Below are 51,567 nucleotides of genomic sequence, written 5' to 3' on the forward strand. Positions count from 1 at the left end.
AAACCACTAACATTTACTGGCTACAGAACTCCCTTCTTGTCCTTTTCATATATATTTCATTTTCTATTTCCTGCTAAGTCTTTCCTGGAGTAGAAAATATCAATTACTTTTCCCTGAACTATACTTCAAAAAATTGTTATTTGTTGACAGTAACCTAGATAAAAAGGAGTTTAGTGAAGTTTTACAGTGAAAAGTTCTTGAGAAAAACTGTCCCATAAAATCCAAACTTTAGAATCTCCTAAACTGTCAAAAAATTTAAACAAATTAAAACAATAACTTTACATTTTTTTGGTAGTTTCACAAGGACACTAAAATATGTAGAACTCATAAATAAAGTATTGTATCCACTTACTAATTATATGCAAGAAAGCTTTCCTAACCATGCAGCCAGTATTTTCTTTAAATCTCACAAATAAACTAAAAAAATCTTTACTAGTGATATATTTGTTATTTTATTACAAAGACACATCAAAATCAACACATAATCAAATTTCAGCTTGATAACCACATTACTGATTACCTACTACATAACTGCTGACTTTTATCAGTAGCCTAGTATGTTTTCTGTGCTTTTATGAACTAAACAGTTTTGAAAAGTGGGGTAAATTTGATAAATTATAGGAAGTTTAACACATGCTTTGTAAAGCATAGGTATTCTATTTTAAAAAGGAAACATTTATGGTTTTTATTTGTTGGAAGAATATATGAAGTTTTAAAAATGTTGCACTTCTACGTTGAGTTCTATGAATGGTTTTGTTTGGTATGCATAATAAAAAATCAGTAAAATGGATTTTTCTTAACTGAAGGAAGTTAGTATAAAATTGATTGAAAAATTTGTACCGGACAAGAAAGCGAGCTAATAAAAACGTTTTAAAAAGGACTTGAATATTGTGATAGGTTGAGTTTAAAAAGGAAAAAATAAAGTAAATATCTCTTTCACATCCACAATACTCTTCTTTCAGTCTTATTATGTTCACTCATTACGAAACAGGTTAAAATGTAATATTTTTAGGAAACAGTCAAGGGGAATAAACGGTTTTTTTATGTGTATGTACATATTTTTATTTTATTAAAAACATGTGCGTTTTCAAATAAATACCATCAACATAAAAAATAAAACATATAGTACAACTTAATATTATGTATGGTTTGTTTAAAATACTACTTGTTCAAACTAATTGTTTTAAATGCCGGACAGATGTTTAATTTTAAGTCACAATTACACACTCAGTTTTGAGTTTAGATATTACTACTTTTTTGGTAACTGCCATTACTGTACTTTGTTGAAACAATGCTACAATTTGTAGCTTTTCCAACTCTAAAAACTAAATGCCTTACAATGATGATTTTAACAACGTTAAGTGCATTTAAAACACTCGTATGTACAATATAATAATACCTAGTTATGTACTAAGAATCTTAAAACTTTATTCGGGGCACTTTTATCTTGAAAAAAATCAAGATATACTGTAAGATCAGCCATTTATTAGGACGGCAGAGAATTACACATTAACTTAATAAATAAATATTACAGCTATATTAAATATTTTTAAAGCAAAAAAAACATCAATAACATTTGTGCTTTAACCAAATAAAAAGGTCTAAAAACATCTTAAGCAACATCTTAACATCTAATAACATCTTGTGTCTAAAGGTCAAAAAAATTCCAGAGAGAAAACACATTTTATTATTCTTTTTTGAAAAAATTGTTCATGTTATAAAACAGTGCTTGTGGTATGTTAAAAAAAACAAAACTGTAAAAAAGCTTTTAAGAATTTAAAATGATAACCAATTCAGTACTGTCAGTACTTAACTGTATTAAAATGCAATGGTTGAAATAATAAGCTACAAAACTTGTCTCTTTTTCTGATAGGACAAGTTTGTGATGTTTCAGAGTAAAAACACATTCATACATATACAGTCTCACAAAGAATAAACTAACCACTTCCTACTTCAAACTTCAGAGTATGTTACACTGTACAATATTCTATTTACATCTATTACAACTATTTTTGGCAATTAATTGTTATTTCTAAATCTAGTGACTATATACATTTTACTTCGAAAACATCAGCTACGTCCAAAACTAATTTAATCTTGTCAGGTTGAATTATTAACACATATACAATCTAATTTGACTAGTTCCGACGACTACCTTGAAAAACTAAACTAGGGACAGTGTTTGGTACAGTCAAATGGAAAGGCATTGTTTATTTTTTTGAAAACATTGATCACAAAATGTACTACTTCGCTAAAAACCGGCGATTAAAAAGTAAAATTTAAAATGTGATATTTTACAACAAATATTGACAGGAAAACACAGCACCATCAATTTTGTTTATACAAAACAAAACGTTTACACAAAATTTTGGGAAAAAATATTTCCGAAGGAAAGTCTTCCAATTAAATTAAATGTCTACGTAAAATTAAAAGCCTTTAACTTAAATTATAGATTAATAACAAAATATTATCATACGTTTGTTTAAAATACGCATCTGGGATAATTCCAAAGTTTTGTTCAGAATCACTGAATGTTTATAACTAATAGTGAGTCTACGCTGCGGCGGGTTGAGTGTTTCCGCGATGTCTGCGACTTCTGACTTTCATCTCTGATCTTGCGACTGCAATCCATTCATTGCGACCCGCATCAAACCACGTCAGCCCCAGGTTGTAGCGGCCGTTTAGATTTGCGTGTTGGCAATGTGAAAACCACCTAAAACCAAAATGTTTGCCATGAACAATTTAAAATTTTAAATAATCAAAAACAAAACTTTTTTTAAACTATTACTACCATAGCAGCTCACCAGTGGTATGAAAAGCTTAGCCAGTGGTATGAACGAAGGTCCTTTACAAATTTAAAGCTTCCTAAGTATGAATCAAGTTCTGTAATTAGATTTCTGTAGCTTAAGGGTTTAACTTCAAAGTCTATTGCCACTTGACAGGTGTGAATGAAGAAAATATAAAAAAAAATATGGAAAGTGATTGGGCGTAGAGAATAGTTTTGTCTGTTTTGGGTAACACTGGTTATGAAAATCCTTATTATTTTATACCTACAAGAATTTGTCAACAGGGACGTAGTAAATGTAGGTAGAATGTGGTGGAATTTCAGAAGTGATCATAAATATTTACATTATCTTCTAATATTATTATCGGTCACTGAGACGAGGCTAATCTTCATATTAATATGGGAACCATCTAAGATAGTGGCGGAAGTAGTAAAAAACATGGAGTTGGTGTCAAATTACTCGTTGTAGACCTTAACTTAAATATAATCCTTGCTTACAAACATTAATTTGGTTACAAATTTGAAAAGAATCTTTTTCAAATAAATTTTAATGCTGAAACTTACCATCCTCCCTCATAGTTGGCCGCGCAGTGAGTGTTGCTAACGTCTCTATCAGAATCAATGGCACTGAACTGCATGTGGTTCTGGTAGTCGAGGGCGTCACTAGCGTTACCGTGGTAACCGGCAACATTGAGTCTGTAGCCGTCACTAGCGTTGCCGACGCTGAACTGATCGTACTCCGCGTACCAAGCTTTGCCGTAGATATCCACAAGGTCTACTCGGAGAGACGACTCGTTGGCTGCTGTCAGTCTGTGCAGAGCTTCATTGCCAATCCAAAACTCTCCTGATAACAGAATGAGCCAAGTTAGTTACTTCAACTTACAGACTGTTCCTTTTTTAAATTCATAATTTGTGAAAATAGTAAATAACTTTTATTGTGTTGTTCAGACAGTTTTTATGTGTTGTCAATCTGTTTTGGTTTACCCATGGAAACTTTCACCTGCCCTGGTTAATGTCAAAAATTATGAAACTCTGACTGCTTTTGTATAGCTAGTACTGATTGCATTGGAGATATCCTTACTAAATATATGAACAGTAATTTAACTGCCATATACTGTAGCCACTCCTGGTAGGAACTGAATCTAATTTAGAATAGTTAAATTTTTTTAAATTACGACCATATGATGAAAAAAAATCTGGATCAAATTTGAGTAGCCCAAAAAGTGTTTTGGCTGAAGAAACCTTATAAATATGTCCTACAACTCAAATATTAGGGATGAATACTTATTGCAAAGCAAAAGCAATACCGAACCTATATATTATTCTGTTTTATTCTAAACTATTGACTGATACAGAAACTTGTAATTGTAATGCTTTCTATCGGTTTAAGACATCAAGTTTCGAAGAATGCACAAAGCCTTTCTAATCTCTTTGACTCGAACTAGCCTTTTCAATCACTTGGAACTTTCTTGGTTATTACAAAACTTCCGGACTTCTGAACTGTCAAAACTTTTCCTAATTTAAACTCCATGTTTCTTAATCCACGTGAAAAGTGGACGTAAACTGTAAGTCTGTTAAGTTTAGAAAGTAGGAAGTGAATAATTTAAAGTGTTTGCAAACTGTAATGACTGGGTTAATGATTTGGGTTGTTTATGTTTTTCTTTAGTTGTTTAACTATTGAGAGACCAATTTAATGTATTTTTCAAGTTTGAAAAAAAAGAAAGCTTGATACGTATATAACAAAGCAATCGATAAGTCAATGGTATAATTTACTCATACATTCACTAAAGTACATTCAAATTTTCTAACACAATATTTACCCAAAGCAGAGCCGAATCCTTTAGCGTATTGTTGCCAGTTGTTGTTGAAGTCTTGCGAGCCGTCTTGTCGGCGCTGCACCAGAGTCCAACCGCCCGCGCCAGTAGTTTGGTCACAGAAAGTAACCAATGGTGTGGCTTTACCCGGTGCTACGATATACAGACCTGACGGACCATTCACCCAACTGCAATCTGTAGAAACAGATAATTTATTAATAGATTTAAGTACTGTAAATGGTAAATTTTGATCTTCAAACTGGAATATAAAACTTTACAGAAGGACTATGGTAAAAAAAAATACCTACTTATCCATATTTAACTTTTTGAGTTCCAATGGTCAATAAACTGTATAAGAGTAGAAAAATCTAACCTTCACTTAAAAGGAGAGTACCTATAACCTTTGACAATTAATAGCACTAGACATTCTGTAATTAACATTTTAACTAAAATTCAATGTGAACTATAATTGCATCCTCTTGTTTAAGTTTTCTCCAGATTTTTAATTAAAATGGACGTAGTTTAAGTGAGCCGACAGAACACCCTGATTTAAATTACTGGTTTCTATCACATGTGCAGAATTCTTTAACCAAATTAAACTGAAGGATGACCAATTAAAACCTATACCATCTTTTAATTATGTATACTATCTCAACATGAAAAAATAAGGTAGACAATATAATTTTAGACACTAGCGCAATCTCTAAATGGTTCACACTACTATGTTCTTAAAAAAATTTGCGACAGCTGATCCAAATAATGGAATGTCTACTTTAGTATAAAGAAATTAGTAATGACGCGTAAACTACTGACATGTGCATAAACATTGGAGTAAAGTTTGGTACTTCTATGTTTCGTCTTTGGGTTAACCAGTAGTGTATAGACATCCCAAGAACAAAACAACCTGCGCAGAAACAAAAATATCTTGTAGTTTGCGCCGGTAGATGGGGCGTACCCTTCAAACCTGCGCGGCTTGAAATGGCCCAGGGTTCTTTTGTTTCTGGTGTCTATAGTGTAGTAGACTGTCATTTCTTATCAATAACCCAGCAGTGTAATTTGTGTCCCTTTCCAGTAAACAGAACCGTAAAAGTGTAATTTAAACTTTAGGATCACTACTAACCGTGAGGTAAATCAGCGACAATGGAGTCATAATCTTGCACAACATGAGTCAGTCGTTCCACAAGACCCGAGAGTCGTTCAGAGTGCTGAGGCAGAGTCAGCGGCACCTCGCGTGAGGCTTTCTCTTCGGACAGGGCTGCTAGCCTCGCGTGGTCGTGGTTCACCTTCTCCTGCATGGTCGACATAGCCTCTCCCATAGCCTTCACCATACTACGCTGGTTCTCCTGTGGTTTAAGAAAGAGTTGTAATGGTGCATAATAGTATTTCAAAGGGCAATAGCATATTGACTATTGGATTAATAGTCAAAGGTAATAGACATTATGTGCTGGGAAGATAATTCAAAATGTTATAAATATTTGTTACAACTAGATCGAGTGTTAACTATAAATCAGGCCCGTGGTTTGAATGTAAGGCTATGGGCCTATGAGACAATTTTGCCCATCCCCAATTCCTTGCAGGGGGAATTAATCTCTTTCTTGCCCCCCAAGAAACATAAAACCTTTTGCACCCCTCATTTACTAATGTTGTTCTGCTATAAATAATGCTTTATTTTGTTCTAGGTTTTCTATCAATATTCAATTAACTACTTTTCATAGACAAAAAACCGACGTAATCTGCCATAGTATTGTTCTGATAGTCGGGTCAGTTTATCTTGTTTGTACCTGCTACAATGATTAAAAATAAAATTGAATCAGGCTTATACTTTACACAAGATAAGTTTGGTATTTTGTACAGAGTTCGTTAACGTGCTTGATGAAAAATCATTCTAAGTAAAGCATAACTTACTTATGTTTAAGTGAAATATTAGTTGTACATTCCACTATTTAAGACAGAAGTTTATTCACGAATTTAATATAAAACATTAAAACGTACCATTTTCCCACTTTGATGGTAGTAACAATTATAGTCTCTTTGATCATGTGTACTGTCAAGACTGAGGACAATTTCTCTCAATACATCAATGTCAGACTTTCTCCATCCCTTTTCCTCTGTTTTAATTAAACTCTCGTTTTCAATTTCCCTCTAAAAACAGACCCAGCCGCCCAGAGTAAATACTCTTTGTGTTGTGATCAGGAAAAACAAAACTTTAATACAATAATTTTGTATTTACTTTGAATTTCTTTATTGCATGGTTAGCATAAAATCAAAAATCATTTCATTGTACCTAAATTTGGTTTCATTGTTATAGTAGTTTTCATCCATTATTACTTTTTAAGATAGCAACAGTGAAAATTACAGGAGGAGTAGAATAAAAAGGAATCCAAGCAGCTGACTGAATCAAATCAGCTGTTACTGTAGTCATGACTATTGATTAAAAACATAATTATGAAGAACAGCTGGATTTATTCAAAGCATGAACAAGTTACTGACTTTTCAATTTTTTTTTTTCAATTTCCACCAACCTGATCTTCCTTGGTGATGCTGACAGTTGAGGTCATCTGAGCCAAGCTGAACTCCAATCTGCTGATTTCCTTGCGGAAGGAAGGAACTGTGTCGTCTACCTTGGCCTCCAAGCTCTCCACAGACTCTAGAAGCTCTAGCATAGACACATGCAGCTTGCTGAGGCCAGCCACCTGTGCGACAAAATGATCATTCAGTGCTGCCACCTTAACTCAACATAAATTGACTAAAATCAACACTTAATCAATTTAACCAACATCAACAAGAGTAATGTAAAAGGCATAAAGAGACCACTAAAGTTCGAGACTTTTCGCAATAATGTTTCTAATCTTTACTGTGTGTGCGTTAAGCAAAAAGTTGTTTTATAAGAATTTGGATCTGGGTTTCCATACGACAGGGTAATGAAATCAACAAATAATCTTCTTTGACTAAGGAAAATAATGTATTTTGATAAAAATAAATTAAGTTAGTAACTATTAGGATCAAAGTCAAAATAAGTTGATACAGATTTTGTTGGGGGGAAATGCTTCAACTTAGTTATATTCTGGTCTCGATTCCAGAGGAAGACAGTGTACTGGTAACAATCTGGAGCCTATTTCTTAAGATTTTTTAAGTTCACACCTAATTTTAAAATCCTTTTACAAACAAAATGCTGATGCCGTATTATTTTATTGATTTTTGTTAAGCTAAATAACCACAAAAATTGTCTATGGGATGAAGGTAGTTAGAGGTCATAATCGTTTCCTCTTACAATCCTCAATTTCTGGAAACAAAGCACTTTTTAAAAAATTATATGAAGTCATACTGTTAATTCTCAAAGGATGTATCAAAGATATTACTGTATCTAAATACATGATGCCAATTAGTACACAAAATGTCGGTTTCAATCTAATGTCATGAAATTTAACTCACCTGGCGTGTTATGTTGAAGAGGGACTTTGCAGTTTTCCTGTTCTCATTCTCCAGCTGAGAAACCCGGAGAGCCAAGTCTTCCTCCAGGACTTCATTGTCGGTCACCCGCTGGAACCTGGCTACTGGAGCTGGAGTCTGGAGTTTCTTCTCCAGACGCTGAACCTGCAACTCCAACCGTGCCTGAGCCGAGGTCAGCGTCTCCATCTTCTTCTTCATCAAACGCTGATGACGATATTTCTTGTTGTCTTCTGGCATGTCTTCTGCAGGTGTTATTCTGGAGTCCTTTTTGTGCTGAAACAGGAGACGATAATGTAATTTTTGTTATAATTGAACAGCAGCTTTTGTTAAGTTTTTTTGTTAAGCAATATGGTGATATTGTAATAATAAAATGTTCTGGGTACATGATGAAGTTGTAACAAATTTGTTTGTGGTTTGTGGTAGGCATACTCCTTACTGATTAAATATTTAAAAAATAAAACAAAGGTAGGTATGGATTTTGATGTTGGCCTATATTGTTTAATACAGGTTGTTTAGCATTCATTGAAATTTTTTTGACATGAAATATTTTTATACATTTTCTACATATTTTTACATGTACATTTTTATACATTTTTATTTTATACATTTTCATGAAATATTTTTGACATTTAAATACAAGGAGGTATTGTTTAGAATTTTTGAATAACATATTGGTATTTTGATTTAAAATCAATCCCTGGAACAGTAAAGAAATAAAACAGTAAAAAAATTGAAAACAATTTAAATTACATAACATTATCCCCACACCTTCAGCTAAAAGTTATCAACTTTTGTTTTTAGCCTCAATAAAACATATATAATATTCAATACATATAATCAACAAGGCTATGGAAAAACTGTGAAACTCCTCATCCTTGAGAATTTAATATTAATGTTTGAGACTTTCAAGTGTTTACATTTGCATGATGAAGAGTATATCTGCACCCTAATAACAACCTGTATACATTGAATACATTATCGGTCTGTTTAAATGTTTTAACATACAAGTTCCTAGAGTTGGCATTAACAAAGGGAATATAAATCAGAAGAAGTTGGCCATATTAGTTCATATATCATAAAAACTGCACATTTCCCTATACATAACTTTACCTCACTGCAATGAAAATAAGGTCATACATTACTTCCACCACATCAAGGCGGTGGAACAGCTCTGGCTACTTCAAGAGCTCTCTATAGTTTTCTCTTCTAATCTATTTACACAAAATGTTATATTCAAAGTTTAAATTAAATATTTTGTTATTGTTTAGCAAAATATTTTACTTAATAATACGTGCATAAAAGAATATTAAAAACCGCAATCATTGGAAATATTGAATCGGTTTAAAAAATTGTGTTTTATATTTACAAAACAATTAAATATAAAAATTTGAGAACACCTCCCCTTATCTTTATTTTGTGTAATGAAGCTTAGCAAACCCTTATTTTTCAAAAAATATTTCTTAATTTATCATGAATATGTTTTCTTTAAGCAATGAAACATCAACAAACATCAGAAAGCTATGTTTTACCTTGAACATAATTATAGCATAGTTTATTAACAGAGTTTATTTTTGATTTCTCTAGGATATTTTAGTTAAAACTAAAAAAAAAAACATTTCCTCAATGATTTATAAACTCAAGATATTTCGGCTACACAAAAAAAAAACACAATTGGAAAACCAAGAAACATAGATTTATTTTTTTAACTTGAATTTCTTTCGGTTAAATTTAATCGCACTTGCTTTATTATCTATTTATTTATTCATTCATTCATAGTCGTATAGGTTAAAACTTGGAAACGCTCGTTAAAAATTATTTTCTCATTTAAACACGAGTAGACCTATTTTTCCTCCAAACAATTAAACTTTGACAGATATCAGAGAGAAACTACCTTTGTGCCTTTAAAAATGTTTCCCCTTTTTGGATTAATTTATTCACACGCTGCTTCTAGTTAAGGTCATAAGTATGAAACGTCAAACACACAATCACTCGTCCGAAATGATTTCTCGAGTGTATTTCTCATAAACAATGAAACATCAACTTTTAGCTGTGACACAGTTTCTTCCGTAAATATATAAATCAATTCTCGGAAGCCGGTTTCTCGTAGCCCGAGGCAAGGCAGGTGCTACAGTGGACAGCCTCCGTGCCTCCCAATTAGCCGCGTATTACCAAATACTCGGGATCCGTTAGGGCAGTCAGAGAATGTGTCAAAGTACCGAATCCCATTGAAATCCAAAATTAATAAATCGGTTTAAATTTCCCACAGTACCTAAACATTTTTAAAACGTCTTAAAACACCGAAAATCGGAACCACGGGATTTTTGTTTGGATCGTGTTTACACCAGTGGTATTTTTAAATAAAGTTCAAGTTAGATCAAACTGTTTTAATAAATATTCTCAAACATTGACTACAACTTTAAAGGGGGGAAATAAAGAATTCGTTGTTATGGGATCTATTTTAATTCATGTGGAATTCTGTGCTGTAAGACCAGACCGTAACTGTCTGGCCACATTCGGTTGGGAGGATCTTTTGATAGAAATTACTTAACAACCAACCGATGCTAACCTGCAATTGATCTCACACTCGCTGGGTCGTGATAATAGGCGCCGTTTGTCAAAGGGATCACTCATCTGTTTATCACGCAAAGCTCTCAACACTCCCACAGTTTGAAAAGTGATAACTGCTCAACTATTCGGTGAGTCAAAGTTACAAATATAGTTAACTAACTAACTATAACTAGTGCTACAACTTTTTCCTTTTGGTGTACGCAGTGAGGCGAGTTTACAAATTTGTCTGAATTCAGTAGGGGGATATTACCAATACATAGATAGTTCTTTAAGAACTAGATAGTTTAAGATCAAGAACCACCAAACGCAAACTACACAGTTTAATATGCAAAATTAAAAAAAAGTTCTATGAAAATATTCCATCAACATTGCCCACAACTTGTTTAAGAGGCAAAATTAACCCAGTACAAACCCCATTTACCAATTCAATGCCTATTCAACTACTAATTTACAGTAAATTTTGTTGATTTTAGATCTTAACTATAAAGAGTGATTTACCTCAATCAGGTCACAGTTGTCAAAAAGGTAGCCTATTATAAATACAAAATTAAATTATTGGATCTAAGCATAAGATAACGCGAGAGATATATATTTCCTCTTATAACGCATCAATATATCATTGCATGGTTACCAAACCAAACTATCTATGACATCTTGAACCTTCATTAAATAATTCCCGGTTTCAACCACTCCGAACTGAATTCCTGCTTCATGTTTGCTCTTTTTCGTCGGGAAACAGTTTTTTAATAAGTCTAGGAACCTTTCTAACCGATTACTAGAGAAAAGTAAGCAAAATCACGAAATGGCAGAATAAATTAAAGTACAACTGAATTTAAACAGTAAAAATGCAATATTTTTGCTGACGTGACAACTCTAGCGCCTGGCCGCTGTGGGTATGCAATCTAAACACAGCATCACAATTGCCTATCCGACGACTGGGCACTGTTGGACTAAATCGACAGTCTAAGTTTACAAATTAATAACTAATAAAACATTAACAGTGTTTAAAAGTAAATGTTTTAAATTGAGTTTATAAGCTAATCAGTGTATTCAAGTTTTCTGTTTTGAACAAATAAATTTGTCAACGTTTACGTAGTTTGCAGTATTTACAATTGTCTACGAGTTTTAATTTGCCAAGTTTTTTACGACAAAGTGCTGTAAGAAATCTATGTACTTGCGAGTGCTATACCTAAGAATAATAATTAAAAACAACTTATTATGTTTAATTTGTTTGGTTAATAATGTAAATCGTATTACTACTTCTCGGAAAATTACAGAAAGCGTTATACACTTTAATAATAGGCCTACCACAAGATGACAAAAGTAACAGTTCCCAAATACATAGTTTTATTCGATCAATTTAACAGGATATAATCATGGCAAATAATAAAAAGTCGCCAAAACACATATAGGTCCATTAAAGAGAAACTCTGAAAAGAGCCGGTCTACTTGTAGAGCGCGGGACTTCAGTTCCTGAGGTAGTGGGTTCAAATCCAGCCAATCAACAAAAAAGTTTGTCTAAGTGATAATTCAGCGACCCCCTAGACCTAGCCTGAAGTAACGTGTAACATAATCCCAGGTTGGAACCTAAGGGAGAAACTAGAGGGAAACATTCAAGATTGTCTTCAGCTTGGCCATAAGTAAGATAAATCTGATCTATTCAATCAGTGGAGGTAGTTTTCAATTCAAACCTTCATCCATCACCTGGCTAACTCTTGGCCAGGTAACACAGTTAAGTTACGAGTTACGGCCACGGGAGGGAGGAGTTGAGCGGTTCACGGACCATGACTTGATATAGGTCCGCGCACTCGGCTGTGACGAATATAAATTGCATCTCTTTATTTTTATTTTCTTAAAATTCAAATTATGTAGTTCAAGGAGCTATGTAACGAAAATCGTCAGGGTAACGTATTTTATAAACTTCTAAAATCATGTGAATCTAATTTTCTAGTTATAGTAGGTGTTCCAAAATGTTATAGAATGTTTGCGTTTATTTATTTATTTATTAATCTTCTAGGTTTTTTTATCTCTTAGACAAAATACATTGGTGTTGGCGGGATTTGAACCCGGGGCCTCGGGGGCTGAAATCCAAAGCCATATCACCTAGACCAGCTCGTTCATGGTTTTGGGGAAGGAGGCCTCATTATGTTAAAGTTGTCAGTTTTTTATTAAAATTTATGTATATCTACAACAGAATGTACAGTTTCTAATAGGCTACTGGTTTCATATAGAATTTCGTTTACAACACAACAGATATACTGGCATATGTCAATACTCTTAAAATAACCAAAAACTCTTTTGTTAAAAAACTTCAGTAATCTCTAGCACGGTTGTACTGGACGAAGGGTGGATGTTGAATGAATAATAGTTTTGTTCGTGACAAAATAAGTTAAAAAACCATAAAATATTTATACCATAATAATTGATTTGTTGCAATCGGGTATAAGTTGAGTGTTTCAAGTTGTAACAACATTTTACTACACTTTAACACCATATACCTATTTACAAAAAGTAATAAACGAGGTAATCAATATTATGGTGTATATTTTCGCAGTCAAAAGCTCCCCGGCAAATCTGAACACGGAAGTTTCTGTAATTACTTTGCCTCCTACATATGGAATGTTGGATCCAATGATTGGAATTGGATTGGAGCTCGACCTTTGCTCTCCAATTAACTATTCGTCCGTGTCCTTTATTCGATAATAAGCTTACCGTCGATTTGATCAGTTTATAAAGTGGCCAATTATCTCAGTTTGTCGACTTCTCGCTCCAAATGTTCGCTCAAGTGATTTTACTACAATTCAATTAAATTAGGACGTCACAAGAACGATGGTTACTTCTTTTGTTCGGAGTAATATTTTCCATTTTTAACTTAGACTATGCATTTTTTAGGAAGAACCTGGTAGAACCGTTAGTCAATGGCTGAGCATGAACAAAACAATATATTATTACAATAGTTATTTGTGTAACTAGTTTGCTACACACGAGAGAAATGTTTACGCACGAACAGTAGGCGAGTGTGGAAAGATTCTCGAGTGCAGCAAACGCAGTTTGCACTCGCGTCACACATTATTATGTTTCCTACAGTTACTATAAAGCATATAAATAGTTAGTCTTTCAATCACTGTACAACACGTTTTTATGTTAGGTTAAATCCAAACATTGAACGAAATGGGAAACATTGCACCAGCTGATCGTAGTCGTAATATATTTAAGTGTTGCCAACTTATTTTCAATCGTACGCGTATTACACGTGCCTAATCTTGGAATTATTATCACGTTACTACCTACGTGTTCTTTGTTTGGAATACTGGTATGAGGAAAAAACATAAAATCAGTGCCGCAAAAGTAAAAAACGAGCGACAAAATAAAGTAGTTGCAGCAATTGGCAACTATCTATGCTATAATCAGTGCAAGGAAGGCTACTTTGTCAGGTGACTATAGGAAAATATATTTTGATTATTACTTGTCAACAGTTCATTTGAAAGTACATTATTTTGGTCGCCTTGTCGTTATTTCAGTTAAGGTTTCTGGTCACATCGATTGATAACGTGGTCTCTGTCTTGTGTGTGTGCGTGTGTGTGTGTTTGGTTGCTGGGGGGGGGGGGACAGGTGGCTCTCGCACCTGCCGACCACTGTCAGGACCCGACATACTTTCATCCCATCTCAACAAGAATGTTTTATAACTCAAAGGATGTGGGTAAAACCATGTTAAAATTTGAAATAGTATAAAATATAATTTGCGATGTTTAATGTTAATTGTACGTGATCCACTTCGAGTTCTACTTTATAAATCGAGTACTCGTGATGAAGAACACATAACAGTATAATGTTGTAATATTTGTAAAAAGAAAGACCAAGTGTACTATTCCAATACTAATGTTTAATAATCATTTACACTAGTTATTTGTGTAACTAGTGCGCGAAGTTTCTCGAGTGCAGCAAATGCACTTTGCGCTCGCATTACACATTATATTTTCCCTACAGTTACTAAAAAGCATTTAGATTTTTAGTCTTTCAAATATTGAACTTTTTAGGTTAGGTTAAATCCAAACGTTAAACGATAATACAGGGTGTTCATTTGAAAACTTTCCATATCTGTTGTGTGCAAAGGTAAGGCTTTTAACACTTGTTTGTTCTCATTTCCCCCTAATTTGGACATGCCAAATCCAATAAAATTATTTTCAATTTTGAAAAATGCCCCAAAAGGGCCCAATTTGGGGGGTAGGGGTGCTTTATGAGAAATTTTCAAATGTAAACATGGGTTGTGTGATACATCAATTTAAAGGTCTAATCACCCCGATCATTTTGGTGCAAAAAAAGTTTAATTATCTTTAACCGTATTTACAGGGTGGGTCAAAACGTTTTAAAAAAGGACTTTGAAGTTAAGTACCGTATTACCCTAAATACTGAACGGAACAGCGCCAAATTTCTTTCCAAGCTTATTCTTGAGTTACTCTTTAAGATACCTTGTAGTAAGGGCATTTTCCAAGTTATTTTCTAATTTTTTACAAAATCTCAAATTTAAAGAATAAAAGAAAGCTGAAAACTCAAAATTCTTAAATAGCAATGTATAACAAATTTCATACCACAAAAAAGGTAATTTTTCAACAAACATTTTACGTATTTAAGTTTTCTTTCTATCTCTTACCGTTTCAAATTGCAGTGGAAAAACATAATTTTCTATGGTAAAATTATAACTAGTTTTCTAATAAAACCCATTGCACTTTGTTCAACGATGTAGTATGATTCATAACAAATTGATCGACTACTTTTACGTGTGTCAGAATTCATCTTGGACTCTTCATCCTGTTCTTTTCTCATTGGCAACTGAGCTGTTTCAGAAAACTTCCTAACTAAATCATTTACAGCCATATGACTCAAGGTTATACCTGGATATCTAATGTTAAACACTTTGCAGTTATCCTGGAACACTTTTGTTATGACCAATAAGTAAAAATAAAGTCTATTTTTTTTTAAGTTTACACCATATTTGATTAGGTACTACAGGAAATGGTACTTTTGAAATTAGTACTACCATTGACTAGTCAATGGTACTACAGAAAGCGGCCCACGCTTGGGTTTTTCTCATCAGCTATAAAACTAGTTTTTCACAAAGTAAAACGTAATGATTTGTTTGCCTATCTGCCTAAAAATAATTATGAATTGTTTCCTTCAGTTATTGCACTATTTAATGTGTCTAGAGACGAATTTTGGCTGTTTTATTAGAAAACTAGTTACAATTTTACCATAGAAAATTATGTTTTTCTACTGCAATTTTTAAACGGTAAGAGATAGAAAGAAAACTTAAATACGTAAAATGTTTGTTAAAAAAGGACCTTTCACGTGGTATGAAATTTGTTATACCTTGCTATTTAAGAATTTTGAGTTTTCAGCTTTCTTTTATTCTTAAAATTTGAGATTTTTTTAATTAGAAAATAACATGGAAAATGCCCTTACTACGAGTTATCTTAAAGAGTAGCTCAAGAATAAGCTTGGAAAGAAATTTGGCGCTGTTCCGTTCAGTAGTTAGGGTAATACGGTACTTAACTTCAAAGTCCTTTTTTAAAACGTTTTGACCCACCCTGTAAATACGGTTAAAGATAATTAAACTTTTTTTGCACCCAAATGATCGGGGTGATTAGACCTTTAATTTGATGTATCACACAACCCATGTTTACATTTGAAAATTTCTCATAAAGCACCTCTACCCCCCAAATTGGGCCCTTTTGGGGCATTTTTCAAAATTGAAAATAATTTTATTGGATTTGGCATGTCCAAATTAGGGGGAAATGAGAACAAACAAGTGTTGAAAGCCTTACCTTTGCACACAACAGATATGGAAAGTTTTCAAATGAACACCCTGTATAATGTTAACACGAAACAATAGGTTAAGGTTAAGTCGTAGTATCAATACTCAAAGGCAGTAAAACGTTACACAGCTGATTGTAGTCGTAGTATCTTTAAAAGTTTCCAACTTTTTTTAAAGCGTACACGTATTAGATGCCTGATAAAAGCACACTTTTTTGTGTTGTTAGGTTGGAATACTGGAATGTAGTAAAGTAAAATGAGTGCGGCAAAATTAAGTAAATGCAGCAATTAGCTACTTTGCAATAATCAGTGCAATGAAACCTGCTGTCATACATAGGAAACACTATTTAGAAAGTGTTTACCTAAACCTGGCCTTTGTGTAAGAGCTCATGTCAATTAATTGGTTTTCAAAGTTAAAATCTGAAACAACTAAGTTTAAGCTCTGATGAAATTTTATCTTTTAACTCAGCTTGAGAAGGCTGAACAGATTAAAGTCAAAAGACTCACTGAACTGATCTCAAATATCGTTAAGCCTTGAACAGAGCCGAGACTTTGTCAAAGGAAAACAAACAACAAACAGGGAAACATGTGAACCCTCTCGTTTTAAACCCTCTGACGCAAGTAGTCTTAGCTTTTAGTCAGGTTTCCACGATATGAACATTTTTGTGCATTTGTAAAAATTAAATAATTAAACATAGTGCAGGGACAGAAAGTTTGCCAATAAAAACGCGTAAAGCTTTCTTTAAAACAAGATTCTGTTGTTAACATTTTTAACCCTCCATTTTACACGTTGTAGACGTACAAAATTGCGTCAATTGAATTTCTTGGTGCAAACCATCTCTAGGTATATAAAATACACGGTAAATTATAGTGGTTTGTATTATAGAAAGCAAAGGGCTATGGTGGGGGGGGGGGGTTAAGCTTGTCCTTGGTACAATACAAGAATAAACTATACGACAAAACAAATTGAGATTTAAAACAAAAGCCAGATAAATCTCCGCATGTATCTACTAGGTAAATTTTGTGACAGACATGTTTAATAATCAGTAATACAGGTGTAATTAATTAAAATAGGTATCTAAAACAATTTAAAATGGCAGGACGAAAAAAACGTTTACCCTCGTATTGTAAGATATACATAGTAAGTAAATGCAGCATGTTTAACACATACCTTAACAAGATCAGCCAATTTAATCGACAAAATTTATATGTTCAAAATATATATTACAAAACTAATAACAGTCAACCGATTAAACTTTTTCTGCAAGGTCATCAGAAATAAGACAACATTGTTACAGAAATAAGATGTTATTCCGTCCACTTGTTTGCATTTCAAATAACTTTCATTTCGGTTAATTTAAATGACACAGTATGGCATAAAAATTAAAACCTAACGAAATAACGAAACAAATGTCAGCCAACAAAAACAATCTACAATGCCCCATTATTACGGTAAACAAATGTTATTCACCAATTGTTCTGTCAAATAACTCGAGGCTAGTAATAAATTCAAGTCGGGACCGTCAAGCCGGGGGATATAAATATGTAACGCTTATCAGGGCATCCGCATGGCTGACAACTTGACAACAAATCATAACAATGTTGTACATACATCACTTCTGCCAACTTTACACAATAGAGGTTCAACGATATGTTTATCATGTCAAAATATGTTCGACAATAATCGCGCGGTTCGATAAAACGAAAAGTCCAATTAATTAAAAATATTTGTAATCAAACGCCAGTGGATTGGTTTCATTGGCTCGAATGATTGTATCGTTGTGGTCAGGTGTATTGTTTTATTTTCGATGCATACATCGATAAAGAGACATTGTTTATATTTTCCATAGAAATTAATATGAGGTGTTTTATTTCAGTATCAGATCGGTGCTAAATTAAATTTAAACTCGTAATTTCATTTGTGTAGTAAAATGTTTTTTGGAAATGAGAATGTATTATACATTTCCAGCGGTCCCATTTGTGACGACGATTCCTCTAAAACCTTCTAATATTCTATGCCATGAAAGTACATTGAACCTAATGCATTATTTAATTAGTTTTTTCTTTTTTTTTTACTTTTGGAACAATCGATATATTGGCTAATGTATTAATTTACCTTCAGTTTCCAGTTCAAAATACGTAGATTTCAGTGACCTAGGCTTCATCACGAAGTTTTGCTATCAGTCGTTCCAGTTCAAAATGCAAGTCCATTGGACGTAGTTTAGTAAAAATATAAATTGGTTTACATTTTAATTCAACGCAAACATCCACCAGTAAAAAGTACAAATGTTTTTGAAATCCTATCATCTCATAAATTACCTCCATAGTTTTCTCAATTAAAAAATCACAGTGATTATGTCCTACAACATATCAAAGATATCAAAATGCTATATCTATTTTGACAGTCAAGAATTTTGTTGACGACTAAATGAAATTTAGTTTATTCTTACGCATTAAACCAACACTAAGAGAATCGACTGGAGCAATGAGAAGTTTCAAGGAATGTTCCCATTTAAGGTCCACATTCTGCGATGGAACTGCCAGAATAGTTCAGTGTCTTCCCGATTCCCAGATGGTATCATGTGGGAAGCGATGGGAATATCCCACGGGACTTCAAGGTCTGGGTTGTCTGTACATAGATCTACAGTGTGTGAGATTCTACCCGACAATCGTACAAGAAACCCGCCGAGGATACCAAACTGATTAGTATGTTTACTGTTGAGGTTTGGTTCAAAATATTTCGGAACGTTGAAATTTTTTCAATTGATCCTTCAATTTGATCTCCGAAAAAGCTATTCAAATTTAGCTTTTTAAATTTAGATTTTAGATAGGTACGATATTTTACCCTATAGTGTTGAAAACTACTAGTAGTGTCAAAGGAAGGGTTCGAGTTTGCTTCTGCAGCAAACTTATTGTGACTTATGGATCCAAAATCTGAGTAGTAGGGGAGACCGGGACTGGTTGTCACAATTTTTAAATTTTTATTTTTTATTTTTTTTTCTACTTAAGTAAATGAGTTGAACTTTATCCCATTTACATTTTTACCTTTTTGTGCACATTTGCTTCAATTTTCAAAACGTTATTGTGATTTAAAGTATATTAAAAAATATATTTTATATATTTTTGCAAGTGTGACAACAAGCCCCTGGGTCGGGGTTGGTTGTCTCACAGCTTGGGGTTGGTTGTCACGTACATTTTATATGAGAAAATTGAAGAAAATTAAGTACTGCAGTACAGTATTGTAATATGTCAATGAAGAAAAACTTACTCAGCCAGTCGAAAAAAAGATTTTTGGACACAACACAACCACCTGTTTACTTAAGGGTCTGATACCACTTTGAACAAACAACTGAAGGATGCTGCATCGGCTGAAGCACAAATCGGCACATTCTAGTGGAAACTAGAGGAACTACAACCCTTGTGACAACCAGTCCCGGTTTCCCTTATTCGTGAAATACATTATACACTCTACTACAACAAACTATTGTGTGAAAAATTAGCAAGGACCTTTGTTCTAAGTATTGCAGCGCAGTTATTCTATGTTTGTGACCTTAATACAACACTGAAAGATTCAAATTTGTCTTGTTTAAAAATAAATGATGATTTCTACCCTATACCTAACTATTGTCCAACAAGTAAGGTAGAATAACAAAAATTGATTTCTAGGTATTGCAGCACATTTACCAGCCTTTGTTTGTGTTCATGACATAAAACAATTCAACCACAATTCAACAATACAAACTTTTATTGTTTCAATATACAACTTCAGAGAAAGTTATTTTCAGCAAAGCACCGTGTCAAAGATAAAATTAAATCCGAAATTTGATTTCTGGAAACTGAAGTGCATTTGACATTGTTTTTTGTGTTTGACCTGCGAAATAGTCATTCAAACTTCTCTTGTTTCAATATGATTTCGAGAAATACAACCGTGTTGCAAACTATTGTGTCAAGGCAGGTCACGTGAGACCATTACGTAAGCAAGGGTGATGTTTGTATGCGCTCCATGTAGCGCCAAAATTTGGCTTCGCAACACCTGAAATGAATACAAATCGAGAGGACTGGATGATATTACTTGTTTTAATTGTATGACAGACGTTTTCTAGTAATTAAAAAGTAGGGAATGTAACAGTTTTCGCTGATTAAACCAAGTACAGTGAAATTCTTTGCTGGGTAAGTAAGAGTGGGCAGCTGGCAAGTTTTTATTAAGCCCTTTACAGTCAATATAAATGCCAAGTACGTGCCGTGCCAGTGCCTTTGAATAACATAATAAAAAATGTTTAAACGCAGATAGATATTCAGTGTTGTGTTTAAATTCGGGGAGCCAGCTGGTCTAGTGACAGAACGTGGGCCTTCGGTCCCCGAGGTCTCGGGTTCAAATCCCGCTAACCCCTAATGAATTAAATCATGAAATGGCCTCAACCCTATGGGCATAGTCTGAAAAATTTGTAAAATAGTTCCAGGCTAAAAGCCTTGTGTCCTTAATCCGAAAAGAGGACAAAATAAATATACGAATACAAAAAAAATTGTGTAAATATTTTAAACATTTATACACTTCTAACTCACTCTTACTATACAACACTTCTAATATTCAATCGTGGGGGAGCGAGCTGGACTACTGGTTAGGGCAGTCCCTGAGGTTCCGGGTTCAAATCCCGCCAAATCACCACTGGATTTTATCTAAGTGATATTGCCGCAACCCCTAGGTCTAGCCTGAAGTAGTGTGACAATCAAGGACTCGTGCCTAGCGTCCTAGGATAAAATATGTATATTTTTATGTATATTTAATCGAAAAACATCATGGTACTACACAAAAACATAGCTTACTGTATTATATACTTGTGTGTATATACCTCAACGTTGAATTTCCCCTATAAGAAGCGAGCTGAGTGAATAATATAAGTCCCATTGTTTCCAGCAAGTAAGCTGGAATCACGTCTCAAATCTCGTAGAGGTTTTGTGAAGCTACTTGAAGTATGTAACGACCAAATGTCCTCTGCGGAGACAGAACAAATTGTAACGTACGACCAATGTAGCTTGCAGGGCCGGATGTGTTGTTTCGTTGAATCTTATGAGGATTTATACTTAAAACGTGTCTCATTCTACTTTTCGTAACTGGAGGGGTAACAGTGTTGTTTCTTTGTATTTGAGTATTAATAATATTAACATATTTAATAAGTGCATTAAGTTTACCTACAACGCGCAAATAGACAAGTTTGCGGGTTTGGAATAACGATGAGTGTTAAAAAACTGTTAGTATGAATTAGAAACTGTTTGTACCATTGTTAATTCCATGAGCATGTATTGGACAGCAATTTTTGATCTGGTAAAAATCAAAAATGTCTGAATGTGAAATGCAAATGATAACTACTTTTCGGCTCCTCTGAAAAACTCAGGGCCTTATTTATCGTTAGGTTACGTTAGGAGACTAACTATACTCTACACAGGTTTGTATTCATTTATGGGCGGGCATTAATTGCGCCAAATGACCTAAACCAGGTAGTCGGGTATTCCTCAATTGTGCCAACTACTCCAGGGAGCCACCCGATACGTTCATTAACTGCGCCAAGTGGCGGCCCTCTTTGATTGTATAATTGAGTAGGTTAGGTTAGGTTACGTTACGTTAGGATGACATGTACCTAAACAAGGACATTCCTTCTGCCGGCAACTAAGGAAAATTTTCGGGACCCTTTGAGGGCTTGGCGCAATTAAGAGACTCTTTGGTGCAATTAATGCACGAGCTCGTTTATGTATGACAATACTGAATATGCTCGGATATAATTTAATTATTTTGGAAAAGTCTCTTGGAAGACTATATCTCCATGCATAACTCCAATAAAGATGTATTAAATTATGCAATGTTAGAATTATCCAACGGAATCCTTAATTTTCGAAAGTGTTTAGAATGTATAAATTAGTAGCCTCAACCTATTTTAATATTTCATTGGAACGCAGAAATATTGGCTTTTGCAATGTTAACGCTGCGCAGGTTCAAACAAGAGACATAATCCCAAAGTAATCACAGAATGTTCAGACTTTACGTTCTTGTGTTTATTTATGAACAAAGCTGCACCTGTACAGAATAATCCTGAAATGGCTCCAACAAAACCCAGCCCTTTCACATGTTCTCATTGTGCACTCGTACAGCTCTCCTACATATGTTAGGTTCTTTGTTAAAATGTTCGTTTGCCTTATATCGAAGTAATCCGCAAATGCGCGGTTTATTTATTGACAATACCTTATCGGAAAGCTTACTGGAAACCGTATTGTTCAGGATGTTTGTTCAAGATCTTTTTAACTGTAACTTTTGTTGCAATCTAATGGTTATTGGGAGTACATTTTATTCCTGTTGGTGTAATTGACAGCTTTATGGTGGTGTATATATTAAATACATGTAACTGGTGGGTAAATGTTACAAAAAAACCGTACGACTTTAATTTTCAAACAAAAATAAAATAATTCATTCTCATAATCTAAAATCTTAATAGAAAAACAACCCAAAGCAGTAAACATTAAGATGGTAATAACAAAAGTAGAAATGTATATACATTTGGGAAAACCAAGCCACAACCCCCTTTTTACCTCAAATATTACATCCCCTTATTATTCCACTTCCTAACATAAAGGAACTGTACACAGCAGGGAAAGTTTATGTCGAGGTAAGCAGGTTTGCCAAGTGGAAATACTGTTGTTTCGTTGGCGGCCTGTTTTTACACCTGCCAGCTGGTCCTGGCGCCCAATTCAAACAGCTGTTCCTCTCCCTCCTCTTCCCCTCTCATCCACTCACGCCGTTCTGCGACTTCTAATATCGGTATAATACACCCTGGCGCACCATCTCGTCTTGACATCAAGAACCTTATAAAGGTAAACTGGATTACGCGCTTGTCTGTCAAAATGAGTTTTATAAGACAGCTTTTTACGGTTGTTTTGTTTGTTACATTATTTGATTATTTTAATAATGAAGATTTACACTTGTGCTGGAATTTCACATGGATATAATGTTAATTGAACATGTAAACTCTGAATTCTCATTTAGGGGATTCCTTGCTTGGATGATATTTATATGTTACACAATCCAATTAAAATTATTTAGCAAACATTTAGTATAATTTGTAGCTTTCAAATAATATTTAACAATAATGTTCAACAATCTGTACTCAAGATACTCAAAACCCTAAATAAGTCAAATAACGAAAATAAAACGTGACATTAGATCAAAATAAAATGATGGAATCAGCTTTAAGGTTCAATTCAAGCTACAATTCTGTTTGCAAATGTAAATTTTCTCACAAAAATTATTATTTTTGACATAGTTGAACCATAGATTGTTCAACTCAATATCAAAATTGATAATTACTGTATTTAATCTAATTTTGTTTATTCCTTAGCCTTCACCACGCTATGAAGAATATTTTCTCACTCAACGAGCGGTACTTTTGAAGTCATGCACAATCTAGTGTTGACCACACGGGCGACCACGCTGGGGGCAATGCGTGCCCAAGGGACCGCGGGGGGCTTTAGACACGCAGTACCGATGGGGGGGGGGGGGTACGGCAGGTGGGCCTCCCGGGCGCGCTTGGGGAAACTTTCAAACTCCGCAGCGCGCAAAAGCAACAGCTTCCTTATAACGCATCCTTAGTATACCCCAATCATCGGTCCCGATCCTTACAAATTTAAAATTTGCTTGGAATTTAGTTGAAAGTTTTCTGCACGGATGAAGTTCTTCCCGAGTAACAAATCTACCGTTTTCCCAATTCACAGAAAAAGTCTTCCTTAGATCGCATGCTTCATGAAACCTTGTGCAAAATAATGATACTAAATTTAAATTATTCATGGCCAGCGAATCAAACACCGATCACCCTCTAGTGGCACATAGAGGAACCTTTCTTTGACAGTCTATATTTATTCTATTCTTCATGTGATGGCTTTCACTTGACGGTTTGCTGACACATAACAAGCCCTGCAAGTGTGAGAATAATTTTTCACAGGTCATATTCATATTAAGGTAGGCACCTTGAACATTATCTCATAGATAGGATGACAGTAAAAAGTGAATGGCGGGATTCGAACCCGGAGCTTCTCTGATTTAGAGAAGTAATGTCCAAAAAGCTCTAAACTGTCTTAGTCTTGATCAATCGCGCCCCAGTTTAGTTACTTCGCTGGACTAAGATCCAATCAATGGAGATACTCAAAAACGAGTTCAAACTTGTTATGTAATCTTAAAAAAATATTTACCACAAAAATATAAAGATTTTTCTGTATGTTTTAAATAATTCGTCCATAAAATTCGAATTTGTCGTAGTTTAGGATCAAAATACGAAAACAAAATGAGTATGGATAGCTAAGGTATTTTGTATTAAATTGAACGTTCCTAATTTTGTTCAAAGCGTTGTGGTCGACTAACAAACAGTAATAGCTCGGTTATCGTCCAGGTTAATCCGTCTGAGTCTTTACTTTAAACGATTCTCTTGTTGGTAATATCATGTTGACTGTATCACTACTAGACCCAGCAATGGTTGGTTTACAAATAAATTAAACAGTCTTCATTGTAAATGATTTGTTTTTACCATAACATTGGCCAAAGAACACTAACATAAAGATAAAATATTTTGTATCGAGTTATTTTTAATTTGATTATACATCGGAATATAGTAATATAAGGTTTAACCGCACAGATATATTATAGCATTCATATCCCACATTACTGTTTGAACTGCACATTTGTTTACGTATAAAATAAATAAATTATAAGTACGGATTCTCCGAAACTAAGTTGACGATTTTACAATACTTCAATACGCCTTTTAGAAATGGGTAATTTGTGTTCACAATTTTGAGCACGAAATCAAATAAATAATCGAGTTTCCCACTAAAATTGTAGTACTAAATTCATATCGCTTTTAACACCAACTTTTTACAACCTAACTTTTTTCACACACAAACCGAGCATTCCAATAAAGAATTACAGAGGTGGAAGTATGGGAAGCGGCGACTGAGGGAAAGTTCACAGGAAAAGAATCTAAAGCTGAAACAATTCGGGAAGATAAATAAGAAGTTTAATATGGCTGTGAACCGTCTCACGATGCTATCTAGGAGGCAGGGCGAGGGCCAAGGCCTCCTCAATAGCAGCTGTCGTGCCTCGATCACAAGATCGGAGATTGTGATGGCAGTGGACAATAAACGCTACCTGGACCAGGTTATCAATGGAAATACCTTCCTTTCACAACACCCTGGCCTGGAATGTATCGACAATGCTGGGGGTTGATCTATCAAAGTTTTATAGCATCCCTTAGTCGGCTCAGTAGCCCTACGGAATGTGCAAGGGCATCAATCTTTGCGTGCTTTTGTTAGTTCCAAACTCGATATTTCGTTATGTGTCCATTTTCAGGATTAGGATTGTCAAATGGTTATTTATGTTTTTGCAAATTCAAACATTTTCTAATAGACGAGTCCATGTCCAAGAACACAACTATCCAATTTTTATTTATTTAATTTTTAGGAATTAGTACCATGATGAAAATTTCATATTTTAAAGGGAATTCATAATTATTTAGTTTAAAATATACTATTTTTGTGTATTTCTAAACATCTAAGTTCTTATCATAAGTGAAAGATTATATCGATCTCAAAATTGTTCTGTTTTGTGTTTTATTTGTTCGCATTATTTATAATATTTTAACCTCCAATATAAAACACGAATATTTTTCATACAGTTTTGCCCCATAAGATTTTCAACAGTAAATTTCTTCAAATCGAATTTCTTAGTATAAATATTTTCAAGAGGACTTAACACAATTCATTTAAAAAGGTTTACTTCACAAAATTATTTCGTGAAATGTGTGTGTAAACAGTTTAGGTTCTTATCAAGTATTCAGATTATATTTTAATCTCATCCGAGAATTTATTTAACTCTTATTCGTCTGTAGTCAAACAGTATAAGCCCCACTCCAATAATATACGTATGTTCTATTCAGTTTTAGTATGTAAAATGTGTAAATGTATTCACTGTGAAGTATGCTTTACAGTTAAATGTTACTTTGATAAAATAGAGGTTCTTATCATAAGCCTACGGATTATATTAATCCGAAAAGTTAAACCATTTTCTGTTATTTGTCCAGTAAATATATTAGGTTTCCAATATAGCCTACTCATATATTGGAATGATTATTACATTATTCCAATACATATGTACGGTATATTTCAAAACATAATCATTCCATCCAATACATATGTATATTAGACATCAAAATCGTTCCAATGAATATGTATATTTTACATCATAAGCATTCCAATATGTATATTTTACATCACAATCATTCCAATATGTATATTTTACATCATAATCATTCCAATATGTATATTTTACATCATACTCATTCCAATATGTATATTTTACATCATAAACATTACAATACGTATATTTTACATCATAATCATTCCAATATGTATATTTTACATCATAATAATTCATTCCAATACATATGTATATTTTACATCATAATCGTTTCAATACACACGTATATTATTTATTTTTATTTGTTTGAACAGATTGTAAAATAAATTATGATAAAATTTTTTTAGCAGGTTACGTTTCAAAATGTTTTAATTAATAAAAATAAAAAATACCCTTTTATACAACTCATCATATTTAATTTTATAGCTTGACATAACCCCTACAAACTATGTTTGGAGAAAAGTTAATTTCCCCGAAAATATTTCTTAGGGTTACCCAGCATTACAGCGCTATCTATACCAATAAATACAAAATGTATTTAAGTATATAGAGATAAAATGTAAGATACGTTGGACAGGTTCCCTCCATAAACCGAGCGTGGTTGCGAAGATAAGAGTGTATTATCATAGCAACGAGCACGCCCGCTGACTACCAAGTAGCGAGGCTACATGGTTAAGTGAACAAACAACAGCTGAGTAGACTGCTTCATGGAGAAAAGGACAAACTTGTGTAAACCAATTAACTTTAGATTAGGATACTATGTGAACTCACCCTTGTGATAGTCTCGTCTAAAAGTAGAATTTCTAATTTATAAGTCGTCATAAAAATAGGTTCATGTGAATCTGTATGTTTTGGGTAAAACAATTAAAACGTCCACTGCTAAGTGCGTCATAAATATGTCAGCAGGTATATAAATGTATGATGTATATAATTTTTTAATATATTTCTTAACAATGTATAGGATAGCACGCCACATAGATGACTGTGTTTTTAGCCAAATATATAAATTATTATATATTATTATCAGTGAATGTGTTACCGTCTTCACTGACATGACGATACAATCGTAGTTCATAAAGTTGATCAATACAAAAGCTTATTCAATTCCTTTAATTACATCAGACTACAACCTCATGAAGTTTCAAGAGTTTAGGAAATATTGATCGGTTTTATGTCAACAAAAATGCATGTTTAAACTGATTTTTTTCAAAATTTACCTTGGTAAAATTGTGAAAAGTTAACAACTGCCTAATAATACTCTCTTCCTAGGAAAATAAGCTCTTGAAGACGATAATTTTTCGTTCTTATAATTTTCTCCTATAAAATCATCGCAGTATCTTTTAATTTTATTTAGTCTGTGCTCGCTGCCCACACAGAGGATCTTTACAACGCACGCGTCGAGAAAAATAATCATAGTAAGTATAATTTAAAGTACTAATAATAAAGTTTATACTGTAGTTTCGAATTTGAACAGTTGGTAGTTGGTTTAATCGAATATTATGGAAATCGTACACTATTTACCTGAGTCATTTGGTACGAAAAAACGACGAAGAGGGTCCAACAAGAACAGGGTTTGGACCGTTCCCTCACAACAATCGTTAACAACATAAAAAACAACAACAACAACAACGACGACGATGACGACGACAACAAAAACAATCGTATAACAATCGTTATACACTAGTGTATATTCACACAAGTGTAAATTCACACAACAGAAATCAAACAGTAACAAAGTAAATACAGTGTGACCTCAACAAAAACTAAATTCTGAGAAAGATAAAACTACAGTAGTACTTTATGTAAAAGAAATCCGCACAACTCCCTTTCCAAATTAACTTGTTAGGGTAAATAAATTCGCGTTAAACCTCCAGTTGGGGGTAAGGTGGTCACAATACATTGCAGCAGGTTGCTAGTTTTACGCCCAGGTTTGGAGCAAGTCTAGCGTACTTTATGCCTCCCTGTGGGACCTCAGCCAGAGAATAAACCGAACCTTTGAAATGAGCAGTTTTTGTTCCAAGCCAACATGGAATTACCAACGCGTTGATAACCGATTTTACTCTATACACGAATATTAATTAGTTCCATGTTATGCCAACATGTGTATAAACATCCTTGTCATTTACACGTGAGGTATGTCCTTCAATAATGAAAAAAAAATTCTTCATAAATTACGTTGAAAATATTTATTCGAAGATAACTTCTAGGGTACTGTACCGAGTTATATTACATTTTCTTCTTGTAAGACTAGCTTGGGTTCGTTTCACACATACTTCAGGCTAGACCTAGAGATTGCAGCAATATCATTTAGATAAAATCCATTGGTGATTGGCGGGATTTGAACCCGGAATCTCAGGACCGAAGTCCCGCACTCTACCACTAGACCAGATCGCTCATCTACTAAGCTTGTTCTCGCTTCGATATCAACCAGAACTCGATCCTGAGCTTTCAAAGTTATGTGTGTTTTTAAGTATTAATTGATTAACATCTTTGACAACAAAATGAATGCATTTTTACTTTTTCCCAGACGGAATTTCCTATGTTGGTAAACGTATTCTGTCACAGAGCTGAAGAGTTTACAAAAACATGTCTCATTAAAAGGGATTCGTAATAAGACCGTGCTCTGGGCTACAAGGCCACAGCAGCTACGATCATAAAATTATAATAATTACGGAAACAATTAACTTATTTAAACGCTTCTTCAGTTTTTCCTATGACATTCCATTGCTAATACCCAGAATAGGTAGTGTCGGCCTAGGCATTTTCGTCTTTAACCCGTATTAAACTTAGCTTTAGATAATACCTCGTGATGGAAATATATCACAAGTAGTTTTGCGATTTTAAACCTCGCTTCAATTTCCCAGCAACTTTCCACCTTTACAAGAATTCCCAGCACAAACCAAAATAATGATTTGAATCACTTGGTTATTCCTTGGCGGATAACCCTATGGCGTCCGCAAGAGTGCGAACAAGGGGGTTTAGCGCTCCAAGTAAGGTAAGCTCATTGAACAGCTCTTTTAAACGAATCGTTCACCTGTTTCGGCTCACATATTGTACACTTTCATCGAATTATCACTGTGATTCTGATAGTTTTTATATCCATCAACCAACAAATATTAAAGAGAGTAAAACTATTGGCTTATACAACCTCTCTATAGCCTATTTGACTATTTGTTGACAACCCAGCTAGGTTCGATAAGGTTAGATTAGGTTAGGTTAAGTTAGGTTAGTTTTGGTTGGTTCATGGTTGGTTAGGAAAACGCGCAGAATATTCTATTATGTCAACTGAACTCATCTAGAACTTGAAAAACGGTCAAAAATAGATGTTCAGAATTTAGCACAGATTTGTTTATAACACATTGATCTTACCCGAAGTATACAAAAATTGAGAGTACTGTACAGAATTTTCAGAGCTAGACTCATCCATACTTGACTGTTTTGAAAGACTTTTAAGCCTAATGAGTATACTTCAAGCCAATTTTATAGTAGCTCTATGTGAACTGAAATAGAGAACGATTCATTTCGAAGAGTCGTTTACAAGCTCTCGGCTCACACCCTTTTTGAGCGCAACCCAAATCATTCCCTATTTCACCCTCCCGTGTAAGCAAAATTTATGCTACTAAAACTACATTTTCATGTAAAATAACACATACCTGCACTCTACACTTGACAGCCAAATCCCTCAGGTCTTCCGCCAATACTGACACCCTAGCCTCGGTCTGCGCCCTCAGGACATCCACGTCACGACGAACAGCCGTGACGTCACTCCTCACCACTCGCACCTCCTCGCCCAGGGTGTCCCCTCGGCTGCGGAGCTCCGTGACGTTCACAGAGGCAGATATCTCCGCCAGCTCCGACCTCAGCTCCGCAACGGCTCCGGACACCCAGGCCACCTTCAGCTGCTCGTTCTTCGCAGCAGCGCCACTGCGGAGTCGCTCCACCTCCGACCTGAAGACAAGATAGGTTAGGGTAAGGTCTTTGGTCTAGGTGGAACACTAATAGTTTTGCACATGTAAGCTCATAACCCACCACAGGCTGAAAAGTTTTAGAAGGAGATGAAGAAGAAGAAGTTTTATTTTAGAAGTCACAACCCAACGTCTCATAACCCACCACAGGCTGAAAAGTTTTAGAAGGAGATGAAGAAGAAGAAGTTTTATTTTAGAAGTCACAACCCAACGTCGTCCATCGGGAAATCATGATTACTAAAGTTCTCAAGATTTATACGGTTGAAGAAGAAGATTTCCAGGGAACCCACACTACACTACTTTTTAGCTTAATGTGTATATCAGCTGTCATCTGTTTCAAAGTTAGATTGAGGCATAGACTAACCAACACAAGTAGACTTCTCATCCCATTGTAAATTTTGAAGCTCGTTTTTCGTTTCCGGGCATCGTCCGGTGACAATGATCGCTAGTTTCGAGGAAATTTGGTTTCTATTATTTTATGGTTCATAATTTACTGTTTACTGTTTGGTTATGAAACTAGGGAGCGAGTAATTGTTTATGATTAGATCGTTTATAGCCCAGTAACTTAAGTAAAAAATCAAGGCCAACAAAGACATGAAAGATGTAAAGCTGATTTTTTGCATGGTGATAGTGTATGATAGGAAGTGTGTTTTCTGAAAGTTCCCCGAATTTCCCCCCCTTGCTTCCCCTTAAACCCCCCCCTCCCCCCAAACACCAGGTTGAAAGTGTAGTGTTTTACTAAATCACCTATATCTTTTGATGTAAACGAGCTATCAGCATAATTGTTTTTTCTTTGAACTCCCCGTTAAATTTACTTCAATAAAATAACCTTACATGTAGCATTATCTCTATTGGGTGGGTTTATATCTGTGATATAACAAAATATATATATATATATTTTTTTTTATGAAATTGTAGATTAGGTCAAACTCTGGTTTTGCAGTAGGTCGTACGTCAATGTGTTTGAAACAAAATTTTTCACCCATTTTATGAGCTTTCCAAAAATGTATAACAATATATATTTTAATTTAAGCTGTTGCCGAATGTAGCCGATTAAATCCACGCTTTAAACAGCCACATACCTCACTTAGCGCATCATTCCAAATTGTCCAGTAAATATTACTAAATGATTACTTTTTGTTTATTTATTGTTTAAACACCCTGTGAGTATGTTTAACAAGCAAATTAAGAACTTTGAATTAATAAAATAGTTAGAAAATAAGTACTCACAAGGATTGAAAATGAAGTAATCGGTAGTTATAATAAAAGGCAAATACATGGTGATTGGTACTCAGTGTGACAAAAATTTTTTTGTGTAAGTACAAAGTAAATGCAGTGTGATGATGCACATAAAAGGTTCCAAGTCTAAAAATTAGCTTCCCAAAGAATTATTTTGTGTTTTTTAGAAATAACTATGTTTAAAACTTAATACAGCTATTTCTCAATTACTTGTAAATGGATTTGAGTAGATAATGTCATTTTCGTGTTCTACATTAAATTTTAAATAAGAATAATATAAAATTACGGGGGATCAGTTGTGAAAACTCTATCGTAAATAGATTCATAAATAAAAATTAAGATGTTTGATAAAAATGTAAAAAACATTGGTCTATTGCATTCGTTCACACCCTGTATACAAGAAAGTGTCCGAATATGTTAAAAACTGCGCCATTTTATAAGCTTTCCAACCATATGCTACACCATTGAGCTTTATGTCTGCTTATGTATGCTTTAGTGGTTTGAAGACTACAAAACATGGTGTCTTTAACATTTCAAACATAGAAAGTCGGCATGTATTAAGCAAAACTTGTATTATTGTTTCAGCTTGAACAGTAAAAACAGTAAAAAAGTCCCCTGTTTTCTGGTATTCAAACCACTAAAACAAACAAAAGATTATCTAAACCTCAATAGTATAGCATATGGTTGGAAAGCTTATAAAATGGCCCAGTTTTTAACATATTCGGACACTTTCTTGTATACAGGGTGTGAAAAAATGCAACAGACCCATGTTTATTTTTATTTTTATAAAAAATCTTAATTTTTATCTTTGAATCTATTTACAATGGTGTTTTTACAACTGATTCTCCGTAATTTTCTATTATTCTTATTCAAAATGCAATGTAGAACGCGAAAATGACATTATCTACTCAAATCCATGTACAGGTAATTGAGAAATAGCTGTATTAAGTTTAAAAACATAGTTATTTTTTAAAAACATAGAATATTTTTTTGGGAATCTAATTTTTAGGCTTGGAACCTTTTATATGCAACATCACACTTCATTGACTTTGAACTTACATCAAAAAATGTTTGTCACACTGAGTACCAATCACCCTGTACAGTATATGCTCAACAAGTTTATTTAATTACAGTTAAAAAAAACACTTAAAGTAAGGCATAAACTATCAGATACAGTACATATCAACTTTCTTTTCCCTCATCATCGTCAGTTCCTTGGTCAATGAAGGGTGGGAGTGAATTTATACAATCAATGCTTTATGCAATCAATTTAGTTGTACAAAGTTTAACAAAATATATCTAATTTAGAATTTTCTCACCACTTAAAATTTGGAGATCACTTAGCTTATTGACAATAACTTTTAAATGGAGGGAAAATCGACCAAAGTGGATGTGATATTCTGAAAGAGAATAAAATGTACTATAAATAAAACTACTATGCATTTTTTGAAAATACTTAATAAAGGCAGCCAAAAGCTGGCTACAAATAAAAACTTGAAAAAGCAGTTTTTAATAAATTTTAACTTTTTCACCACAGATATTTGATAAAATCACACTTTCATAATTATTTGCAAATCTACATGAATTAGATTTTCCAATGACCCATTAGTTAACAAAATCGGTCCAGTAGAAGTCTAGATTTAGTTGTACAAAGTTTAACAAAAATATCCCTTACTCAGTATTTCATCATTACTTTAAATTCAGAGGTTGCTTAGCTTTTTTGCAAATAACTTTTAAATAGTAAGGAAATCGACCAGAGTGGAAGGTGATATTCTGAAAGAAAATAAAATTGCCTACAAATTGGTACCATGCACTTCTTAAAAATACTCAAAATAAGCAGCCAAAAGTCGCACCCAAACAAAAAGCGTGAAAGACACAGTTTTCAATGTATTTCTTATGGAAAGCATTTTTTTAATTTTTCACCATAAATCATAACAAAAACAAACTTTCATAATTATTTGCAAATCTACACGAGTTAAGCTTTCCAACGACACAATAATTAATAAAATCGGTCCAGTAGAACTCTAGATTTACAAATATTTTTAAAACTGAATTATATATAGAAATAGATAGTAATATTTACTGGACAAGTTTGAATGATGAGCTAAATGCGCTTTGTGGCTGTTTGAAGCATGGATTTAAATGGCTTCATTCAATAACAATTTAAATTAAAATATATATTGTTATACATTTTTGGAAAGTTCATAAAATTGGTAAAAAGTTTTGTTACAATGACGTACTACCTACTGCAAAACTGACGTTTGGCCTAATCTACAACTACAACTTAACGTTTTAAATAAAATATAATTTATTTTGTATCACATATAAAACCCCACCCAATAGAGATAATGCTACATGTAAGGTTATTTTATTGAAGTAAATTTAACGGGGAGTTCAAAGAAAAAACAATTATGCTGATAGCTCGTTTACATCAAAAGATATAGGTGATTTAGTAAAACACTACACTTTCAACCTGGTGTTTGGGGGGAGGGGGGGTTTTTAGGGGAAGCAAGGGGGGGAAATTCGGGGAACTTTCAGAAAACACTCTTCCTATTATATACTATCACCATGCAAAAAATCAGCTTTACATCTTTCATGTCTAGGTTCTTCCCTAAAGTGACTGGGCTATTATTGGTTAAACGAGGTTTTAAATGACTGGAATAACAACTAATTGTAAACAATTCTACAGTGCACAGGGAAGAACTAACAATAAAATTGGCTTTAGATGTTCCATAAGTATGAGAAATCTACTAAGTATGTTTTATCTATGGTTGAGGTGAAAGTGATGGAGTCGCTTCCCCTCAAACCGTCCAAACTTTGTGTAGTAGATTAGAACTAAAAAACCAAACAGATCTGAACATCTTTGTGTACTGCAGGCTTATAATCCTACAGTAAAATTTGAAGTATTTTTATGTGTCTGATGTCCGTAAGGCAAGTGAATACATCAACCCTTAGAAATTATGTAAAAACTGCATAAATTATAATCAATCTGCATGCATTTACCGAGAATCCTTTCGGGCTGCACTTACAAATATCAAACTGAATGTAGATGAGAGTGTTTAAAATAGAAGGGAAAAAGGTTTGTCTAAAAAGAATGAAAAGGTGTGTAAAGAAAGAAATAGTGGAGAATGTAATTGACTTTGCATACTACAAGTATGCACTACAGTATACTACAGTTCATCATGAAACAATATTTATTGTGTTGTATGCCATAATAATATTGAATGCGTTGAAGTTGAATGGTTGCTTTTTCTTTTCAGGTACGTTTTACAGTCAGCCCATTACTTTATGGTTATAATATCAAAGTTCAAGCAAAAGGTTATGGATAGGTATTTGGTTAACATTCTTTAAAAATGGGTAAAACAACAAGAAATTTTAAACGCCAAAAGGTTTTCTACAAATATCTGTCGAAAACTATTGATCTTCACCTGACCCATAAAGACAAATCTATGATAGTAGTTTAGTATCTTTTGGAGGCTTAGAGTATTCATGCAAGGTACCTTTTCTGTCAACTCAATACCACTAGTGGAATGTGGTTAAGTCAGATTAGGGTAAGACACAGAGAAGTAATATAAAGCATATTTATATTATTATTTATACTATATTATAGTATAAATAATATAATACGGGATATTATATTATAATATAATAACACTATAATATATAGCATAATATATCATGTTCTAGGTCTGTTGAGTTGAGAGGTAAAGAAATCAATAGGGTTTCAAAAGTAATCGATAGGGTTGTAGGAAGCAGTCAAAGGGGTTTCCCGAATGAGAAATGAAGTGTCCGAGGGCTATATTGTGGTCACGGTCGCCTAGGAGGGGGGAGTTGCTGCTAAGAGGGGAGTTGCTCGACCGAAACTCCTCGTAGCACATGTGATCGATCTTAAACACTAATGCACTGTCATGATCTGGCCTGACAACACCTACGAGCCTAACAACAATACGTCCAATGGAACTGACGTTTATGCCGAACGAACTTAAAACACCATGTTTGCCAAATGAGTATCCTGTCAAAAGACAATTCTGTAATGCACCACTTTAACTTTAGCTTTTTTATAACATAAGCCAATATAATTAGCACTCTCGTACAAAAAACACAGGTCGTAGTCTCCGGATTTGTTTTCATCAAGAATTATTTGAGATGCGGGCGCCACCTAGCGTATTTTAACCCAAAAGATGATCTGCGTAGCTTAACTGACTAAGATCAGCTGTTTCATCAATCAGGAATCATTTATTTAAAGCCCAGTGATCAGGAACAACTGGGTCCAGTTTCGAAAAATCAAAACGCTACTGACTTTTCTCAGGATCGAACGGGCGACCTTTTGATTGTAGACACAACCACACAGCTACCAAGCCAGTCCGTTCTGAAATTGCCATATGCAAAGAGTATTTCTTGCTATGCACTTCCACCATTGCCTACTATAAAGTAAAACTTCCAGATTAGAAAAATATTCACACCAGTACTGCGTAAGTATTACAATCAAAATAGACGATCAAAAATATTAATTAATATTTTAGCGTTATTCGATCAAGAATTCACTACCTTTATTCCAACACTCGGTGATTTCCACTTTACCTTGCTCGGGGCTTTGCTACGTAATTGATATCGGAAACTCAAATTGATATCAGGAGTTAGCCGAGAGTTTGAAGTGAATAATTACCAACTGACTCCCCTTGGAGATTTGGGGGGGGGGGGCGAACAATAGCGTGGATACGGTGTTAACTTTGTGTAAAAGTTGTGTTGAATTGTTATAACATTTAATTTTGAACATACCTGACTCATTGTCTGATATGTCGTGAGATTTGCACATTTTGTACTCAAAGAGATCGAAGCAGAAATTTAATTCTCATCCGACTACTTTGTCATAGCTTTTTAGTTGTAGATAAAATTGTGAACCAGTTGAAAATGTATATTAACTCACAGAGTGGGTACCTCTGTGATAAACTTATAAGTATAAGTATGAAATTTGACGTCTGTAGATCCCAGATTTCTAACCAATGTAACCTCATTGACTTTCGAATTATGAATTTGACATAGCATTTTAAGGATTCAGCTGTACAAAATATTTTATTAAAAAAAGGGATACAATACAAATTTTATTTTCTCCCTGTAGTGTGATAGTTGTAATGAAATAAAAGATGATATTTACAAAAGTTTCCCTTTTAATTGGACTTGGTCGGCATGGTTAACAAGTTGGCGAATTCAACGAAATTAGTAATTTACATTACCGGAGCTGTAGTTTCATTTCAACTAAACCAGTTCAATTGTGTTCTACAATTTGTTGCAGCTTTTGAATAAAAAATGGATTGGCTAATCATAATCAACGGAAATATAAATATTCTTTATTTATCTCTAACACGAGTTTAACCGAATTTTATTCAATCCAGAGACCGAATATTATTCATTTAATCCTATCGTGAGAGCAAATCAAGATATAGGAGATGTGAGATTAGGCTTAAATATCGATAAGGGGTTTAAATTGATATCAGGCTTTGATACGCTCTAGGGTTCAGCTGAATTATTGTACAGTTGAACAGCTTAGCTCAGTAGCTCAGATGTTCAGGTTCAATGGGCACAGAATTGGTTGGTATACACTTGTCCAAATACTCAACCCCACGCTTTGGGTTCAAGAGTAAGAGTTGAGTTACACCAAACCCCTTTATTATAAATTTGATGCTGCACGTGCAACGGAGTTTGAACTTAGGAATACAAATCAATTATATCTGTTTAACATACTGTGCATACTACTATTGGTTATAGAATCATGTGAGCGTTCTATAACCAATAACAACACGTAAAATGAATATACATACTAAATGTAAAAACATTCTAATCCTCATATCATGTGTGGGGGCAGAAATGGTGATTTTCCCATAAACACATTAAATAACGGAAATATTTTACGGATTTTCCCCAAAACAGCTTGATCAGTTTTGAAAAAATCTGTAATCACAAATGTATTGAAATAAAATATCATAGTTACTCCCATCATTATAAGGGTTGTTGACAGAATAATGGATAAAATTACGTCTTATTGCTGATACCATTTATTTAATAAATAGTTGTAGGTGGTTTGTTATAAGTATTGATCTAAAAAAGCATATTTTGAATATGTGAATTTTTTTCTTAATACAGAGAAGAGGACTGAGAAACAAAAGAATATGTTTGATGGTAATGAATATTAATTATTGATATGGGGACGCTACCTAGGTGCGCATTTTAACCTAAAGATGAGTGTAGAATGGTGTGAGATCTGTGTAGCTTTGTTACTTAGTAAGATCAGCTGTTTCATTAGTCAGGATAATTTATTTAAAGCCCAATAAGGAACAGCTGGGTTCGGTTTCGAACCATCAAAAAGCTACTGACTTTTGTAGTCTTTTTTAGTAGTATTAGGAATTTTCTCGTTTGTGAACTTTAACTGAACGAATGACACTCTAAGGACAAAATAACAATGCAAAAGTAAAATCAAGCAAATTCCCTCATACATGCAACCTTTCATGTTATTCTTGTTATCTCCACTACATACAATGTGGTATGAATTGGGTTCACCAAATGTAGAGAGAAGTCAACTGATCCCTGTATCCGAACAGTTTGTTTACCTGACCAGCATTAATTATTACTGCGCCGGATTGTTTATTGACCATTGTTTATTGTTTATTCACCGGAGCGCTCGTATGACGGGTGTGATTCGTTTACAAGCAATGGCCCAGACTGTCAATTTGGCAACGTTCAGTTAAAAAACGCACTCGGTTCAGCTGTAGTTGTATTAGTGTTTCGAATTGAAAAAAATACCGAGTAAATGGAGAAATTACTGGACGAATTGTTTCAATAGGCTAAACGGTATAAATTAAATAGTTTCTTTCGGTACCTATAGTAATTATAACATTGTAATGTGAGTATGATTATTATTGATAATCGTATGGTTTTAACTAACAAACTATTAGTTTTATCTGTGAATTACATCGTAAAGCTAACTTGTGCTGAAACTAACTTTAAATTTATACATACCCAACTATATTGTGTTTTTAACAGGTAGTATTTATAAAGTTCGTAAAAATATTTTGGTAAATATTATTTGTTATAACATAACCCAATATAGATTTCATGAATATAATCTGTAAAATACTGTGACTATTCGATCTGTGGCCACTATCCGAATGTTTATCTTTTATACTGTGTTTAGGTCGTATATTCGCATGATCTTAGGCTATGATTCTTTGTTTTGTTTATATTTTGTAACCATCATGGCAACCCATAAGGACAATGTTCAAATTGAAAAAATTTTGAGTAACTTTTAAATGATATAGGCATTATCAAAAATTTAAGTTATTTCGTCTTAACATTCATGTAAATAATCTTGGTAAGTTTTGTTAAAATATGTTAAGCCATTATTGAGTTATAATGTTAGACTGTTTGCATTGAAGTATATCCCAAAGAGCTTCGCTTCGCTCAATAAAACATTGATAATTGATCATTTGAAATCAATTGAAATTTATACATTTATTTTCAAAATAAATATTTCAAAAATTTACTGTTTTCGGCTTACTTTTGAGTATTGTGAAGTAAGTAAAATGCTATAAAGTATCCAGGGAACTATATAATTTGGACAGAATGTAACATTTAGCTTGGAGTAAAGTCCTGTTTTGTAACTAAGTAAATACAGAAAACAAATAAACCTGTATCAAAAACCTAACATTTAAGCTCAGTTAGTTTAGTGATAATATTGAATAAGGCTGTTCAAGTCACATTTCAAAAACACTTAATTTTGATGAAAACTTTTCCTCATTCACCGGACGAGAAAATCACTTAATTTTGTAATTAGCTGTGTTTAAATTAGAAATTAAAATTAGCAGACAATATTTAACGGTAAGAACACATTATCTTATCATAATGCAATTAGTATAACGTTAAGGTCTACTTAAAACGCAAAGAATTTATAATGACACGACATCATGAAACAGCTTAAAATAACGGTACAGGCCTCTATAGAATAAAAACTGTCAAATTACTCTGATTTCCACGATATGCTAGCTTAGTGACCTGAACAAATTCTCTTCGGTTTTTAGTTATGTATAGTCCAACTTGTTTAGCACAATGAGTGACCAATTCCATTTATTTTTTAATCTACAAAACATCAATTTTAATCCTACGAATTAAATCGCACATATCTACCTCATCATTACATGTATAACTTATTTTTATACTGAAAAATAACATTTAGCTTTTGATGTTTTCACTGAATTAAATATTTTATACGATCTAATGCATTGAAGTTTTGTACACTTTAGAAAGTAAATATTTTACACCATCTTACACATTATTGAATATTTGTACACTTTAGAAAGTAAATATTTTACACGATCTTATACATTATTGAAGATTTGTACACTTTGAGAAATAAATATTTTACACCATCTTATACATTATTGGAGATTTGTACACTTTAGAAAGTAAATATTTTACACGATCTAATGCAAAATTAAAGTATTTTACACTTTACACGATCTCGAGCACAATTAAAGTTTTTCACACCTTAAGAACTAAATATTTTAAACGACCTAGAGCACAATTAAAGTTTTGCACACTTTAAGTACACTTTAGAAAGTAAATATTTTACACTATCTTATACATTACTGAAGTTTGTCACTTTAGAAGGTAAATATTTTACACGATCTAATGCAAAATTAAAGTATTTTACACTTTACACGATCTAGAGCACAATTAAAGTTTTGCACACTTTAAGAAGTACACTTTAGAAAATTAAAGTATTTTTACTCTTTATGAACTAAACATTTTACACGATCCAAAGCACAATTAAAGCTTTTTACACTTTATGAAGTAACTATTTTACAAGATCTAGAACACAATTTAAGTTTTGCACACTTTAAGAAGTAATTCTACACGATCTAAAGCATTTAAGTTTTGTACAGAAGAAGAAATATTCATACATTCTAATGCATTGTTGAAGTTTTCTATTAGCTTGGCAAAATAATCATAAATAATATACAATTTTATTATTTTAAAATCTTTCCGCTATTTGACATAAACATAATTTAAGATTTCAAGGGTGTAAAAAACCGCACGAATCCATAAAAATCGTACTTGCATAGTTGTTAACAGTGCTCCATGTTGGGCGATCATATTCATGTAATCATATTCAGTAGGCACACATTGTCATATTCAGTAGGCACACATTGTCATATTCAGTGGTCGGTCTCAGTTCAGTGGTTTCACATCATGTGGACATTTGGCGTCACATCTGCGCATCAATTAATATTCCCCTCTAGATGATTTACAAAAATCACCCCTCTCTTCCGACCGTGACCACTTGATGTTCTGACACGTTGTTTCTCATCCATAACAAGTGTAAAGAGAGTTTTAGAAAAGACATTTTGTGGTGTAAACCACAGCATTAACACTTTGAATGAACTCGTGGAGGAGCTTTTCGGTGTAAAAATGAATGTATAGAAGAGGTTGTAGAATGAGAGAAAATAAGGTATGAGAAAAAATGGGGGAGGTAATTGATTTTGGAAGTGTATGTAGAGTTCTAATAACATTGCAAAATTCAATTACCTAATTGATGTTTAATTTACGTTTCAGTGCACTAATATGGACTAAATATTTTCTCTTATTTTACGGTTAAATTTACAGTGTACGAATAATTTAGTTGTAATAGAGGAGAAATAATGGTTTTCAACAGTTTAATTGTCTATGTTTAAGTTGATAAAAAAAAGATTGAGTAGAAATCGTCAACTCAACTCTCCGTTCGAAAGAAACACATACTTTGAAAGTGTCTTTGATGATCTACAAGGGCAACAAACATGGAATTCCTTGGTTGTGTATACTAAAATGATTGAAAATTAAATTTCCCAACTAAATAAAAATCCAAACGGGATTACTAACACCAATAAGAAAGGATCGATGGCTGATAACCAATCTTACAATTCAAAATATTGGAAAAGTTACACTAAAAACGTACACGATATAGTGTAATTAATTTCAGTTATAGAATAGGAGGCAGAGTGAGATATATTTAGCATAAACAAACAATAGAGTTGAAACTATCAACAGAATTCGAGGAAAATTCAATTCTATTCCAGTACAGCCCAGACCCAAGGCGAGAGAAGCCAGATATGGGTCCAATAACATTACTTGAGCTTTAGAGCCTTGCCGTCTCGCACATACAGGGTGTGTAATGTCTTCCATTCCGCTGCAGTTTCATTTCTACATCCAGGAAGAGTTCGGATACATTTCCACACAAAATATACAGTTTAAAATGCATTTTGGCGTTTGAGTCTTAGTTTCAACTAGGATTCAAACAGTGTTGAATATAAGTTGTAAGACCCCGAACACATTTAAATCATGTGTGAGTACAGTACTTATGGGTATCGAGTTAAATAAAGTGGGAAGTAAATCCAATACTGAGTTGTTGTGGGAAATTGTACCCTATATCTACAAAAATGTGGGATTCATCACTGGGGTGTGCATGACGTATTTTTTTTTTGTTTATTCGGTTTGATAAGAAGGTACGAACAGAAAACCGCGATTATTGGCAGAATTTATTCAATAAAGAAATTTTTCGCCCTTACAAAATTTACATACAAACCGGTACCGATTTTAGTACCTAGCAGCCCCTAAATTAGTAAACCATATTTACACCGTTAGCATCAACCTTGGTGTACCTTGCTCGAAATCGATCAATATCATGGTATTTATGTTTTATTTCGCCTATACCACAGTACCAAAAACATTGTATTTTGTTTTCGACAATCAAATGCTAGAAAACGACAATATGAAATAGCACACATGAGAGAGACTAAAACCCAAGATTTTCGCAACGCTTTTATTTCTTCCCCTGATAATTAAGAAGAAACAGGCCATTAACAAGATAAAGGGTCACACTGGAGCGGGGGCCGGAGTAAATTGGAACATTGGAAAAGAGAGGAGATATATCTCGGAACCGCGACTCCAGTGGCAAGCGAAATAATGAGAAAAGGCAGAGAGAACAGGGGCTGGAAATAACAATCACTCATTTACGACCCGGGGAAATTGTACTTATTGTAACGAAATATCAAATATTGCTTGATACTTTATTGTACTGTACAACACCATCTTTTCACACGTGTAAGATTAATACATTCCATGATATCTATATTTTAAAATTAACTTCATAGTTAGCAAATTTCTCTGCATCCTACAACTCCAATACAACTGTATTTTTCAGTTTTAGTGTCCCCGGTATTATGATTTTATCGTGGTGCAATCTTAAGGATTAATTTTTCTAAGAATTGGTCATCGAAAAACAATTATTACCTCACTTGGTTTCTTATATTAACAAAAAATGTTTTACACTCACAAATACTTTGTCTCGTAAATTCATAGTCATATATCGATCTCCTTTATAATTTTCTAATATCTTTACGGGGATCGAGCTGGCCTACTGTTACAGCGCGGAACTTCGGTCCGTGAGGTCCCGGGTTTAAATCCTGCCAAATCACCAATGGATTTTATCCATGTGATAATGCCGCAAGCCCTAGGTCTAGTCCAAAGTAATGTGAAAAACAATACAAAAAAATCTTGACTCATCTAGTAAATTTATTGTGTAATTTAGTCTCAACAATATGACGTTTCCCGTGAAGGTGTTTAGGAAAGTTAAGTTTAGTCACACTAAAGACAGTATTTTACAAATATTTCCAGTTAGCTCATCCCATACGCATAAATAGAAGAGTGTAGGTGCGACGAATAAGAATAATAAAAGTTTCCACTCTAAAAACCTACGAAATATTCGTGGAAGAGCTGCCTAAGCCCGTAATCCCTACAGGAGTTTCCTAATCAACAAATCTAATAGGTAATCCGTATTATACCTAGCTTGTTTTGTTCCTTTCTAAATTTATTCTGTCTTCTAACAATGTAACATGACTTGTAAAACCCTTGGAAAATTAAACCTGTAATAAGTCAGTTTTAATAAAGGTTGTGAATTAAATATTCGTAGTGCTTCTTTTCAATAATGAAGTCTTCTGTACTTTTAATTAAAATAGTGAACAAATTGTAAGTTGTTTTTCATCTTTCTGCTGAAAAAATATAAAATTTACCATATGCTTCGTAGGGTTGATATAACATTTGGTTATGGACGTAAATACATTGTATCCCCCCGTTTGTTGTGAAGTTTATTTTAAAATAGAAATGAACGAAGCTAAACTGAGCCACGGATTGAGTGAGTAAATTAATAACGCGTTATTCGGTCGAGTAGCCAACTTTAGTGAAGCCAAACTGGAATTACGATTTAAATTATTTACTAACGTATCCGTTGCATACAGATGACATCGGATCAATCCTGAGAAAAGTCGATAACGTTTTGATAATGAAACTAGAACCAGTTGTCCCTGATCATTGGGCTTCAAATAAATTATCCTGGCTAATGAAACAGCTGATCTTAGTAAAAAGTTACACACAAGACACTATTCTACACTTCACTCAAGGATTAAAATACACAAATAGGTGGAGTCCCTTACTTGATTATAATGATAATACTGTATATACTTCCAAAAGGTAATGATATAACAGCTATGAGGCAATTATTTTTTAAGCCATACTGCAGAAAAAACAGCCGTTATGGGTCTAAAGTAGCATTTTTCTTCTCCAGGGAGTACAAACCAGCTGTTGTAAATAGTTGTAAATTTCGATTGTGGCAATCGTATCGATCTAAATTATTTATCGATTGATTTATTAGGTAAGGTAGCCTATTGTTGTCGATTGTTCAACATATCGATGGTATAATGTACCGTAACACAATCGTAATAGACGAAATGATTGGATCACTTACAAAACAGCTGCTTATTTGCAGCAGAATTGAAAACAAGCTCGAAGCCGTTTGAGAGGTTATCTTTACATATAAATTATTTCGTTTTCTGGCTTTTTGTTAACTAATTATGCAATATGACGGAAAATTGGCCCACAATGAGCAAAAAGTGACTTTTTAACCATTGCTCATTTTCCGACCCTCGGGTCAAAAAGAGTCACTTTAGGCCCTAGTGATGAAATATAAATACCATATGTGTACCGTACATTGTTTATTATAATGTTTGAACATATCTCTTCCAATATTGTGAAACCAATCGTAATTTTTACCAAACCAAATAAACCAAAAATTATAAAATTAAAATAATGGATTCAATATTCAATGACTGTATGTAAATGTGAGACTTTCACCAGTTTCATCCCCAGAGCGGCAATTTGACTGGAATTTGACCATAACCATTACGCGGGCATCGTGTTCAAAGACGCTAAGTCGTTAAAACTCTTAATTATGAAAGCCTGTTTATAGCCTTAATGAAGCAGCGTGCTGTGCGCCGACCCCTTTATGTATTGTGTGACGCGTTGCGGCGAAACATCCTCCAATATTCTTTATTAAAATGTAGAGCACACATTTAGAACTCTACTTTACCTGTTTTGTGTATCAAAATCTATCAAATCTAAACGTATAATATGGATAAACTATTTATTCGAATGCCAACAACTATACTTGTCGTATTCCTAAAACAGTTAAATAAATCGTTTCAATATTGGATTATTCTTTTTTTTAACGTGGTAACGAACAAAGACACACAATTTCTTGATGTCAGAATATCTTTATACCGGAATCTAAAATCTACTACTATTAATTAGTATACAACTAATAAAGTACTACTCTAATACCACCCATGAAAATTATAACACAATATTTAATAAACGCTTTTAGTGAGAATCCATTATATCCACACTCGTCCTCGAATGCACGTTTCATCAGAGCTAATGGATGAATAATACCAACCACTAACTTTGCCATCCACGCCACATAATTTATTTTTCTGTGAATCGGTTGAAATTGATAAAGCGTCAGCGACGCATTAAAAGCCGATATGTGACACATTTCATATTTCACGACTATTTGTTATTTTCGTGCCAATGTGAAAAGGAAACTCAGTTTTCATCATTTGACCTTTGCCAGTGAATTATTTATTCACAACTCTCACAAAGTAAAGGTTAAAATGTTAAAATTGAATATGCACAAGATTGCTCTATGTGCTGTATGTGTTTTTTGTACCGATTCGTTTAATCATACATAAAATTTTTTATTAAAATTTTCTACAGATACACTTATCATCATATTGCAACATTTTGGGTGCTTTTAAGTCCGTTTTATATTCGCTGTCGACTCAATGTTCTATTTCTCAGGGTACATTTTACAACTGTATCATTAATATTCGGACATAGTATAGGGCAAACAATAAATAAATCGCTAAACTCATTCAACCGTCTGAGCAACCGATTGGTTATCAATATTTTACCTTAAAATATGAAGGTTACCGGTTCAATTCTGAGGAGAGTCGATTCTGAATCCAGATGAATTTGTCACATGGCTATATATTTTTTATCTTTTATTTATTATTTATATATTATTGATTTATTTGATTTATTATGTTTTATTTTATTTATTCACATTATGACCATTTTACGATAATTTATAATACACATGCATTTGCTCAAGATAATAAATAATGCGACAAAAAATCATTATAGGCCTATTACAAAATAACAATATAGTAAACCAGTTACAAATGACAATTTCGTTGATGTCTAACAAAATGCCGATGTTCAGTGGTAACAAGACATGTATTTGCACCGTACCCTTAGAAAAATTAAACAAAAATCCAATGGCGTCAAAAACACACAAAATGGTTTTTAAATACTATCGTTATTAAGAGTCTTCATCAGTGGTAGCCATATTGGATTTTAGTCCAATAAGAGTAATGTTAACTTTGTAACAGAATTTATAAAAATCTTGTTGTGATAAAATAATGATTGAGGTGTTCAAATTAAGGTTTAGTGGTCCTCTAGGGAGTGAAGATTTTAGTTTTGTCATTTTCTCTCCACTTAATAAGTTAATGATTATTAATTAAGCCTTTAATTAAATAGTTCATTAATAAAAGACAAAAACAAATATTTGAAATATCATTTCTTTATTCCATTGTACTATATGTTATAAACCTAAAAATATATTTTCAAAACTATATCTTTATAAATAACAACGGCATACTGCTCAAAATGATGATATATTCTGTAAAATTTAACATTGCTCTTATAGGAATAAAAATAAGGCTACCACTGATGAAGGCTCTTAATTACAAAACCAAAAATATAAAAATTAAAAGAAAGACAAACCTGTGAAAATGCAAACCACCACATTAAAAAATACTTTATAAAGTAAAAGCTACATCAAATATTGTTTCAACCAAGTGGAGTTGATTTATCCAGGGATTAAAGCAGCAAAAGGCAAATGGGTCAGTTTATTTTCCCGGCTTAAACAGGACGGGGGCGTAGAAAACAAACCAGCTTACGGCAAATAAATACAATAAAACCCTACTTCTCCAAGCAATAGACTCAGCAACTCTTGAACAGTACTTGTAAACGTCGATCACTTGTCTTTTTAAATCTTAAATCAATAAAGGGGTTTCTGAGTCAAACTGAGGCAAAAGTGCAGGAAGGAAATGTTATTAACCTTTTACATGTTGACTACTTTATTTCCTCAATACATTTGTGATACGAGAATTTTTTTAGAATGACTTTAAATGAAGACGGTTTTCATATCTTCCGCATTTTTTCAAAACAAACATTTCCACAGCCTAAATTTGGCTCTGGTCCACCAGGCTACAAATTCAACACGTCACTAACATTGGTGATTGGGGAGATTCGAATCCGGGGCGTCTAGCCAGGAGGTCCGCGCTATACGGCCATTTGTACAATGACTGGAAATGAAAATCTGCTGTGCTAAACAAATTAGAACCAACACTGTTGCAAATACAAACTAATTAGGTGAGAAGACAAAATCTACCATTAATCTAGATTGAGGAAATATACACACCATAATACAGTATATTAAAGCCTATAATAAGTGCGTGCCACATCAGGAGCCTAAACATGAACAAACAAGAATTTTGTTTAGGCAAAATGTCACAATCATGTTCATTTATGAAAGCCTTGATATGGTTTTCTGACATGGCTTGATCTTTTTCCTTAATTAGAATTTCCCTTTCTGTCCTGTCAGAATCTGTTATGGCAAGCACCTTTAATCACAAATACGTCAGTTTCAATAATTTAATTAGTTCATGTCACAACTAACTGGTATCGGCGTAATTGAATCAACATGTTATGTTATGCTACTAGTTACCAAGCTATTAATCTACGTCCATTACATTTAAATCTATTAAAGGGATTGGTTTGACTATCGGCAACAATTAAACTTGTTTACATAGCGTTAATTAACTAATTTGGTTGCTTAACAGCCGAACATTAAAGTGGTCCAATAAACTAGCAATAAGTAGCAATTTTTTGTCAGATTTTTGTGAGTGTTTTTTTGTGTCAATAACTACAGAATTTTACTACGTACTTCTGTATACACTGCAATATTAATAACTAATATTCATAAAATCAAATATAAATACGACACGATCAATTAGGTATGTTGGAGCACTCAGCATAATGATACATAATTAGGATGAAACTAAATAAAATAAATGGAAAACAACGGTATAAGATGTCTTAAAGGTCAGTTAATCTCATTTTACCTGTGACAGTTGCTCTAAAACAACATGGAAACTCGACTTCATTGCGTATAAAAAACACAATTCGCTAGCCGCTTTTCTAGTGTTTTATTGAAGTAGAGTGCTGTGTAGAAATTGTGTAATTGACAGTTTCTAGCAGGAAACCTAATAATGTGTATATTAGTTGTAAACGTTCTTTGATATTATCTAATAGTATATTTTACTACATATGGAGAAACGTTTCATATTACAGTAAACTATGGCTGAAACCCCATATTCAAAACTCATAATAAATGACAATATGGTATAAAAAGTGTATGGAAATTTAAATGACCTCTAGGTATTCTTTGGTTACAAAAATATGAACACACGTTAATTTTATTTTCTAGACTACATTGCAATTATTTACATCGAGAATTTTTTTTATTTCACCCCACTTATCTTTACTTTTCATCCACACGGAATGGACTTAACCTAAACACACATAGTAACAAATATACTATTAAATTATTATATAAAATGTACATCTTTGAAAAACTCACTTCAAATTCAACACCTCTTCTCTGAGCGCGGCAAACTCTGAGTTTTTCTCCATAACTATCCTGAGCGCCTGCTGAAGGACATGAGGGTCCAGCTGAGCAGGTTCGTCAGCAATAACAGCAGCGACAACAGTCAGCACGAGGCAAAATGCAAAGCACACACGTCCGTCCATGGCGGTGGCGCGCACACAACTGACGACAGGTGCGAGCTAGCGCGCATGCTCGGCGCGGTGGTGGGGGTAGAGGATAGTGGAGGGGGGGGGGGGCGCGTGCCGGCTGCTGGCCGTAGCTCCGGGCGCAACACCTTTATCGCGATCAACGATTCTAATTAAGGCCAAATTAAGGCGCATTGCTGCGACAAGATTCGCGACGATCGCGGGATTTTAATTGTTTTTCACGAGGAAATAAAATTAGAAGGCTTTGACCTGGAGGTAATTTTGCGCAATTAACAACGTCGCTCTTTTGAAGATGTCAATGAGATGTAGTGAAGTTTGTGAAATTTCCTCTCTGTTGAATTGAGACGCGTATCCATTACGAGTAATATTGTACGTGATTCTAATAAATGAGTGTCTGCATGCAGTATATATTATTCGATAAGAAATTAGAGAAACGCCAAATTGTTTTCAATTAAATTCAATTCAAATTATCTTTATTCATCAAGTACATTAGAAATACATGAATAGTGTCACATTTCTTATAAGTTATAATAAAATATACATGCTTATAGTAAGTGGGAAAAATTGTAAAAGAACAAAAAACTAACAGCTAAGACATACTTTGATTAGTAGGGAAAGAAAAGTCAATTACAGTTCATCAAATGAATAAATAGCCCTACTAATGAGACATTTCTTAAGTTTGTTTTTTAATATTTTTATATTTACTTCTGCTTGTATGTCCTTTGGAAGTTTATTATAGAATTTTGTTCCGGCGTATTTGTTTTTTTTTTCGAAAAGGCGCAATTTATGAGGACTTAATAATGCTAACTTGCCTTGATTTCTTGTAAGATAATCATGTTTCTTTCCAACCAGCTCTATTTCATGAAATCTGTTTTTAACGGATACCACTGTTTCAAAAACATACATACCAAAAACTGTCATTATATTTTCTGTTTTAAACTTTTAGTTAACGGAATTTCTTGGTGGAAAGTTGTAAATTAGCTTTTGATAAACGAAACGAAAATACTTTGTCAATACTTCGTTTTAGAGATGAACCCGTTGAAAATCGTAAATGTATGCGTAAAATGAGTAAATTGACACTATTATTCGCACTGTTAACAAGTGAAAGCTTACAACACATAAATTAAAATACGGGAGCAACGAAAGTGTAGAATTGTATTTAATGTAGAAAATTGTATCCTAAATAGAAGAAATGTCTGTGTTATCTTAAATTTAAACATTTCACGAGCAATTTTTTACAAATTATCATTCACCTTACCTTCTTAGTCATTTGTCACATAGACGAGTTTGGAGATGATCAAAAGGCCTGTGATCATTTTTTTCTCAAAGAGCAAACAGATTGCAAGCCTGGAGCGGTACAATCAGGCCCCGGAAGTGAACAAACAGACGCTGCTGATTGGCTGTTCTGATCAGTGATACCAACGTTGCCGTCTGAAATCATTGGAAATTCGCAAAACATATATAAAATTAAAGTTTGTGTGTTTGTATTATGCAGTAAGATTTTATTTATCATCTTCAATAGCACAATTACTGTACCTGCGCCTTGAATTAAATATTATTTATCAAATCATCATAATTATTATAATCTAATTATTTTAATTTAATACTTTATTAAATAAACGAAACTTAAGATGTTGAAGGTACTGGCTGGCACAAATTTGTTAATACAATTACATAGTTACCTAATAATTATTATTCTTTGAAGATAAATTTAAACATATAAAGAATGTATACAACTAAATAACAATATAAAATAAATTTAAAACTCCATCAAGAAACAAAACGTGCAAGGACATCTTCCAAAATAGAAGTTTGATTTCCAAAGACATTTAAAATTTATATAGTTAACCACATATAGTGTAGTTAGTTTATATAGTGTCTATGCCATACAGTAACATAAGTATCCTACTTGCTATGGTTTTTTTTGCAGATCCAAACAACGCCCCCCCCAAAAAAAAATTCAAATCGTTTCATTTGAAAACTTGTTAAAGCAATATGTCAGCATATTATAGAATGGTATTTTAAACTGTAGCTTTGCTAACAAAGAATTAGTTCGTTACAATTTCCCACGGTTTAAATGGCCAACTGCCGCATTGGGAGGCGAACCGTATCAAAACAGGAGTTAAAAGGGAAATGCACCCACAGGTGGTTGATAAAATAGGCACGAGCAATGAGCATACCAGCTGTATGAGGGCTGTACTCTATGTTGTAGATCAATAGTTAGTTATTTGTGTAACTAGTGTGAGGCACTTTGCTGCACACGAGAGAAATGAACCACAGGCGAGTGCGGAAAGTTTCTCGAGTGCAGCAAAGACACTTTGCGCTCGTGTTACACATTATATTTTTCCTACAGCTACTATAAAGCATATAAATAATTAGTCTTTCAAACACTGTACAACACGT

The 51,567-nt window shown here is 33.5% G+C and overlaps 1 protein-coding gene across 1 annotated transcript; it reads right to left on the reverse strand.

Annotated features, from left to right (window-relative positions):
• Positions 1–1,586: 1,586 nt before the first annotated feature.
• On the reverse strand, positions 1,587–49,161 carry LOC128995551 (protein scabrous-like). Its single transcript, XM_054420568.1, has 8 exons — positions 48,992–49,161; positions 30,313–30,607; positions 8,032–8,322; positions 7,122–7,292; positions 5,720–5,942; positions 4,606–4,794; positions 3,350–3,629; positions 1,587–2,713 (listed from the first exon to the last, which is right to left on the reverse strand). The coding sequence occupies exons 1-8, from the start codon at positions 49,159–49,161 to the stop codon at positions 2,554–2,556; spliced, it is 1,779 nt and encodes a 592-aa protein (XP_054276543.1). The 3' UTR covers positions 1,587–2,553.
• Positions 49,162–51,567: the final 2,406 nt, after the last annotated feature.

Source organism: Macrosteles quadrilineatus, unplaced genomic scaffold (assembly GCF_028750875.1).
Source record: "Macrosteles quadrilineatus isolate MER2022 unplaced genomic scaffold, UCM_ALF_1.0 Scaffold_5__1_contigs__length_97177068, whole genome shotgun sequence".
Lineage (NCBI taxonomy): Eukaryota > Metazoa > Arthropoda > Insecta > Hemiptera > Cicadellidae > Macrosteles > Macrosteles quadrilineatus.

What these genes read in the sequence shown, in the direction of transcription:
- LOC128995551 (XM_054420568.1), bottom strand. Translation starts at nt 49,161, where the DNA reads ATGGACGGACGTGTGTGCTTTGCATTTTGCCTCGTGCTGACTGTTGTC. An exon ending in CTGTCAAGTGTAGAGTGCAG is followed by an intron (nt 8,323 to 30,312) that starts GTATGTGTTATT and finishes CTCCTGTTTCAG; the next exon opens with CACAAAAAGGACTCCAGAAT. An exon ending in TCTTCAACATAACACGCCAG is followed by an intron (nt 7,293 to 8,031) that starts GTGAGTTAAATT and finishes TTTGTCGCACAG; the next exon opens with GTGGCTGGCCTCAGCAAGCT.